At 45.9% G+C, this 69,426-nt stretch overlaps 5 protein-coding genes across 7 annotated transcripts in view; 3 read left to right on the forward strand and 2 right to left on the reverse strand.

Moving 5' to 3' along the window:
• The window catches only part of GSG1 (germ cell associated 1), a 9,807-nt gene extending 5,230 nt beyond the window's left edge, over positions 1-4,577 (forward strand). Inside the window, exons 4-6 of the mRNA XM_010223280.2 lie at positions 2,570-2,722; positions 3,041-3,152; positions 4,249-4,577. Coding sequence (XP_010221582.2) covers positions 2,570-2,722; positions 3,041-3,152; positions 4,249-4,564 — 581 coding nt within the window. The 3' untranslated portion in view covers positions 4,565-4,577. The remainder of the gene's footprint in view (positions 1-2,569; positions 2,723-3,040; positions 3,153-4,248) is intronic.
• A 1,618-nt stretch (positions 4,578-6,195) lies between these two features.
• Positions 6,196-26,780, reverse strand: FAM234B (family with sequence similarity 234 member B). 3 transcript variants are annotated; one of them, XM_088532857.1, is made up of 13 exons: positions 26,725-26,780; positions 21,720-22,112; positions 20,679-20,777; positions 18,097-18,285; positions 16,117-16,247; positions 15,272-15,419; positions 14,753-14,894; positions 14,045-14,191; positions 10,154-10,235; positions 9,788-9,943; positions 9,057-9,174; positions 7,844-8,070; positions 6,196-7,437 (listed from the first exon to the last, which is right to left on the reverse strand). In XM_088532857.1, the coding sequence occupies exons 1-13, from the start codon at positions 26,759-26,761 to the stop codon at positions 7,432-7,434; spliced, it is 1,875 nt and encodes a 624-aa protein (XP_088388983.1). In that variant the 5' UTR covers positions 26,762-26,780; the 3' UTR covers positions 6,196-7,431. The 3 variants fall into 3 exon arrangements, with proteins under 3 accessions (XP_088388983.1, XP_088388982.1, XP_088388980.1); XM_088532856.1 differs by having other exon boundaries at positions 6,196-8,070; positions 14,045-14,188; XM_088532854.1 differs by having other exon boundaries at positions 6,196-8,070.
• Positions 26,781-33,523: 6,743 nt separating this feature from the next.
• On the forward strand, positions 33,524-40,763 carry LOC148592989 (uncharacterized). The gene is made up of 4 exons (XM_088532968.1): positions 33,524-33,587; positions 38,551-38,688; positions 39,042-39,171; positions 40,511-40,763. Exons 2-4 carry the CDS (start codon positions 38,586-38,588, stop codon positions 40,731-40,733), a joined length of 456 nt encoding a protein of 151 aa, XP_088389094.1. The 5' UTR covers positions 33,524-33,587; positions 38,551-38,585; the 3' UTR covers positions 40,734-40,763.
• A 4,048-nt stretch (positions 40,764-44,811) lies between these two features.
• On the forward strand, positions 44,812-49,783 carry HEBP1 (heme binding protein 1). The gene is made up of 4 exons (XM_088532835.1): positions 44,812-44,936; positions 45,103-45,241; positions 46,240-46,420; positions 47,692-49,783. The coding sequence occupies exons 1-4, from the start codon at positions 44,859-44,861 to the stop codon at positions 47,861-47,863; spliced, it is 570 nt and encodes a 189-aa protein (XP_088388961.1). The 5' UTR covers positions 44,812-44,858; the 3' UTR covers positions 47,864-49,783.
• Positions 49,784-67,315: 17,532 nt separating this feature from the next.
• LOC104569725 (retinoic acid-induced protein 3) overlaps positions 67,316-69,426 on the reverse strand; it is a 3,385-nt gene continuing 1,274 nt past the window's right edge. Inside the window, exons 2-3 of the mRNA XM_010216713.2 lie at positions 68,708-68,760; positions 67,316-68,092 (exon numbers count right to left, since the gene is read on the reverse strand). Coding sequence (XP_010215015.2) covers positions 68,000-68,092; positions 68,708-68,760 — 146 coding nt within the window. The 3' untranslated portion in view covers positions 67,316-67,999. The remainder of the gene's footprint in view (positions 68,093-68,707; positions 68,761-69,426) is intronic.

Here is a 69,426-nt window from a genome sequence, read left to right on the forward strand (position 1 = left end):
GTAAGCTTGTCACCTCGCTGTAGTCAGTGGGAAGGGGACAGAAAACACCCAAAGGCAGTTCTTCCCACACATGCTGGGTGTTGACTCAGTGCTTCAGTTTTGGGGTTTAACACATTGCTTCTGGGTACTGAATCATATCTTGCAGTGAGTGATCAGGACATCTGAAAGTTAAACCTTACACACAAAGCTTCCTTTAGGCTGGAGAGTCTCTGAATAGTCATCCAGAAAACATGGTGCTAGAAAACAGCCCTCTCTTTTGAACACAGCTGCACTACCATTTCTGTGAGCTGAGGCTTGGATTGTTTGCCATGGCTAGTCCTCTTCTCTGCTTGGAGGTTTTCCTCTCCCAGTGAGTGCTCTGATCACATCTCTAAGTATTAATATACTTATATGTATGTGTGCACATGTAATGGAGAGTACTTTTAATCTTTTCTTTTGAAATTATTAAAACTGGTGTCAGCTCGCTAGGTGTTTCCTAGCTGGAGACTGAAAGCTTGTCAGCTGAGAAGACATTTATACATGAAAGGAAGGGCTGGGGGACAGAACCTATATCAGTGTTTAAGTCACTAGAGAAAGAGCTTGAATACAAACCTGGGAGTCACTACGGCTAGCAGGGACATGATCCTCTTGAGGAGGTAGTTTTCTTTGCAAATCTTTCTCAGTCTTGTTTCCTTCATTTCAGAAAAAAAAAAAAAATCTGCTTTTCTAAAGCCATTTGCTTTCGCGTGTGAGGGCGCCAATGTAAATAACGTGGAATCACCATGCAGATTGCTTGTGTAACTCTGGATGGAGCAGCAGAGCAGAATAACCTCTCCTGCTGATCCTTTCTGTAATAAATATTTATACAAATCAAATAATGTTACCAGATCATTTTGAAGACATGTAGTAGCGAAGTGAACCACTTTTGCAAGTATCATGAAGGGTTTTGCTCACAAAGGGTAGTAAATCCTTTTCTTGCCATCTTGATCTCCACTCCCTGCCCAGGCCTCTGTCCTTAATGCTTCCATTAACTTCCTTAAAGCCTATTTTCCTAAGAGATTCATGCAACTGGTCTATGTGTCTTTATAAATCTTTCTATTTGCCTCCCTCCCTCCCCATTCCTCCTACTGCAGCATGCCTGTTTTCAACAAAAATTTGACAGAAAGGCCATATTTTGTAAAACATTGAGTTCCTACAAATTAATCAAAAGATCACTTAACACTGATGCTGTGAGCTTAACAGCCCTGCCACCTGCTTTTGCCCCTGTCACCTGTGACATCTTAACGTGGCCTGGGCCTGCACCACCAGCTGCCAGGGTGGAGTTGGCCAGTGCTGGGGAAGGTCGTGTGACAGCTGCCTTTGTGGGCTACGAAGGTGGCCTGGCTGAGCTGGGGTGTGCAGAGCAGCTCTGCATCACAAAGACAGCAAGACCAGCCCACGTGGTGAGCGACAGTAAACCTATCCTACGTGGTGAGCATGGACTCACAGAATAAGCAATGGAGAGGCCTCTGCACATACACCTATGGCAGCCTGGCCTCTAGTGTAATTGTCTCCATGATGTTGCTGCAGCAAGCAAACCAGCTTCTGTAAGGGGGAATGCATCTATCTCCTTAATTCCTGCTAAAGAGTTGGGTAGCTGTATGGCAATAATGGCATCTAGGAGTCAAGTCAGTGCCTTGTTATTGAGAATTTTCTTCATACTCCATTCCCCAGGTGACTGTCTCCTCTAGGATCATGCTGTTGGTACCTGTAGTGTTCACAGTGCTGCTTTATTTATCAGATTAATATTCTTCCTCAGTGAATTTTGTGTTCTTTCACAGCACAGAATTACAGAGGGCCTTTTGTCATTTTCATACGAGCCGTACTACAGAGCTCAGCTGAGAACTGTGATGTCACTTAAGTACCACTTATAATGAAGGTGCCTCCGCTTGGTTCAAGACATAGGGAGAATGATGAATGCTATTGCTATTGTGGATGGGTATCCACACTGAGGAATATAGTTTCAATTTAATTGAGGTTTCAATGAGAAATATATGCCTGCAAGGGGCCTCCTGAACTCCAGAGGCCCAGTTCCACCCTGTAACATGCAGTTCTTTTCTTAACTAGTCTGAGTTCTTTTCTTAACTAGTTCACATTTGAAAGTCATTTGCTTCCACTCTTGTGATTAGAAACCTGGTCTGAATGTCATTACAGGAATGATTAAGAACCTTCTAATGTGTTCATGGACAACTTGTGACCACTTGTTTTTTTTGTTCAAACACAATAGCTTTTTTCCTCTGCCTTTTGTCCCATGGCTTCTTCCTTGCCGTTTATGAATAATTCTGGTCTATTTACAGATAGCTCTTTTAGTCCCTTTCAGCTTTTGTTTTGACAGACCAGCCAGGCCATCTTGTGTGACAGGCTGTCCCCTTCAGCATCCTCTGAGCCTTTGCTCACAGGCTGGGGGATTGCTGCTGGGTGTTGCTTGTTTTCCTTCTTTCCCTTCCTTACGGTGGACATCCTTCCAGGACTGGGCTGGGAAGAGGGGGGTTACTGTCCCTGAGGCAGGGCAGTCTGTGTGCTGACTTGAGGGGTCTCTGGTTGCTGGCAGGAATCCTGTGGCTGTCGCTGGGGTCGGAGATGCTGTACATCAGCCTGCTGCTCATCAGCTTCATCCTCCTGGTGGTAGAAATGCTACAAACTGGCAATCCTGTTTGCGGGATGAAGCTCAATGCCTTTGCTGCTGTCTCCTCAGTGCTGTCAGGTAAGTGCATCGCTGCACATCCCAACGATGTCTCTGTATGGTGCCAAGAATATGGGGCCATACAGACAGGAAGAAACACTGAAAGACTCTCAAATTCACCTGCCTGTTTACTGAGAATCAGGGGAAAATTGGCAGTAAAGAGTATATGGCTAAAAAGAGCATGAGCAGGGGCTGGAAGGAGACACGATGGTTCAGGAAGGATCTTGGAGAGGTGCTGTCCCAGCTGCAGCAATGGGTGAGACTTCTCTTCATGCAAGGCAGAAGTGTGTGACTCTGTCCCCTGCCATGACTCTTCCTTGCTTTCTTGTCTTGTGTCAGGTCTTCTTGGGATGGTGGCACACATGATGTACACTCAAGTTTTCCAAGCAACAGTCAGTCTTGGACCAGAGGACTGGAGACCACACTCATGGGACTACGGCTGGGCTTTCTAGTATGTGTGCTCTGAAATCCTCTTCATCACTCCAGGCTTTTGGGCTTCAAACACACTACACCCTCCCAAAGCCCTCTTTTTCCCTTCTAGACTTTCTTTGCTTCTGAAGACAGATGTACCCTGGTTTTCCTTGTGCTAGATCTTCTGTGTTTGCTTCATTCCCTGCTTTAATGAATAGCTGCTGAGTTAAGTACTTAAATGAGTAGCTGTCAAGGACTGGTAAAATAAAGCATCTAATCAGGTGTTATCTACCCTGCTGACTAACCTGGTTTGCCCCTATGCTGGTTAGCCCTGTTCAGTTTCTGCTCTTCACTCTGTGCAGAAACCAGTGATAAAACTCTCAAACATGCCTTGCTTTTCTGCAGTTAAGCTAAAATTGCATGTTGGTTTGGCATCATCACTGAGCAGAGTCCAAAGGGGCTATTTTTGAAGCATCAAGACCAGACACAGGCTTCAAGATGTGCACACTGTAGCAGGGAGAACAGCTGCAAAAGGCAGACTACTCAGGATTTCCTTCTCTAAAGGCAAGAGAAGCCAACCTGCATCTGCTAATTCATAACTCACTTGAAAAACAGTTGGATGAAGCTTGCATGTGCCCATAGAAGATACAGGCTAAGTTTGCAGTGCTATACTGGTCATGACCATATTGATCCTTACGGCTTAAACACTCCCATGTGATGTCTCACTGTGGATATCAGGCATCAGGGATGGCCATTTGGTTATGCTTAAGTAGACATGCCTCATGTCCAGGAAGATGGCAAGCAGCTCTGCATTACAAAACTGCTTCCAAGCTGTGTTGTCCTACTCTGAGCAGTGCCTGACTTTCCAGCTGCCGTTTTTCTTTTCCCTATTCTCTGCCTTTCCTGTGATGAGGATGACCAGTACTTATCCCATCGCTCTAAGGAGGAGCTGGTGGTGGGACAATGCCTGGGAGCTGTAACTGTGTGAGTCACAGACCTCTGGTCTTTCTAGCTCATGTCCATCCCCAGGTCAGTAGATCCTGCCTGGCACCTCAGGGCATGTTACAGTGCATGTGGTTTGATTCTTAACCCTATCTGGGTGTTCATGTCGTGCTTTTCTTGTGTCTCTCCTGTAGCATGGCCTGGGTCTCCTTCACCTGCTGCATGGCCTCTGCTGTCACTATCCTCAATACCTATACCAAGACAGTGCTGGAGTTCAAGCGGATCCACATCAAGGGCTACAGTGAGAGTTTCAAGGATCAGACCCTGTACCACCAGTGCTACATACAGCAGCAGATAGGCAGCTACTACCAGCAACGAGACAAGCCTCTCCATTCAGTCTCCGAGGGAGTCGAATTCTACTCTGAGCTGCAGCAAAAAGTGCTACAGCAGGAACCAGAGCTGGAGCTGGACGAGGCCTTGGGACAGACAGATGGGGAGGATCAATTTTAGGGAAGTGAGCAGGGGGAGAGCAGTTGGGTTTGGGAGGCACAATGGTAGCAGAGCTCTAAACTGAACACCAGCACTTTCTTGAGGAGCCCTTTTCTCCTCTGGTGTTTCAAGGGGAGAGAAGGTGGGCACTGGTCTCAGGCAGCAGCAGTACCAATAGTACCGGGGGGGTCCATCCTGCTCATGGTTTGAGGGTCTCCTCAGCTGTGAAGGATGAAAGTGGGAGGTAGGGAGCTCAGAATTGGATGGGGCTTTTTGTTGGTACCCACTGTCTCCAAACATTGGCAGACAGGAGCTGAAGGAGATGTCTCAATCCTAACAGTACTGCAATGCAGGAACATGTATATTCAGTGCACTCCGGCTGGCAAGTTGCAGTGCTGGGTCTCTTGGGATGGTGTCCCAACAGTCCCCTCAGATCTGCTCTGAAATTTAGGGTGTGGATGCCCACATCGATTTGCTGTAGTCCTATGAGAGCACCCTGTTTTATTCATTCCCAGACCCATCATTCTGTTCCCCCCACAGCTTAAAAGGACTGCTGGAGTAGGGATGAGAGGTTGCTTTCACACATCTGTCTCCTCCTCTCTCCTATTTAAAATAACTCCCACATGTCCTCTCCCTCCTCTCTACCCTCTCCCCCCATTTTGTAGGAACCTTCCTACCTGTCTTCTTCTACTGTGGTTCCTCACAACCTTTAAGGATCTTTGGCTAGGTTTTTGCTTCTTTTCACCCCACCCATTTCACCCACTGTAAAAAATCTCAGCAAACCGAGAGCCTTTCAAAGGTGAAACAGGGGTTCAAATGACACACCGACACTGTACACAGCATTTATTTGCTCCACGGCAGTTCACAGTTCAAGTAAGTTTCCCCAACAATATACAGACAGACTCTTTATTCACAGTGGGGATGTGGGGGCAGAATTCACATTATGGGTGAGCTAAAGTCACTGCACTTGATTATCAGTTCTCTCTAGGAAAAAGAAATAACACAGGAGAATAACAACTTCAGGTAATGGATATCTCACCTTTCCCAGCAAGGTGGTGGCTAAGACAGGAGTGAAGAGGCACCCCTGCCTAGTCCTCCTATGCTACTGGTCCTCATGCTTTCAGTCTGCATTGTACAGCTATATTAATTGACCATGTATTCTAAACACTACCCCCTGTCTGGAAGAAAATCGTGGGCTGAGAGCTGCTGCTACAGTTGTGCTAATATATACATAGCTATTTACATAAAAATACCATTAAACATATACAAACTGTTAACAGGCTCTGGCTTTAGGAGGGCCCAAGGGCCAGCCTCGGGGCTTGCAGCTAATCGTAAGAGGCATTCTGGAAGCATCATACAGAGAGGCAGGGAGGGGGAAGCGAGTGTGATGCTGCAAGGAAAGGTGCAAAAGCAAAGTCGGGAAGTGCACAGGAGGACAGGAGGGCAGTTTGCTCACCTCGGTCTGGCTCTACCTAATGTCAAAGGTCAGGCCTAGAAAGACATACTATGACAGCACTTTCTAGTGTTACCACCCTGTGGTATGGGGAGCTACTGGGACACCAGAGTGGCTGGTTTATGCGCGGCCATGTCTACTGCAAGAAACTTAATGTAGGTGCACACAGAAGGGAGGGCACACAGGTCAAAGCACTAAACCTATCAAGAGCAAATGTGTCCTGGCCGTAGTCAGTTCCTGCTGGAACTGCACTGTGAGCCAGGCTGGTGGAGGAACGATAAAAGTTTAGCCCCCTGTAGTGCATGTTTCTATTCCACGGCTGGGCTGTGCGGTGTTAGTTCCCACTGTTACAGCAGGGAATCCTTCAGGCCGGTAAAACTGTGGGGTCAAAGTGCACAGGAAAGTTTTCCAGTTCCACCTCTTTGTTTGAGCCGACATACCCTGAAGCAGTGGTGTGAGAAGGAGCCTTTCTGTGCCCATATCTGGTGTGATCATCTTCTCAGTGGCTGGGATCCGCTGGGAAGCTACCATGAAAGGGCTGAAGTGCATTGCAAAGGGGGACTCAGCCCACAGGGCTGCAATGGGAGAGAGGCAGTGTGATGTTACAGTGACACTTGGGGCTCATAAAATACTTAGGAATGGAAGAAGAAGAGGTAGAAATGAGATGTGAATCTTTCGCTTCTATACCACCCACATGAACCTGTCTTGAACTTGGGATGGGGAAGAGAAATACACAAGTGCAAAGTCTGGGAAATGGTGTGGGACCTTCTCGATCCAGATAGATAATTCAGCCAGAAAGACAGTTTGTGAATTGGGGAACAAAATGGAAAAGAGGGATGAGCTCAGAAAATGGCTGTGGACAAGATTAGCCCTACAGGAGCCAGGCAGAGGCTTCCCTCAAATAATATAAATATTAACTGGTATCCTTTAGCCACACCATCTGCCTTGAGCTATCATGGTCGACTTCAGGACTCGAGCTTGTCTGACTGCCAGGGAATACTGTTCAGACATAAAAAGGCTTTCCTAAATCTTGTTCATAAATTAAACGTACAAAAAATATACATATATCATATAAATTGTTACATACACACATAGATATACATATATATACACCCACTGTACTTTATACATGTGTGTATATATATGCATATATGTGTGTGTATAAGTTAATTCTAAATTCACATTTCCATGTCACCTGGAAGGAAGCATGCAAGAAGGGCATAGGCAGGGGGAGACGCTGAGCAAGGTTCTTCTGGTAAAGCTCTGTCTAGAACAAACCTGCCTTCATCACCGTTCCCCAGAGAGCTGAAGAAAGTGGAAGTGCTCTTAGCCCCCATTCCCTCTGTACAGCAGTTTTCGGGGAGACCCACGGAGCAGCTTCCTCTATTCCACCCTTCAGGCCACATGTCTAGCTGAAACCTGAGGAATCATCAGGCTAGAGCTGGAGGAGGAAAGGGAAACACAAAAACAAAGCCAAAACCCACTGTCATACAGCCTGACAGAAAAGTACTTCACAGGTCAGCAACAGCACTTACGAATCACCACAGAGGAGACCCTTGTTTGCCCTGTGGTCAAAACAAGGAATCCATGTCCCACCTCTCCACTCCCTCTATGAGTCTCTCAGTCCCCTGTCATCATCACCTCTGGTTCTTTCTAAGGTCCCCTCCTTGTCCAACTGCCAAATTACAGCCAGGCTGCCATCATCCAGTTTATCCCAAAGGTGTGATAATCTTGCAAATAGTCTGTTTGTATCTCACCCCATAAAAATCACCTAACTGTGTCTATAGGGAAGGGATTTGATCTCTTGAAACATCTGGATTTCATCAGGGACTCCTGTACAATCTCACCTTGTGAGGAAAATCAACAAATTTCAGCCGAGCAAGAAATCGTCTCACTTCCCCACGGCTGATCTTGGGAGTGGTGTTGTCCTTTAACCACATCATTCGGCCTTGAGTCATCATGGCCCACTTCAGGCCTAGCTTGCTAACTGAGAAAAATCCTGGCTGTTTTTCAGAGGTCGCAGTTGTTGTCACAGTGATGTAAAATGCATCCTTCTGGAGATCATTAATTCCAACTGGTCCATCAGAAAAGGGAGAGAGAATATTGGTGAGGAGTGATTTTTTTTCTTTTTTCTAAAATAAATCTCAGTCTATACTCAGTCAAAACACCCACTAGACTGAGGGTGAATTCAGTCTGATTCTCCAGTTGCAGGTACCTTCATTCATCAGGGAAAATGGTTTTAAGGCTTTTATTGATTTATTTATTTTCAATTGAAATAAACTGAAATGTAGCTCTGCTTCTAGATGACATTTTTGATTCTCAGATAGCAGATATATATATAAGGCAAACCATGGACAAATCGGTGTACCTCAACCACAGCAAAATGATCCGTACAGACCTCAAAGCACATTTTCTAATAAATGATCTTCTATTTGCTCTTGACTGAACTGTGTTTTTGATACAATTTTGATTAGATGTGTCACAGTCTGGCAGCATATCCCTGTCTCCTGGCCTGCTGGACTCAGTGCTAGATGAACTGATCTTTTATCTCACATCCTGCCAAATCAAATGTTGGCTCAAATGCTTTAGAGGAAGTGCAGAAGTCCAGCCAGGACTACACAATTTTGTATAGGTGTTAAGGACAGATCTAGCTTTTCCTAAAAATATATGTCTTTAAATATTTTGGACCTTCTTTCAAAAAGGGAGAGGAAGAAGCAACACAGCTTCTGTCCTAGAGAGCAGAAAGGGATGACCAACAAAGGCAGAAGTGTAAGATGAATGAGAAGAGCTTAAAAGTGAGTCTTCATGTGCTGCATTAAATCATAGATACTGCCATGGAAAATAAGGGAAATTCTGTGGTGTCAAACTTGCAGGAGATCAAGCTCACACCTTTCTGTGTTTAAGCACATGCAAGAAATTTGACAAATCTTCCATTTGCCTTGGAATTGGACAATTCAGGAGGAAGAAAAATCTGATTTCCTATTGCTGGCCTACACTTAGTGGACCTCAGGTGCTACACCTTTGCAGGCACAGCTAGACCCCACCTCCATTTATACTCACCTGCTGATGCAATGACTTTGTCTGTTGCATTTGTGAGGTCCAATAGGACAGTAGGAAAGACAGGATGGAGGAAATAGAGGTGGTGCAACCCTGGGCGCTCGGTTCTGGGACCGGGTTGCTGTTGGAATGAACAAGGAACAGGAGTTAGAATTGGCTATTAAACAGATTTCCAGTCTGCCACAGGAATAAAATAGCTTCCTGACATTGTGTCACTCTAACATGGATCAGCCAATCAAAAGATCAACAGTTTTACAGACCTCAAATCACACAAACTTTTCTTTCTGAAACAGAGAGACTGTTCCCAGTCTCTTCCTGACAAGGCTGCGATCTGGCTCTGTGAAAGCCAGCTTGATGGGCCAAGCTAGAGTCTTGGAGTTAGTGTCTCCACAGTGACTTATGTGCCTGCGTTCTGAGAACAACGAACCCTGGGGCTAAGAACAAATTTACAAAAGGAAAATTTCAGCGTTCCATAAAAAAGCAACAAACAAACAAAACCCTCCTGAAATTCCTGTAAAATTTTTGATTTTATGGAATTAAACTCTCTGGCAATAGAGTTTTCTGGGGGAGAACTCAGATACAAACCCAAATGTGCAGACTCAGAGAGGTCAGAGTGTCACAGCAAGAAGCCTGACAGTCTCTCGTAAGGCAGGTTTCAAGTTCAGAATGTTAAAAGACAGAGATAGCATGTGCCTCACAGAGAAACCTCGAAGTGAAGGAGGTAATTTGCTCACCAAAGTTTGTAACACAGATTGTCCTTCATCAGCCCAGAAAAGAAAGACAGATTTCTTGTCCAAAGTCATCACTGTCAGTGCATCGAGATCTTGCTTCTGCCATGGGAATTCTTGATTCCAAACAGGAAAGCCTGATTTGCCATCTACCACCACCACCTCAAAGCACGGAAGAGACATAGCATTAACAGGAGTTTAAGTGTGGATGCACAGAGAGCCCCCTTGCCCTGGCACTGTCTGGCCACTTGTCTTGCCTGTGGACACACGGTGACTGGTATCAGCCACAGAAACAGGAATACAGCAGTGACTGCCCATTCAACCCAACCTCCCTCACTCCTATACCACACAGATCTTCTCTTCTTGCTTTACCTTTTTCTTCCCATCTCCAGTCTGTGCTTGTAGCATGAAGTCCAGGGTTTGGTCAGCACCAAAGTAACCAGGGACAGGCTGGCTGCAAATTTGGACAGAGAAACACTCAGCCCCATGCAGAAAAGCAAGAATTTCAGATTGAGAAATCTTCCTCTCACCTTCCATTCTGCCTCTTACAAAGTCAATAATTGCCATACTAAGTAAGATCTTTTATCCACCAATAACTGTTGTTACTGGCAGGAGCCATTTGCTGGTGGTCAGAGAAGTGACAAACGATCAAGCAGCCCATGGTGCTTGTTAGCCATTCTTGAGAGTTCTCTGTGGGGCAGGCATCCCTTGCTGCATTGGGTAGACATCTCTTTATCATTGTGTAACATGGCTCTGTGCTATTCTTTCCATAGCATAAGAATCTGTGGACAGATTGTCCATTGCTTGGACATTGCTTGTGTCCATTGCTATGGACATAAAAAAAAATACCCAGCACTTCAAAATTCATCAGCAAATTTTACCTCCTGCTGGAATTGTATTTCCAGGGCTGCCTTAGGTGTGTGATGTGGCTCTTAATACACCCAGTACTGTTGTCAGCTTCTGATTCTTTGTTTTCCTATTGTTGGTGGTTGTACGAGCCTTTTTATAACTATAAATAGTTATAACCATAAATCAAGTCCCCTCTTATTCTTCCCCTTCTGGGTCACATACTCTCTTTATAACTGTTTTCTAACCATCTTGCTTGCCTTTGACTTTCTGAATCTCATCTCTGTCTTCCTCAAGTTCACCACAGCTGGACATAAGGTTCTAAATAAGCACAGATGTTTCTTCAAAGTTCACAGAATCAGAAACTTTAGGCCAAGTTGAGATCATCAGACCATGTCTCTTGCTTATGACAGACTGGTGTATTTCACCAATTAATCAAGTGTCAGTAGGCTGAGTGTGACTAGATCTATCATGCAGAAGGAATGAATCTTGCTGTGGAAATACAAAGATGACATGAATTAATCACTTCTCCTGACAATCAGTTCTAGTGACTAACTTCAGCCACAGAAACATGGCTGCCTTTCTTGAACATGGACGGATTTCACTCAAAGGCAGTTGTTCTTGCTATGGCAAGATTAAAATGCCTGGTAGCTTCCATTACGGACACATGCTTATGAGCTCACCTCTCGGGCTTCTCTTTGATCATCTAAACCCAATGACTTAAATCTTCCATGGTTTTTCTTGCAATTTTTCCAACCCAGAATGACTCCAGAACAGCAAAGCTGTAGTACGGTATTGACTATTTATATTTAGTGCATTAAACAATGCTATTTGCGTTATAGATCCTTTCAGCAACCAGTATCAATGCTTTCAAGGCAATATCATGATATGCTCCCATAGCTTGCAAGTGTATCACTAGTAAAAGGAAGTGGATAGCTCTGTATTATGGATAATAATTTAAACACCCTTCTTAAGGTATCCCTTCTCAAGTTCCTGAGTGGTTACAATCAGTGGCAGATCCCACAAGCTGAATGCAGAAAAGCACGTGTACTGCAGCTGACCTCCCCTATGCACTTTCTCAAATGAACCAGAAAGCTAATAACACTTCCTGGCCGACTGTAATCCCCGCAGTAACAACCTGCCATTAATCCTCTCTCCTTCCGAAACATCCATTAACAACACAATTTTCAACTGCTTACCCAATTTCATGGTCTCTGAACTTTGCCCTTGCTTTGTGACTACTGACTCTCCTTTATGATCTTTCAGGGATCTTGTCAAAGCTATCTGGAAATGCAGCACACCTACAACAGTCAGGTTGTTTTTACTGGAGACTGTTCCCAGGCCTCTGCCTGGCTGGATCAACATAGTTTGGCACAGGTTTACCCAGGGAAGAAGGAAGCTCTCAGCTGGCTCTGTAAGTTCTGTCTGATGATGACTTTGGTTTGGGTCTCTTGAATAGGAAGGAGCTGTGCCAGTGCTTGAACTCCCTTGGAAGTGCTGGGGTCTTGGTCTGATTCCACTCTCTGGGGTATGACTGGAAACCAAACATATGTCCTAGTGTAAACAAGTTGAGCACTAAAGTCTGCTGTGTGCATGACAAAACCACCCTGCTTGGAAATCAGGGGGAATCAGCTGCCTTTCCAGAAACTACAGACTAGCTCTTTCCCCCATGCATGTGTGCAGACATGATTCACAAGTGGCCTGAATAGGGCCAGGCCTGTGAAGAAAAGGCCTCAAATCCATCTCCAATGCCAGCTCACACTCCACATTCTGCAGCCTAGCTCACTTCCCTTTCACATCCGAAATGCCACATTGGTGACTTGAAAATGCCTCTGGCATGTTTGTCCCTCCGGAGAAATTGCAGAGACCAATTCTGTAAGACACTCTCAAGTCTCCATGTTGTTGTCTGACTCTCTGGTGACAATTCTGAGCTGAATTTGTCCCCCAGTGTGTGTTACTAAGCAGAACTTCTAAAATCCTAAAAGAAGTCTACCAGGCTTTGTCCCTCTTAACTCAGGAAAAAATATACAGTAGAGGACTTCAGCGCAGTGGCCTTGAACAGGATTTTTTCAATTACTTTTCAACCCCTGTCTGGCACCTCCTGTATATTGTGGTATTCTGTCCCTTGGGAGGTCATGGAATCAGAGAAAACGTGGCTGGCACGCAGGAACCTGGAATACAGGTTGCCCAGAGAGGCTGTAGAGTCTATCCTTGGAGACAATAAAAATCTAGGACTATATATGGTCCTGGGAAAACCGTCCTAGTTGACCCTGCCTTGAACATGAGGATGGTACATGATGATCTCCAGAAGTACCTTCCAATACCTGTGATTCCTTGAATGTAACAGGAAAAAGGGTTTTCAACCCTTCTTGATTTGAAACCCTAGAAATTTTCCAGTTAATTAGTGGCCCCCTTTAAAAAGTTCATGCATAAAACTCTTTTTACAGAATGTATGTACGGGCTTTGATCAGTCAGCACACACTTACACTCTAAAGTATAAAGAGTGACCTCAGACACTCCAGAGGCCTGTAGATTCTGGGCCAAAAACATTTTTAGTCCATCTCCTTGACTTCATACTAAAATCAGCTAGCTACTACTCATTCCTAAGAGCACTATTCATGTCCCTCACCCCCTTAAGCGGGGACTCTAATAGGGCAGACATCTATTTAAGTATCAGATGTAACCTGACAATGTTTTCTTTTGTCTAATAACAATCCCGTATCTTCTTCCTCTTGATGTTTTTGCCAGTTAGGTAACACTGAGCTAAGAACTGTTTTCTCTATTGTAGACAGCACATTATTTCCCTCTATTGTTCCCAAATACTGGGCAAGGTATATCAGCCCATAAGACCTAGCAAATTACTTAATTTCCATGTGCAAAATCAGAAACTAACGGCAGGACCAGGCAATAAATATGCAGTAAAGGCCTGCATCTAGCATATAGACTATGTGCTGACTGCCATCAGAGTGCTGACTTTCAGCTTTCCAGGAACATTAAGATTTGTGGCCCAGACTTGGACACCTGCTCTAAACACTTAACGTTGTTAATGCAACTGCTTCTCTCCTGGCAATTGGCAGCCATGGACAGCAGATGGACTGAATCATTTACCAACAGTCTCTTGAAATCAGAGCTTCAGTAGACATGACATTAACATTGGGTGTCTGAACAGAGTCCCCTATTTTTGGTAACACACAAGCCCACTATTTAGAAGGTTTCCAGCTATTTGTTCCTTACTCGCTCTCCCCCTTGCCCTCATTGCTAACACAGCAACACACCTGCACACCTCCAGTTCTTAGATTTCTCTGCAGTCTTGGAAGAATTCTGGATTGCTTTCTAACGAGCACATGTTTAACAGTGAAAGACAGAAAACAGAGACATGGAAAGAAATAGGAAAGAAAGAAGTCCCCAATGTGTAACCTGCTAATGTTCTGCATTTCCAGGAGCCAGTGGGGCTTCAAGTCCTGTCCCCGCAGCAGGATCAGGGCACTTTTGGTGGTGATAAGCAGATTACTGCAATTTGTGTCAGGTGCCTTCATCGTCTGCAGGAAGTCAACACCTCCACTGCTGGAAAAGGAAAAGAAAGAGGAGACACCTGTACTTATATTTGCATATGTCATCACTAGCTGCCTTTCCACAGGGCAATTCATCCTCCCTAAGATTCGAGTCATTCTTGGAGACATCTTTCCCCAGTGAGAGAGCTGAGCTTCCTAAAGTGTGTTACTCAGTTAAGTCGGTTAAATCCAGGCCTGTTTTTTTTCTGAAAATGTGAGTTACTGTAAAAAGCATGGAATTTGGGAGTTCATGTTTGCTTTTTTCACTCTTACCCAAGCTGACATTCATAACTTGGCAGTAAAGGAGAAGGGCCTGGGAAATCCAGGCCCACAATGCTGTATACAGGCTAAACTTCCAAAACGGACTCCATTAGCTGGGAACACCGTGGTTTTTTTTTTTTTTTCTCCTTTCTCTTCCAAGTATGCATATGGGATATAAGAAAAGAACAAGGAGCTGGAGAGGCAACGAGAATGGCAATATTAAAGTAGGAGGGGCCATCTCTAGGAGTACTAGGAGGTGCCCACTCTCCCTTTCCTCCCTTGGCAGAAGCAGGATGATGAGTTCCTCTCCTACCTGTAAATGTCAATGAGCTCTGACAGGTTGACAGATCTGCGCTTTTCCCATTCTGGCTCCTCCTGCTGCAGCATTGCAGGGAAGCTGTCCCGGTTTCTGGCTTGGGTAAAGATATCCCTCAGAGCAACTGCTTGAACGTTACCTGTCAGGAAGAGTAAAGATGAAGTCTTGCTCTCAGGGGTGAATGCTCCAATAGCACAAACAGTCCTTGGGACCACTGAGGTTACAGCCAAGGACAAAGTAAAATCCAGAGGTGGAACTTCCCTGGCATGATGTGCCATGGGCAGAGCTGTCTTTGGGAAACTCCAAAGTATTTCAGGCTAGCTCACACTGGTACTGCTGTATCCTCCCACAGCACAGCAGTGAGACTCTTTCCCAGACTGTCTACTTCCAGCTTTTAGCTTTTACAGTGGAAGGCATGGTAGAGACATCCCAGGGATGTTCGGGGATGTTTAGATAGAATTCCTTTTTTTCTTTCCTCAGTAAAGAGAAGCACTGGAGAGCCATGGTGCATCTTACCAAAACCAAATAGGATGTAGATGGCTCCCCGGCTAGTGATGTGAACTTGGGGACCGATCACTTTCCCTTCTCCATTGATGCTGTACTTCACAGGCCCACCCAAAGCAGTCCCAGTCTTTCCCGACACCAAGATAAAAAACACATCAGGCTGCAAAGAGAGAGAGAAAGAGGAGGAGATTCCTGGCAGTGCTTTCATGCATTTGAACTCTTAGATATTTCTCTGGCCCCACAGCATGAGGCAGCACTGCTCTCTCCCTCCACAGCAAGGTCTGGCAAGTGGTGTTTGCCTTTTTGCTCAGTCTGGCTTCCTGGGACTACTACATTTATGCTTTTCTCTTGGCTGCAGAAGCATCATAGATAGAAGAGACAGCAAAAATTAAACTCTTCTAACAACACTAATGACAGAATTGCGGGGAGGGGATGAGCACAGAGAAAATTTACATCAGTATTAATCACACAAAGTGCTTCTTTTCTACAGATAATTTGAGTGCTCCTTTCTTCAAGGATCTCTACATGGTTTCCTACACTACTGCTAAACATTCACTTCAAGTTGAGTATTTGGTGAAGGAAAATAAATAATTCTCAAATCTCAGTCAGGCATAAATAATGACTCTTTTCTCCATTTCCAGCTGAGTGGAAATGTAGATAGACAGAATCACTACTGCTCGATCCCACTGCTCTGACCCACAGGAAGAAGAAAGGTGCTTTTCAGGTAAATCTAAGGGAAAAAAAAATTACCTGCCTAGGGGCTCTTGCATCCCTATTACAGGGATGCACATCAGGCTCCCTGTTCTTCCTCTAGATAGTCATGGTCCTTTCAGGCCCTGCCCAGGGAGATGCTGTACCTGTGTCTCCTTGAGCGCCAGAACAACAATATCCCCAACCCCATCTCCATCTACATCCGGAAGAGTGGCAGCTGGTGCAGCCAGGATCCCATTTGAGAGATGGATGGAATTCAGTGTCCAGATGGTCTTGCCTGCAGGAGGAAAAGGAAGAAAGAGATCTGCAGCATTTTGGGAACTGGTGGACATCACCAGTGGGTTCTACAAAACTTTCCTGAAGGACGGAAAAAGAGAGTTTGTTCCCCAAGAACAGGAAAGATAAACCTACACAGCATGGCAAACTGCACTCATTCATGCTAGGAAACAAAGTTTTTCCATGGTCTTTTTTCAGACTGGCTTTGAGTTTTGCCTCAGCACCGCTATGGTTCCCTTCTAGTATCATTCAAGCCAGACTTAAGCCTACAACACTTCCTGAAGTTGCAGAGAGCATTCGAGGATCACTCTTGGGAGGAAAACCTATATGAGTGCTGTTCTGCAGGACAGCAGTTGTTTTCCTCAGCCAGCAGGAAAGCCTGTTGGTGGATATGAGGGAAGGAAACAGATGGGCAGCTCTGATACTCAAAGTGCAAATCTGTGTCTCAGCTAAATTCCCAGAAGCAAACAGGCACTCCAGCATGGCATGCTCACTCCATCTCAGGGGAAATGCATGTTAGCAGACATGATGTCAAACAGTTCAGCTGTCCAGCAGGGACCCTGATGTAAAGTCAGTAAAAACTGATTTATAATTTGTTAAATTAACTTAAACACCCAAAGAAAGCAAAGTGAAAATTGATTCTTTTAGTTCTTGGACTTCCTTTTCCAAGACATCTGTTTTTTCAAACAGGATTTAAAAATCTTCGCCTTTTTTTTTCTGTTACATGGTTTCCTTTCATGACAAAGGAAACCAAACCCCAGACCTGTAAATGCCTATGCACACTATTAACATTGCTACTACTGCTAAAGGAGACAGCCTGTTTTCCTGACCATACAAACAGCCATGTGAGTAATCTAGTACCTAAAAAGATTTGAAAATTAAGTGGTAGTGCTCAAATGACCGGACGTGTCACTTCAACCCAATATTTCTTATGCCTTTCCATTTTCTGTTCTGATTCTGAAAACATTCTTCTGTACTCACCCATTATTATTTCTGCCAGTTAAATAATCACAGAATGCTTAGGATTGGAAGGGACCTCTAGAGATCATCTAGTCCAATCCCCCTGCTCCAGCAGGGACACCCAGAGCACGTGGTACAGGGTGGCATCCAGGTGGGTTTGGAAGATCTCCAGAGAAGGAGACTCCACAACCTCTCTGGGCAGCCTGTTCCAGGGCTCTGCCACCCTCACAGTGAAGAAGTTCTTCCTCACATGGAGATGGAACTTCCTGTGTTTCAACTTGTACTCATTGCCCCTCATCCTGTCACTGGCCACCACGGAGAAGAGCCTGGCCCCATCCTCCCTAAAATGACCCCTCAGGTACTTGACCATGTTAATCAAATCTCCTCTCAGCCTTCTTTTCTCCAGACTAAACAGGCCCAGTAATGTGGTAGGCTAAAGAGCAATCAGAGAATGGATATGCACAGAATCAGCATGATTAAAAATGTGATATTGATTCATATCTAACCAATCCTTCTATGGGACTAATTTCTCTGGAAGGTTTAGTTGGCTGAAGCACATGTCCTTAGAGAATTTCTTCAAGAATGGCATTCAGCTTTTAGTGTTGTTAGATAGGGGCTGCGGATGTAGTTACAGCTCAGTATTGATGAAAACAGCTGTTACAGAACCTTTAGGTCATGAAGATGCTACAGGATGATATTAAAATGGTCTCAGACCAGCAATGGCTTGGATTCTCTCTTATCCTGTGTAACTAAAAACGCATCAGTGTTTAGACCCTTTCCTGTGTGTTACTACAGGACACCACGAAGTGCCAGCACTGAATTATTCTTGCCTATTAGTCCTTTAAAAGAAAGGAGCAGCATCTTTCTAAGATGCTGGTATCTGACCTTACCTGTGGAGGCATTGAGAAGGCTGAGCAGTTTAGATGTTCCTGTCACAAGGCAGACAGGCTCTGCAGGAACTCCCAGCGACAGCCCTTTGCACTGCACACTCAGAGTCTCCTCAGGAAGGTGGATGGACCACAGGGTGCTGCCATTCATGCCAGAAAGAGCCACCACAGTCACTGAAGGTCTAGAGACACCTGGAAGGGACAGGAGAGAGAGCGAAACCCCTTGGCATCAAAGGTAAGGTCCATATTGCCTTAGGTCCTTGTGCTTGAGTTCCAGGACCAGCTTATGGAACTAAGCAGCTCAAACACTGCTTTAAAGCAAACATCAAATCCCAGACTCGGCAAGGCTGAGTCTCTGCCTCTGCAGCCTAGCAGCGACCTCCTGACAAGAGCCAGGGTGTGAGGCAACAGGACAGGTAATCCTGGAGGCTGGACCTGAGCTCAACCACGAGATGTGGTCAGGTGGGTACACAGGAACCAAGATGCTCCTGGGGCCAGTCCACTCAGTTATACTGATTTCCTGGTATCAAACAAATTGCTGTCAAATCACACTAGTCTCCTGATCCTTCTGATCCTTCCTGCCTCAAACCAACAGCTAGCACTGATGGGAAGCCTTATGTGATTCACAGGGCCACAGCCTTCTCTTGCAAAGGGCCTAGGTATTCAATATTTCTGCGGCAGAAAGTGATTTGACAATTTGAGCACTTTTTCTTTTGCTTTCCAAATTATTATCAGTGTTTTGAAAAGCAGATTGACTGCTGGAAATTGGAGCAACTTGGAATCTTTTCCTAATTACCACAGTGGAAATCATCTGGCTCATGCTGAGGAGATGGTTCTTATCACTGGATAGGTAGCAAATGAAAACACCTAACTCCTCAATGCAGCTCCTAGGTCTTGTGCACGTGGGCAGCTTAAGATGCTAATGATGCCACAGCTTAGTCCATCAGGTACCTGCTCAAAGCTTATCTCTACCAGGCACTGTATGAATGCTCTCAGCACACACTAAAGGAGAGCTGATGTCCAGTATTGTCAGTGTAGGACTACAACATGCTTACACCTGCTTCAATGCCTGCTTTTTGTCTCCCAGCATAGCTATAGCTCAGGATGCAGCTTGGCACGGCTAGTTCCAACTCCTGGAGCATTTTGAGAACCGTATGTTTGTCTGTGATGGAAGATAAACAAAATACAACAGCAAAATACAGAGAAGGACAACCTTTACAAACTGAATGCAGCCTTTATGTCAGCAGTTATCTCCATCAAAAGAAAAAATAAAAACAAAAAAACTTACTCTACACAGTTTTCTCTTTGCCCATGGGTTTCTTTCTGTTGGATTTGCTGTGAAATACTCATGGCCTTGCTTGGGCCATGGAGGAGCAACATTTTCCCTTTCCTCTAAGTTTTTACTATTCTGCTTCTTGCAGGCCAAGGCACTGAATTTATTGCCATTGTTTTTTCCTCACAAGAGTTCTCTTCAGGCTGTGCAATGTGTTTTTGCTTCCTCAACATGTCTCCGGGACTGAATCCGAGGTGAAACCAGGCTGGGGAGCTAGCAAGCTCCAGGGCTTCAGAAGCCCTGAGCAACAGCACGCCTCCAGGGGCTGCAGCCCCTACATGACCGTGCTGGTATCAGCAGGCTGCTGCTGCATTCATTATCTGTGGAGGCAGCAGAGAGTGAAAGTGGCTGGGATAATGGAGCAGCCTGCTACAAAGCCAGGCACCCTGGTATTCCCACCAACAGGCAATCGCTTGTGAATTAACAGCTTCTGTCTGGAGCCTGGCAGGGTATGGAGTGCCCTGGAGACAGAAGACAGGAGGGGGAGGATGTCTCCTGCAGCACCAACCTACAGCTGCTCTAGAAAGAAAACAACACGACTGCCACGTTAAGAGAAATTTGTCCAGCCTTCTTAGGCCCCAGGGAAGACAGACAATCAGAGCAGCTACGGGAGAGGATATCTGGCTGGCAAGCAACTGAGTAGCTCAGCGGAACCAGAGTGCTCCAACTGTCGGCTCTGCCATCACTGCTTCTATCCCCAGCTACCTTAGGAACAGCCAGGACACTAGACTATGGATCAGAAAAGAGACACACGAGTCCACACTCTGCCTCTGGATCTCATCCATGACCTCTGTCAATCTGCTACCCTTCTCTACATCTCCACTTCCTTGCCTGCAAAATGGACATAGAGAGACTGAGCTTCTTTGTGAGGAGTTTTGAGAGCTACCAAAGGAAATAAACCTTATTCCTAGTTGCTATTTTTAGTGGGATGTTTTTCTCCTGGATATATCCCCACCACCAGATCAAGAGCTGCTCAAACAGAAGACAAAAATATGGACTTTCCCTGGATAGATATGGGAGAATGGATGGCTCTGACCAGAGAGAAATGGGAACACAGCTTGAAATAGAAATTATGATCAGGGCAACACACTGATACAGGACAGCAGCCATTTTAAGGAAATCTGACAAACGGACAATGTGGTGGCTTTCCAAGTTGCAGAAATTCTTCCTATGCATAACAGGAATATACAAAGGTCTGTACTGAAAAGTACAAGAAGCAGAAAGAGGAATGGAAAGGAGCTGTGGTGCTTACCCATGACACTGGCATTCATCAAGGCTGTGAAGACGATGATGATGTCAGGGAGCCCATCGCCGTTGACATCGCACAGCTCCAGTGGCGATAACACCCCACCTGCAACAGGCAGAGAGGATCGCCACCCTCAGAATGGCCACCGAGCCCAACAACCATACCAAGCGTTGAGGGCTGGCCCAAAGGGAGAGACTCATGGACAGATGAGCCTCATGGAGTCTGCTAGGTAACTACCAATGCCTGGCAGCTCCCACCATGGCTAGATCTTTCATTGCGTGGAAAAGCAGAGACCCAGTGTCTGGGTCAGAGAAAGAAAAAGGGAAAAATGTAGGAACTGATAAAGATGTCTGCTTCCCGCCTCACTCTTTGAGGTGATGTGGGAGACACACATCTTTAAAAAGACTCAGATTTAGAAGCTGGGGGCAGAAAGAGGGGAGGGAGAGACATATCTAGACTTGATAGAAATTATCTCACAAAACACTGTTACTTTGCTGCAGAGGTCAGAATGGGAGGCACTTTAGAAATGTTACCAACAGTCTATAGAATGACAAGAGATCATAAATGTTGATTTATGGATTTGAGCAAGGCAAGAAGACAAAAGAAATAAGGTTAGTTGAGCCAGTCAGGAGACACAAAGACTTCTATCCCTCTACTCCCAAGCACACCCACACACTTCAGTGTGGAGGTGCTGATGGAACAGGAACTAGAGAGGGAGGCAAAATGTTTTAAAGTGGTCTGGGCCATCTCTGTCTGGAACAGAGAGTACCATCCAGACAAAAAGGCAGCATGGGAGAAAAGTCAGAATGCTTTTTGGTGTTGATATAAACAAGATTTGGTGGCACTATTATCTACCGGGCCCAGATTTCACAGGCCTCCGCTTCAAGAGCAAACAAGACACAGGCGCCTGGGTGTTACCTCAGAGCATCTGCGGTGGTGAGGAAAGGTCTCTGCTCTGAGCTGGCTCTCCCAGATAGGTCTCTCCCGCCGATGCCCTGGGAGCTGCCACCTCCCCCACGCCAGATGTTGCTCCTGGAGGTTTCTCACCTGCTCCCTGACCTAGGTTGCGGTTCCAGGTGTTATGCAAGTCTCTAGGGGGACAGGGAATTAGAAACGCACACACCAACACCAGAATCATTGAGATCACCACAGTGAGCAAAAAGACCGCTGTGCGCAGGTAAGGCATGAGGGAGGGAGCAGCCTTCTGCTCCAAACTCCCGGCTGCCTCTGCAGGATAACCCTCAGGCGCGCTCTCTGACGTGTGCTGCTTTGTCATCCCAACCTCCACATCAGAGTCGGGCTCCTGCACCTCCTCAGGGGGGCTCTTCCCATTCTTGACCCCCCCGTTCTTCTGTATGTTGAGCACAAGGTCATCTTCACTTTCATCACTATCAGCTTGAGTGAGGGGATCATATTCCCCAAGGTCCGGGCTCTTTTTTCCTGAGGAAAGAGATTGAGAAAGATAATAATGCATTAGCTCCTTGCTTTTTCAGGATCTCAGAGAAGAAAAGGCTTTAGTGGACAGCAGTGCAAAAAGGAAGAGTTAACAGTCTGAATTTTGAACTCCTTTAGCATTTGCCAAACTGAGCAATCACAGAGCCCCTCTTCACTTTGGGTCTATATCCTCCAATGGGGGCTTCCCTCTGTCACTCACTTTTCCCGTTTCTCCCACCTTGTCAAAGCAGCACTGCTGCATTTTCTGTCCTGCTTCAAAGGGAGGGAAAGGAAATGGTAGGGCTTGAGCACTGTGTACCATTTCTCAACTGCATTGATAAAAAGGGGTATCAACTCCCTGAAGATGAGGGCAAAGTAAATGATTTTGCCCTGGAGGGTGTGTAACGTTCTAGTTTCCAAAGGGAGCAAGGCTGCTTCCCTAAAACACCACCCTCTGCATGGCTCGGCACCATGAGAGGGAGCGCTCCAGCCCCAGCAGTAGGAAAGGTCAGTGCCCCCATGCTGCTCCTGCTCCCCCCAGCACTGGCAACACGTGCCCAGCCTTGCTGAAGTGCCACAGCACCAGCACCTTCAGGTGGTGGTACGGGAAAGCAGCTGAGCTCTAAGGGGCTTTCACCTCCGGCCAGGCCACCAGCGCTGCGTGATACAGGGACAGCTGCTCCCCCAGGCCCTGACGGCGGCACAGACAGGGCTGAGGGCAGCTGCAGGGCCTGGCTGTACACGCTGGCACAAGGTCAGTGCCTTCTGCTTACGGGGGGGCAGGCGAGATCAGGCGGTCTCACTGCCCTGAGCTACGAGCGGAGGATCACGTCTGAGGGAGCGGCCCTGAGCCACCAACCTGGGCATGGAGCCACGGCTGCTGCTCTGGGGCCTGCAGGGCTCAATCCTTTCCTCTCTCTCTCCAGCCCCAGGGTGGGCCTTTGCCATCCCAGACATCTGTCTCATTTTCCTTTGCATAAAGCTGACCTGAGCCAGGAGCTATCCTGTGCCTTAACATGCTCACGGTAACGCATGCAAGGCCTAAATAACAAGCAAAAACACACAGGTTGTAATCAGGCTCAGACATTAAGACGATGGGAAAGCTCTACCAAGCGGAAATTAAAGGGCTCTCCTCATTCCTTTTACTATACTATCACAGTTATAAAGACACCATAATATCCAGGCAGTGCAACACGCTAGAATCTATTTTGCCGCATTTGGATAGCTCTGTTTTACCTCAAAACATTCACACAGCCTTAAAGGCAGTCTTAAACAAAAGACCAGCAAACCACCCAACATATCTGACCTTCGCCCACGGTGTCATGAAGGAGGATGCGGGGGGCTTCCTGTCTCAGTGTTCGGTGTCAGCTTCAGAAGGTAAAACTCAATCCCAGTAAAGCCAAACACCTATAACTTGGATCAATGGGGCAACACACCCATACTTACTAGAGGAAAATACAGACAGACAGTCAGATCATCAGTATCTAAGTTAGGCCTTTCTGTTCCTAACTGTGTGCTCACAGAAAAGACTTGCATCAAAACAACACACTGCACACATTCACTCCAAAATGCTGTGTCTGGTGGCAATAGAGAGACCAATTAAGATACTAATCCCTATGGGACATCTGTATCTCTGCCCAGCGCTGCATGGTGTCACACAGATGTGCCCTGAAAAGCCTTGCATGCGAAGCGCGTGTATTTTGGGAAGAGTTGGAGACTGAAACCTGTTCTTCATCTCTGGGGCAACTAAAAGCATTGATAGGAATGAACAGCTTCATTTTGCATCTCTAAGAGATAGAGCAGACCTTGAAACTGAGGCTCAACCAGTCCTTGAACTAGCTGAGATTAAGATAGTGGGACAGCTACAGTAGTGTCAGCTATCGCAAATATCCTGCAGCGGGGACACCTTTGCTACTGAGAACCTGTTAAGAATCCCAATTTGTTTGTCAGAATCTGAAAAGGATGACATAAACCACACAGTAATAACTTAAGGCTTTTAGTGAGGAAAAGCATCACTGATTTACAGGAGAACTAAAAGGCACTAAGCTGTTCTTATTTAGCTGTCTTATTTAACACCTGACCAGGAACCAGCAATCGGGTTTCCCAAAAGGTTCACTGGTATCCTTAGAAGGACATACTCAGTAAAGTCAGGCATGAAATGCAGTGCTGCTTTTACAGCCAAAAATAGGTTAGGTCCTACCCTTTAATAACAGCTGATGGAGCACTCACCTAGGATGTGAGACTCAATTGCATATCTAATCTCAGTGGATGTAAGCCTTCATCTCTCACTGCTCGGAAAGCGCCCTAGCAATCTGTAGCTATTCTGGGAATGCACTGGAAGGGCCAGGAAGGGTCTGTTCAATTCAGCCTCTTCGGGTGTAAGGAATAAATAACTCAAGATTCGCCTGGCTGGACAGGGAGAGCAGAAGGAATACAACTCTGCTGCAGCTCCAGGTCACTTGGTGGGGGAAGGAGGGGTACAATACCCGCCTTCCACTAATCACTCCCAAATGATTTTTAAACAGAAAAGCATAAGCAGAGAAACATAAATAGCTGCATGGGGTGTGTGGTAACAAGGGCAGTCTCACATCACACAGAAAATTATGATTTACTAAGAAACACTCCAGATGTCATATTGATCCTTTCAGGTCAACTCCTGGACTCAGGCTGGAGGAAAGACCGTTGTTCATCAAGAGAGAGCTGAAACTGCTTTTGTTGTAAGAGAACAATCGTCAGAAAAATCTGTGAAATTCTCGGCTTTTCAGTGGTAGAACAGTGGCTCCCAGTCAATGGCCTGCGGGTTACAAGCAATCTGAGGAATTCCTGCTTGTGGTTTGTGGCCAAATTACTGGTTATGTGGCCCTGGACTCTTGTTGACAGCAACTGAAAGAAAAAGTAAGTATTAAAGAAGGAGATTTTCAAAGGCAGAAAGGAAAGAAAATGCCCCAAACTTGTTAAATTTCAAGAGCTGTCGAATCCAATTTTTTTATACCATATCCCTATTTATTTGCCTAATCATACTTTTTGCACAGGCAGCTCTTTGATTATTGCAGCCGTACAATGTGATCTTTCATAGAAGAAAAGATGAAGTATGTGATCATGAACTGGAAAGGAGGTATCCGTGAGATGATCAGTGTTGGAATCAGGTCCAGCTCATAATGAAATACTCCTCTCTAGCGCTGACAACTTCAAAGATATTAAACTGTCATCAGTTGTTTTATTTACTGGAAAGACTTTTCTTTGCACTTGCTTCAGAGTGAAGAGGACTGATCTTGGACTTCAGACAAGTGCAACTTTTGTGCATTATCCCGATCCTGACCTACTGTTATCTAGTTCTAGTAGGCTGGCTTCAGACTTCTGTTGTTGTTGTTTTTCTTTTTCCTTCTTCAGCTGGGAGTTGGCAGGCAGTAATTACTGGGTACAGCAGACATGTTTCTAAGCCCATGGGGGAGACAAATTGCCACATACTGATGTAATTAATTCTATGAGATGCAGCAGGAAAAACAACTATAGAAATAGACCTCCTGCCTTCTCACTGCTGTTGAAAGCTGTATTTTTAGACATAATCACAAAAGTAAGATATCAGACACATTGTTTATCCTAAGGATTGACAGCACTGTTTTCTTAACTGCAGCTGCAAGGACGGTGCTTGTTCCCAAGTCAGTGCCTCCCAGACACCAATACCACATGGATCATCCCAGCTCTGGAGACCCAGATTTATACTTTTTGCACAGTTCCTCATGGCTCACCCATAGACACATGCACTTTTACTCACCAGGCTGCACTTTTCTTAATAAACCTCTTGCAAGACACATTTCTTTTCAAACAGACAAACCAGAAAGAAACTGAATAGCAAGCAAAACTTCTTCGAGCATAAAACACTGCATAAATTAAAGAATAATAATGACAGTAGAGGGCCACTTATACAGATTGACAAACGCTGTTGGCAAGGGCCCTGCAGACATGACTACGACCTTCATGGACAGATGGCGGTAGGTGGCACGCTGGCCCACTGCCTTCTGACACAACATACGGGTATCTTTTCAGCAGAGCCTCTTTTGGTGGTAACTTGTCACTCCACCTCAAAGGCCATGGGCCATGCCCTTGAGCAGCAGCAGGAACACAGTGTGCAGAGGCAACTATCTTTGTGCAGAAATTCCAGAACATGCACACCAGCCGAGCTCTCAAAGTGCAGCTATTGCTTCTTTATTCCTTTATGTCAGGACTTATCTTGGAGACACATCTAATTTGCCCAAACAATAGTCCCTCCAGCAAGAATACCCCTTCATCTCGCTGCCTGGAAATTATCCTCATCTGTTAGGCAGGTTTTAACATTAACCCGGCTCATACACTGGGCTCCCGGCCTGCTGCGGCAGGGCAGAACGGCGACAGCAGCGCGCAGGGGGCCCGGACACAGAGCAATGTGCTGGGAGCCCTCGCGCCCGCTGCCCCCCCGGCCCAGCCCAGTCCGGTGAGGTCCGATCCGGTCCGGTCCGCCCGTCAACTGCCGCATCGCCATGGCAACGCCCCCGCGCCCCCCGCCCCCCGCGCTGGCGGGGAGGGGGCGCAGAGGAAGACCCGGATGTGGCCTCGCCGGGCGGGAACGGAGCCCCCTTACCTGGCAGCTTCAGCGCCCGGGACAGCACCGTGGCCATGCTGGAGCGGGGCACTGCGCACGCGCGCCGCTCCCGCCCCTTCCCGCCCTCGCGCGGGCTGCTGGGGCGGGCAGGCGGGCGGCGGCGGGGCCGCCCCTCGCGCCCGGGCGCCGGTAACGGCCTGGGGCGGCCCCGGGGCTCCTCCCGAGCGGGGCAGTGTGGGCTTCCCACCCCAAACCGGGGTGTCCTTGGCGGGCTCTGCCAGAGCCCCCGCGGGGTGTTTGGTGGTCCCCGGGCAACGGTTTCTCAGAAGTTTTGGGGTTGGTAGAAAAAGTTTTTGTTGATTTTATTTATTTATTTATCTATTTATTTGTCATGGTTACAGTTCTGCCAGGGCTTCTTCCAAAGCTCTCCCTGGGCCTCACCACAGCCCTCTGAGGTAGCAAGTTCCGCTCTCTCCCAAGGGGGAAGTTGAGCAAGAAGGATTCTGTGTCCGCGCTAAGCCAGCATCAATATGGTGATCCCCGGGGAGCTCGGGGTCAGCACGTTGCCTAAGGAGGGGTGATTCTGTGGCTCCCCCGGAGCTGCACGGACCCAGCTGCCCGACTCCTAGGTTTGTGCACAGGCTGTGTGAGAACACCACTCCCCTGAGCTTGCTGTGTGTGAGAGCTCTTCAAGGCCGGCTCCTTTCTAACCAAAAAAGCTGCTTTTGTTGGCTAAATAGCACAAAAGAAAGTCCGACCGGGTAAAGAACTCTTCGTGTTTTCCCATCTGCTACTACTTTCCCCAAGTGCAGGCACTCTTCTTGCAAATAATGTGTTTAGCTTTTGCTGCCTGGGTCTCAAACTTTAAATAAACACGGTAAGGAAGGAGCAGAAAGCAGAGAGACACCAAGTGGTCTAGATGATAAAAAGACTTTTTTATTTTTATTTTTCAGCTATGAACTGAAAGAAATGGAGAATTCACTCTTGATCCAAAGCTTATTGGTACCAATGGGAGTTTTTCCTTTTTTTTTTTTTTTTTTTTTCTGGTTGTTTCATCAGGGTTCAGATTAGGACCTTCAAGAGAACAAGGGGGCATTTCCCAGATGGTAAAATCGGATAAGCCAAGAGAGTTGTTTTCCTTTCCTCTCCGGGTCTTTCAGAATAGGCAGTCCTGTTCCATGTGCCATTCCCTTCCTCCATTTTTTGATTTAAGAGCAGTGATGATCTTGTATCTATGTCAATATTTACAGGAGTGATCCTGGCTGTTTTTCAACTCTCAGTAAGCAGATCATGTGATAGACTGTGACAAGAGCTGTCCAGCAGAGAAGCTCTTTCTAAGAAAGTGCTTCTGGCACCAATTAGAGCTGGGAGCAAGCATATTGGAAAAAAAACAGCCAGAAGCAGGAACTGGAAAATCTGGTGTCCTCATTTTGATCTCTCAACATCTGGCACACAGACGTTGCAAGATCCCTTGTTTACAATGTTCATATGTTTGTGGGACAGCATAGCCATGCTTGAGTTCATGCGTCTCCACAAACGGGACTCTTTCCCCATCCCTGACATCTCTGCGAGGCTAGTGGATAGCAAGGACAAGAGATCTGTAGTAAAAATTGATGCTTTTGAGGGACAGATGACTGAGCAAAGTGTTTAGTGAGGGTTTAATGATAAAATAGCATGAGAAATGAAGTTTTCTTACTTTATATTGTGAATGTAAGCTGATTTGCATATAAATTGGATCTGTCAAGTGTACTAATACCGATCAAAGCTGTGAAAATAAAACTGATGTTGCAAAGAAATCATTAATTTACGTGAGTGTAGTGAAGTGTTGGTGTTCATTTTATTAATTTTTTCAGAGCAGTTTGGAAGAGCCAGATAGTGAAAAATTAGGTGCTTGGAGCTAAGCTTGAAAATTTGAGAGCTTTCACTTGGCAATGTGTTTGGTTAGAAAAACTTTACATGCCAAAAAGCACAGCCGCAGGCCCATCAGTAGTGTTAAGTTTGTGCAAGCTTCTCTCCCCACGTTGGCACCTTCTGTCCAGGGTGAAGACCCTGCTTGAGATAGATTGGCTCTGCCCTGCGCAGTGCCTGGTTCCTGACCTGGCCCATGCCTTTCGGAACGCCTGTGTGGCAGAGTCATAGAATCCATCTGTGCTAGTCACTTGACCTACCCAATCTGTAGCAGTATCTAGGGTCCACCTAAGGAGCCGATCCAGGTGATAATTTCCCTTGGCTCGGGAATGGCATGACACAGCATAAGGGTATCTTTCCAGCATAACCTGTTTTGGTAACTTGCCACTATCCCTCAAAGGAGAGGTGCTGCGGCAGGTCCTTCCGGAGGGTCATGTACGTGATCAGACTGTATTCTCAGTGATTCTGTTAGCACAGCCCTGGGTTTGGCAGCTGCCTTTGGGACAGTTAACATTCCTCTCTGTCAACCTGTTTGTGCTGCAAGATGCCAGCTGTGGTGACTCCCTGCTGATCCTGCCTTCTGCTTCCAAGGTTAAGTGTCTTTAACAGGGATACTCACTGGTGACAGTTTTTCTTCCTCCTTGGCAGCTCATCACGGACTTTTCTGATCATACTCATCAAGATACGGTAAAACTGTATGCAATCTTCACAGTGTCCTTGCAGCAACAGTGACTTTTCTGCCTGCTTTGCTGTGCTTGTTGCCTTCCCATAAGGTAGGTAAAGAGGGAACTGCGTCTAGCAGCAGTGAGTTGTGCAGCACCTGAAGGAGGATCATGAGTGAGTGTCAAACTTCAGAGCAGTGAAGGTGACATTCAAGAAGGTCTCTGTTTACCTCACTCTTGTTCTGATCCCCCTATAGAATAAGCTTACAGATCCCCAGCTGTGGAAAAGTTTGGTTGTGGACAATCCCAGGCACTTAGCAAATCAGCTGGATAGTAGATTCAGTCATTGCCTACGGGATGGCAGCAGGTCCAGTGCTGTCTCATGGACATACAGGAGGACCTGGTTTTGCATCTATGCGCTCTGTCTGTATGGACAGGACAGGACACGTGTCGCACCCCCCTCTAGTCCCCTGCTAGCCGGGCAGTGCTCTTCATCATGGGAAGAGCTTCTGCCTCGCTGTGCTGTGAGCTCCACGCGTCACTTTTTGGCCCTGTGTGTCACCTTCTCTGAGAGGTTCAAGGTGCCCAGCTGTCCTGTAGCTCCGGCCTGCTGGTGCGTGCCGTGCGTGTCTGGTGCCCATGGACGTGTTGTGCTCTCACTCGTGACCCTGCCAGGCCCTCCCTGCCCTGGGGCACGGAGCCTCTCACTGCCAGTGTGGCCTGTCACTAGGTCTCTGCTCCGCGGCAGCCCATGCAGGGCAAACAAATGTGTGTTTAGCAGCCTGAAGGGGTAAGAGCCATTAGGGCCAGACCGAAGGCTTGCTTATGCCTCATGGCAGTATCCTCCTTGCCTCTGGATTTTTTTTTTTTGGAACCTATGAGAGAATGGAAAGAAAATGGTGACAGAAGGAGTCTTAACAGAGTTATGGACACTTAACTCTGCTTCAGAGTTAAGAGGCTTCAGAGACACCCATGAAGGAAGCATGGCTGACCCTTGTATGGGGAATTTTCACACAGCAGCTAGAGAAGCTGTTTCAGCTGTTCAGGGAGGAGCAATAACCCTTGTCTTTGTGCTAATAACACCTGTTTTCTCTAAGCTAATGCTTTTGCCTGCTCTTCTCCTTGTCCTGCCCTTCCACTTTGCAGGGGCAGTGCTATCTATGACTGTGCATGCTTGGCCAAGAGCTCGGTGCAGCTGAAACAACCTCTTTGCTCCAGTGTCTGGCTGAGTTGCTCCACAACAGAGGACTCACATGAGAGCAGATACCACAGTAAACAGGAAATGCTTTTTCAAACAATGAAATCAAATGTAATCAAGCAGTGAAAGATAATGGAAAAAAAAACAATAAAAGCATGGAGAAACAGGAAAAGCAAATCTACCTCCTCCAGTGGGTGCCAAACGGTCAAAGCCTTCTGGCATTTGCAGCAAGTGGACATCAGAAAAGTTCAAGTAGTGCAGATGACCCTCCAGTTTCTAATGAGCACCAGCAGTAAATACAGTGTTAGCCCTAAGTCTGCCCCAGCACTAAGGCCAAAAGCTGCTCAGAGCTCTGCAGATCTTCCAGCTGTGCAGTCTCAGGGCCGTGTGGTGTGTCCTTGTGCAGTCAGTCACACGGGCAGGAACGGCGTGTGCCAGAGGAGTGAGCTACTGTGGAGACTGTCCCAGCCAACCCGATGGGTCCCTCTCTAGAGACTCTTCCAGCCCCACTGCCACTCTTTCAGTGCTGGGAATTGTGTGGCCGTGAATCGGGGTGGGGAGGAACACTCATTAATATCTGAACTGGGGATGCAGTAAATGAAGAGGATGAGAGAGTAGATACTAAGGAGATATGTTAGGTACAAGGCAAGGCAATGTCTGCTACAAAACCCTGCAAGCTGCCCACTGTGCTTAGCAGCACCAAAGGCGCCTCCTGAAACAGCAGGGAGCTATGGCAGTGTATGAGGGAGTGGGGGAAATGAGGACAAAGATTTCTGCAGATGTTGTTCTTGCCAGGGGGATTTTACTGCCTCCGGGCTCTTCTGAATCCCAAGCAACCCACAGACAGACACAAGCAATAGCCCATTTCTTCACCACAAACCAGCTCCATACTGAGGCTGCTAAGGTTTAGAAAGCCAATTGAAGGTGGCAGCCTTTACACAGAGGAGCAAAAAAAGTTTCTGATCCTGATCTCTGTTTAGCGTTATACTGTACAGCACATTAATGCTGGATGTCTGCATCTGAGTGCAACCACAGCTGTGATGATGGGCTGTGCAGTGCCCCTCTTTTACGTTCCTGGAAAGGTGACTGGTAGCTGACAGTGCTAACAGAGGGGCCCCTTAGTGGCCTGCCTCCCACCCTGTGACTCCTGAGGACACACAGGGTATGGGGAATTTCTGCAATCTGTATTCCTGCTTACTGAGAGCTGCATGGAGATAACAGGCTGCCAGCACACGACCAGGACGTCTGGTCCTGTGCCTCTTTGCCAGCGCAGGCTGGGTTTAGAGAGTTGAGAGAGGACATGCCTGTACCTGTGTGAGCTTTTCCATCAGGTTCATTCAGTGCTCAGCTGGATCCCTGTTTCCCCATACAATACCTTAGTAGTCTTGTGAAAAACATTATTCTATCCCATGCTCCCATCCCAAGCAGTAATTTATTCTATTTATTAATTACTGCAAGCAGTAATTTATTTCCTCCTCTCTGAGGGTTACAATGACAACTTAACTGTACTGTGTTTGCTCCATGGTGAATGGGAAACAGCTGGAGACAGATGATTGTCTGGGTTATTTGCCTGTTGCCTAGACATTTTGTTTGCTTGTTTGAGCCTTGACAAAATGTGTTTCCAGGTCCTTCAGAGGCACTGCTGCTCTGCATTAAGCCTGCGTATTGTGGACTGCTTTAGAAAACTGATGTTTCGTAACTTTGCAAATGAGTGTCCCACTGTTTCAGTGGCAATGCTTTATAAGCAAGCCGGTCTCTTCAGAAATATCCCTGCCACAGAGCCAGCAGCACTGAGGGGCTGGGAGCAGCCAGAACCATATTTTTCTGGTGTCAGGGAAGCAGATATCCATAATAGTTATCCTGAACCTCTCCCTCTTGGGTTGGTTTAAGTGGCTGATTAAAGGTTAATGCAGACTGGTGTTTATGGGCTCTACTTAGAGGGAGGTCTCTCAACTTTCCTCCCACTCATCTCCCCATCAGGGTGAACTGGCATCACTCCAGTGGGGCAGAGGTACTGAGTGTGCTCAAGCTGGGGTCTAGCTCTGTGTGCTGCACTTGCACACACCATCTCACTCACTCTCTTCTACATGCTGGGTTTTATTCGGAGCGGTCCTTCATGTGTGAAAAGAATCTTTCTTCTCACTGCTGAGTGCAGACGTTTTGGCTATGGAAAAATGGAATTAAATAAGGCTAGACTGATCAGGAAGCAGAGAGGATGTTGTTGCCAGCTGATACTGCTGAGGTAATGTCATGAAGAACGCAGATTTGGCCAAGGCACTAGCAAACAGTGCCATGGATCTATCTAGTCAGGAGGCTGGGTGTCCAGCAAGCCTGCAGCTCAGGGCAGGGTTGTGGCTGCTGCCCATCCTCAGATCAAAATGTAAGTTTGACAAGAACACAGGGCAGGAGGCAAGGGCCCCACCTCCTGTCTCACAAAAGGCATCGCTTTAACACCTCACATCTCTTTGGAAACCTCTTTATCAAATACTGACCAAACCTGAGCCTGTTTTGCTTGGCTGACACTGACCTGAAAGGGGGGTGGGGGGAGAGGATTAGAGAAAAAATAATAACACTGCCGCATTCATCTCTCCTTGTTTATTCCACCAGAAATAGATCTGGCAGGGCGCATCAGCAAAGAATTAATCAGCAGGGAATTAATTGGCATGCTTGTTAAAAGGCAGGAACAAGTCCACCGAATCCATGGCTGGATGGCTCTATGGTTCGAGCGGCCAGGGAGGAGGGCTGCATAGTGGAAACTGTGACTGTTACGAGGAGTTGTACAGCTGTGCAGGAGAGCCAGCGCTTGCGTGCTGCCCAAACGGAGCAAGTGGCAAAGACGGGTGTCCTTGCAGGCAAAGCTGCTTTCAAAAGGGTGTCCCTCGCTGATGCTTTCCTTCCCATACGGCTCCCATGTGTGTGGGGACATGTTTAGCTTGCATGAGTGGGAGGGAGGGGTAAGAGAGGTACAGCCGGAGGAGGCTCCGAGGAAAGGCTGTGGAAACTCGGAGAGCCGGGGAATGAAGAGGGACACGTCACTCATCGCCAGCTGAAATCCAGAGCGGGTGGTGAGAAGAGCAACAGGGAGGACGAGGTTTGGAAGCCTTATCACGGAAGGACTGTCCTCAAGACTGCAGGTAATCATATTTGTGTGCAATTCTCTGCCTTCTTCCTAAGGGCTGTTTTGTTTCTTCTTCTGAAAGAGACACATCCATGTGTCTAAGGAAAAAGTTGTTAGGCTGAAGGACTCTGAAGGCACCAGTGGGAAGAGCCAGAAGAGGAGGCAATATGTGCCTCACATGCAGCCTGGCATAGAGCTGGAGCTAGAGGGAAGGTGCATGTCTCGAGAGGAGAGATGTGGGGAGTGAGGGAAGGAGGCAAAAAAGAAGAGCAAGCAAATCCTTCTAGACAGACAGGCAGGCAGGCAGAGATGACGAGTGCAACGTCTGAAAGAGTCTGTGTGCACCTATCCAAGCAGAAAGTGGTGCGTCTTAAGAGGGAGCTCTGAGCTCCAAGTGATAGAGAGACAGACAGAGATAAAACATGCCCTGATAGAGCACGTACACCTGGAGAAGAGGCAGAGGGTATATATACCTCCTTCAGACCAGCAGTGCTGATGATTTAGCAGTGTTACAATTTATAGTAGAGCTGTGTATTGTGCCTGGGTAGCTTTTGACAACTTTTATTGTATTTAGTCTTTTTTTTTTTTTTCGTCAGCATGCTGCTTGCTGACAGCAGCATCATCCTGGCTGTCAGTCATCAGGGCTGCCAATCAGATCCATTTGTTTAACAGGCTGCTCAAACTATTTGAGGGATCCAGTCACTCCTTGCTTTCACACGGAATCCACGTGCAATGTGAACTCTTAATTATGTGCAAACACATTAATGCGATTCCAGTCTTAAATCAGATATGTTGTCAACTTGAAAATGTCAGGACAGAACCCAAAGGTGTGTGCACATGTCTATCAACACAGTATGTTATTTATACACACACATAAAACATAAAACAAGGATAATACATTACATTTTTAACAAGGACTTTCAAAATAGGTGATATTCCAGGTGTACAAGCACGACTGGGCTAATATGGAAGGTTCTGTCTTCTTAAGCTGCTTTTGGCATTTTCTTGATTTTTGCACCATTACAAAATACCGCAACCATATGTTTATGTTTATTTCCCTGATATTTCCCTGTTTTTTTTTTCTTCCATTGGAGAGCTAACAAATGCCGTCCAATTTTCAAGTAAAGCTTGCAAAATTCCTTAATTGGTCTGGACTCTCAATCTTGGCAGCTTTCTCTCCTACAAAGCTTAGAGCCTTTTCAGGAGCCCAGTCTGGAGAGTTCTGACAGAACTGGCATTAATTGGGAAATTCTGTACAATACTATACATTCTTTAATGTGAAGCTGTTTGTTGTGTAGTATCTAAACCTCTTTTTGACTTTATCATAAAACACAACAGTTTAGTTGGGAAGGTATAAGTAACATACATAACCTTAAAATATCCTTAAAATATTTCACATGAAAATAAAGACAGCAAAATACCAGCAGTCTGCAAAAATATCTTTATTATTTATTGAAATCCTTTACAAAATTGAGAATCTTAAGCTTACTTTTATGTTTAAATGTCCTTTACCACTGGAGTGAGAGCTACATTTTAGGTATTTATGATCTACCTGAGATCAAATTTCCTGATTCATTTAAGAATATATTTTATTTCTCTGCAAATAACCCCAGGCCCACTATACTATTCACTTTTAGATTGAAAGTAGAGCCCATTTGAGCTCAAAAGAAACCTGAGAAAATTATGAAAGGAGAATGAGTTTAAATGAAAACCACAAAGCTAATTCACTTGCAATCCAATACTGCAGCAGCAAAGTCAGGTCCTTCATTTTAGACCTCTCTATGGCATTTGCTACCTCTAATAAGCAAAATCTTAACTCAGGGCAAACCTGGGCATGCTGGGCATATTCAGACATGGTCTCGGAAGAATATGTGCGCTTATAAGTGCAGGCAAAGGTTTTGAGCCCTCTTGATACACAAGGAGCAGGTAAAATCTGAATCTCAATGTGGGGCATCTTATTCATTCGTGATGGGAAGAGCACGCACTCCTCAGCAGCGAGCTGTCTGGAATGAAGCACGGGGATGGGAGAGCCTAAAGCAATTCCCCGAGGCATCAACAGACAGCACAAGTTATGGGCAACAGCAAACTCAGTCATTACCCCTTTTCTTTCTACATGTCAGGCCCTGGGGAAGGTACCAGAGAAATCCCTGTGCTGTGTGGATGTTCCCTGATCTACCCAGGGAGGGCTAAACACTGCAAATGGAGTATACTGGTGCAAGAAGGAACAGGAAGGGTGAACTGGAGAGGGATGTGGCGGTGGGAATTAGAATTCTGGCAGCATGCATTTGCTTTGGGGCAGGGATTCAGGCTTGGATCGCAGAACTGTCAATCCTGGCAGGACTGTGTGCTTGGGATATTGAGCTCACAGAGCTCTTTCATCATGTTGGACCAAGAAATTGGGAGGCCAAAAGATGAAAAAGAAATTGTATAATAATGACATGAAAATGTCTGGTCCTGTTGCTTTCAGATGAAGGGACTGGCCAATGAATCACTGAGCCTACTCTGCTCCAAGGGCACGATAGGATGTAATTTTCTGAGAGAGAATATGGCATAAGATTGTAACGAATAACAGCAATAATAAAGGAACTATATTATTATCACTATTTGTATTTTGTAAAGTACTTTCCTCCAAGGATCTGGGAGCATTTCCCCTGTTTATGAGTGTGCCTTATTACTGTAGCGGTATTTTCCAGTACACACTGCAACAGATCCAAAGACATGTTTGCAATGGGCTTGGGATGTAGTTCTTATTATGGGTGAGCCTGCAGACTCTTCCTGCTATAAACCTTGCTAGTGAATGGTCCAGTTGCCTTCTATGATTTCATCTAAGAAGGGGGAGATTGCATAATTTTTTGCAGGTGTTTGATTACAGGCACCTATTTTCAAGATAATTAAAACATGATATGTACCAAGGTAAGAAATAATGATGGATGCTCAGGAATTCAAGGAGCAAAGCTACAAAGAACCTGTTCCATCAGGAACCCTATAAATAGAGCGTTTTGGACTTGTGATTGATGTGGATGCTTGCACTTTAAAAAACATTTGAAATCAAGAAAAGGTGGATTTTCAGTACCAGATGTAGGTGGAATTTATCACCATTCTTCTTTTCATGAATACAGAAAGATCAAACTATCCCAGCCCTGGGGTACTGAAGCAGGTGGGATGTGGAAAGGGTAAAGAATGGACAGTCTCTTCAGGATAATTTAAAATGAGCTGGAAAGCCACACTGCCTCCTGGATGTTGGCAGCATTTTAAAACCATTTGCAATTAGAGATACTGGTGTCTGATAAATCCTTCCTCATCATGGAAGATTAAAAAAGCATGTGCAGTGCATAGTCATCAAAAAAAAAAAAAAAAGAGCTCTAAGGCTCTAAAGGCTGGAGTATTTTATCTGGAAATGCAGAGAGACAGAGGAGCTGTGCTGTCAATGCATATAGTTTCAAGAAGGTCCATGGAGACATTTTCGTTATGTGCCTCAGTGATATCATCAGACTTTCTTAGAGATGTGCATTTTGGCAGCTTTCAGACTGTTGGAGGAAGAAGTATGTGTATGTGTGAGATAGGAGGAAGGTAATTTATTTTTTTCCTTTAAATAAATACTGTAATTAGAAGTAGAATATTGAGTACAAAATACATCCTGACAGGTGGAAAGCAATATTTTTAAAGTAGCATGACATTTTCCATCAGTATGGTTGTATTTATACTGCTATTTTTAAAAAGGTAAAAAAAAAAAAAAGAAAGAAAAAAAAAAGATACAGTTTCAATTAAAAACTCGCTAGTACTTAAATATAAAGAACGCAAAATAACTAAATGTATTTATGTTCTCCCTTATCTGATACAGCTGCTAATAGGTTCTGAAGTGGCTGAAGTCTTCCAGATGTTTAGGAGGCGAGGATTATATGATATTGAAAAAGCAATTTAATGTCCTCATATTTTTCAGTGAAGTCATAGATCTCTGATTTATGGCCTGAACAGAGCAATAATTCGGCTTTTCTGAATGTGCCTGCTTCTCACATGAGCCCCTCCATCACTGTGATTAAGAATTAGACTGCAGATGACTGAAACCATTGCTAAAAACAAGGAACTATGCAATGCATATTGTTCTGTATGTGCAATATGTGCATAATTGATATTTCCAGCCAATTCTTACCAGAACAGCTGTTCATGACATGGGAAAAAAACACCAGATTCAATGCTGAGAGACTGCTTAATTAAGACAGAACAACAAATTAGTAAGAGTAAGCCACAGAGACTGATCTATTCCTGCGTGTTTAGACTACACTTGTCCAGGAAGGCCTATGTTAGAGTTGACTTTTATTGGCTTGAGACCAAGTGGCAAGCTTGAAAGAAGATGAGGAGCTTAGATCAATGCTGGTTTATCTACCTGTTTCCCAATATCCATGCACCTATTCTGCAGATTTGCTCAGGAGAAACTGGCCTTGCAGTATCAGGGCAAAGTGAACAATATTTTTTTTTATTTGAGGTTCCATCATTGAGCAACATTGCGCCTATATCAGTGGGTATTGGATCAGATTAAAGAGATCAGATTTCTTTTCTTGATAATACTAAATCCTGAAAAAAATACTTCACTGATTTATACTTTGATTTACCTGATTTATTGTTGGAGTGCAGTTATTTCTGTTCTTCCTAGTACGTTGTCACTGATTCATTTATTGCTAAAAGGTGCTATGCTAACATGGCAACATACAAAGCCAAGCTACTTTCCTAGTTGCTGCCAGTTGATGAAAGATCTCAGCACTCGATGGTTTGAAAAGAAAAAAAAAAAAGAAGGAAGGATCATACTCATGAAAAAGAAAAGTCCCTATGCTTTTGTAAAAGCTAGGCTGAGTCCCTTGAGCCACATTTTAATGAAATACATAATCAGAGAGATATCTGGCATTCAGCAGACAGGTGGCAAAGAGATAAAAACGAGAAAGAGAGAAATAAAGCAATTAACAAATGTTTCTGTTTCTTTGCAGAGCAGGGGAAGGGCAAGGCCTTACTTTCCCCCACCATGATGACTCTTCCTCTTTTCCTCTTCTTTGTCCTCTTACCCTGCAGTAAATGCCAAAAGGACTTTGAGGATCAGCATCAGAAATGGAACTACAGGGAAGGCGGTAAGAGGTGTTGGTGGGTCAGTCAGAGGGAGGATTTGCTCACGCAGGGCTGGACATGTGTTATTTTGTCTTTGATGTAAGACCCACTGAGCCCATCTATGAGCATTTTAAGAAATAACCAGCTGGGATACTTAGTGACACAAGAGAAGTTTGGCAACAGGAGATAGAGTATTTAGCTGTAAGGGAATATTCTTTGCTTTTTATTTTAAATCCTCTTTATGTTTGATACTTGGTATCTCATCACAACTCTGTTGAGGTAAAGGGGAGTGATATCAAATTCAGACCCCTGGTTCATATTTTCTTGTTCTGTCAAATCTCCTTTCCTCTTTTCCATGGAAATTCTGCTAAAATAGCTGACAAGGTCAACATCAAGGGTGTGGACAGCATTACTCGAACACTTGAGAAATGGGGAAACAGCATCTTCTGGGAAATGAAAAGCACCTTGATGAACAACCCAAATGCACTATTGCCCGAGTTCTCCAGGTAATTCCCCTCATCTGAAGAAAGGGTGGAGTCCTCACCTGGGTGTCCTTCCTTGAGCAGGATTCCTAGTATTTAGCTTTCAGATTGCCCAAGTTCAGGAAGCAGAAGCTCATCATCCAGGTAGGCCACACTCATTGTGCTGGCCCCACACTGTTTCTGTTGACTCTCAACATGCACTCTGAGCACCTTAGTAAATTGAATATTCTGCTCATTATACATTGGCAAATGTCTCCAGATTGCCATTACTAAACTATAAGAATTATCCTAAAGGAAATTTAGGCTATCTCCATCACCTCAATTCTGTGAAAGCTGGCTGCAAAATTTATGTGTTACAGATCCACACATGAAAATGTCCTCATGGCAGGGGAAAGAAGCTGAACTAGCCTGTGATAGTTTTTGCCTCTTTGTGACCTCCCAAGACAAAGCTATTCTATAGATCATCCCCTCATATTTCCCACTTTACATTACAGGAAATATAAACTATTTAACACACTCACAGAATTTATTTTAACCTGATGTTTCCAGAAACAGAGCAGAGGAGGCAATGAAAGAGAGACAGAAGAGGGAATAGAAGAAAGTACTAGAAACATAATATTGCTTACATTGAAATTGCCCCCAAATCCAGTGGTTCTCATTGATTTCATTTTAGGAAAAAAAAAAAAAAAATGTCCATGAGTGCTAGGCATTGAATCAACTGAAGAGAAAAGATTAGAAGGACAATTAGAAGGACAAGGCAGAAGATTACACGATATTTTACAAATTTGGCTTTAAAGAAGATGTAGTTGACAGATTATATGCCAACTTTTAGCACTGAGTTGATTTTCCCTTAACTGGATATTGTTATTAGTGCAGATTTTATCATTACTTTCATATTGTCAATGCTGAGATTAGCTTGTGCCTAAGGTTTTCAGGGCAGATGTTAAGTCTTATAAAAGACTAACAGGAGATTCCGCATGTTGCCTCTCTCCTCCACTTCTGCCGCTTTCAGCTGAACTAGATGCTTCTTCTCTCCCCTCTTAAGAGTGGAATGCTGTGAGGGGCTTGTGAGAGCTCACAAACCTGCTGTTGTTTTTTTACGGAGCCAACTGTGCTTCAGTGGCGATGGAATAGTGTGTCGCACCCACTGTCCCCATGGATCCCTCAGTCTGGGACCTCGGAGGAGTTCCCACAACCTCAGGGGCAGGGTTGCTTTGGAGGCATCGTTTAGTGTCTTGCTTGTGATTCTCTCAGCACGAAGGTCGTCCCATCCCCAACAAAACACAGGGCCATAGCGATTTATTTTGTTTTCTAAGGAACAGTTCACAGCCTGAGGTATTTTCCTGTATTACTCTCTCTGTAGTCTGCATCCCATCTCTGCAGCTGTGGACAATCTCCTGAAGGAAGTCCAATCAATAAGGAAAAGGCTAGAAGAACTGAACGAGCGGCTCGATATCATCAGCAAGACCGTCCTTCCCACCCGACTTAACTCCCTGGAGAGCCAGAGGCGTGGAAACACTCAGATGCGGAGACTTCCGCTTCATAGGAGAAGACTGTACGTTCGCAGGAGACCTCAGAGGAGTTAATTCTCTGCCAGAAAAAAAGGAAAATCTGCACTTTTTTTTTTCACCTGCTTAAGCCTTTCTTAATGGGTCACCATTAGACTGAATAAAGCATTTATGATAGCCACACTTACTGAGGAGACCAGAATGGCTGCATGTTGTTGCTGTTTTTCAAGTCCTGGAGAGTGGGTCAAATCCTGCTGTGTTCTGCAAAGACAGCTGTTTTGTGTCCCGTGCAAAATGAGTTGACAAGCTCAGTATAGCTGTGTGAGCACCATTATACTGTACCATCGTTCTTTCTCCTTATGAGGCAAAGCTCTTTCTATAAAGATCAGATTAATTTCTGCCTTATTTTCATAGCACTCCACCTGAAACCGATGGAGAATTTGATTTTCAAAAGTGTTAAACGGCTGGTGAATGCAGAAAGATAGATTAATGCTTGTCTCCTCTGGATGTGGAGGGGGAAAGGAAGGTCTGTTTTTAAATACAGCCTTAACCTATTCACCATTAGTAAAAAAAAATGCACTGTCCACATGTTCAAAGGGTGGACAGGGTTGACCAGCTTTGGTCAGTGCATAATGTCTCAAGAGTGAGGATGTGTCAGAGTCCCGGAAACAGATTTAAACTCTTACCTTCTGCAGAGAGCTTTTTGTGCCCAACCTTGCCTTGGGCACTCCAAAGCCTGCATTATCTAATAGATATATCCAGGCCTTAACAACAAGCTGAAAAACATCACGCTGACTTCTGTCAAGATCCTTGGAAATCAGGGTGTGTTTTTTTATCAAAGCTATTTAGGTGCCTATTGGCATAGGTAGGATGACCAGAGGGTTTTTCCAAAATATGACACTGTCAATGTAAAATATCCAAAATATCACAAGTAACCAACTACTCAATCAGTGGCTAACTTATAGAGTATCTTAAGCTCATGCAAACACAGACCTCCAGAGATGTTCTTGTATCCTTTAGCATGCTTATGATCCATAGAAAAAGAACATGCAGGCACCCCAGGGATATTTATGTTTCAAGGAGTATTCATTAAATCTTGCCTTAAGCTTCTCTGTGCTTGTGGATTTCTGGTGGGGGAAAAAAAATGATAAAAGTGGTAATAAAAGCAGCGCAGAAAATGAACTATGCACTTCAGGCTGCATTGTGAGGGTTTGCCTTTCACATAGGTGACTCCAGTGCAGAGATGCTCATTCAGTATTGCAGTCAACTGCATCCCTGGAAACTGCTAAAATGAAGGTAGGACAGTCAGAGAAGAGAATAAATTTATCTGTTAAAGGTCTGGATAGAGCAATTTATGAGATTTTATGAGAACAAAAATAAAGAATGGATTACGTCTAAATGGTTGCGGAGGAGTTTGGCATGACAGTTGTTTTGCAAACACTCTCCAGGCATAAATAGTGAAGAAGCACACTAGATATTCCAGGATTCCCAAGACCTCAGTATTTGGAAGGAAGTTCAATGACACTAAAATAACCTCAAGAGGAAGGGGGGACTACTGGTTTCATATGAAACCCCTGAAAATAAACTGGATGTAGCACAGTGAACATTTTGGCTGGAACCTGGGACTTGGGTGGTGGAGGAATGAGGAATATGGGACAAACTGAAATATATGCTGGGTGTAAATTCTTTTGAGTATAGGTTTTCAGAAAATAACAAAACCCTAACTTGGCGGGTCTCTCTTTAGCTTTTGCCTGGGAATTCAAAGCATTCCTTAACTAAATCAGAGAAAAATCAGGTCTGTGAAAAGGGTGATAAAAAGATATGGTTGTGCCTTTGGCAAATTTGCCATAATAATTTCTCAGGAAATGTAGAATATTTTGATGCTAAACTATATTTATCAAAAGGACAAGAAATAAGAGGAAAGAAAGTCTCAATCAGCCTCTTCCTTGTTATTCTGTATTCGGAGCTACTAGGCTGCGCTGCAGCATCAGCTGTCTGCTTGCATAGTCTACTGATCCCTCTGGGGGTGCTTTTTGCACTTTATTGGGGCTGTAGGGGCTGCTGGTCACTTTAGCCTGTCTTGATGAAGAGTACAACATAAATGTCAGCTTTCATTACTTGTTCGTGCTTTAGATGTGAGATCTTTTTATTAGGCAACTTGAAGTTGTATAAAATCCATCAACACAAAGCTAAGACTTCTGGCTCAGGGAAGACCCTTAGTCACAGACCTCTGAAGTCACAAACCAGATCCCTGTGTGTTTTTACCTCTTGCTTAGATACCCACTAGCAACCTCTGCCGCAGACAGAGGATTGGGCAAGATGGACCTGTGGTCTGACCCAGTCTAGCTATTTGTACAGTGATATGCACAAATTGCTGTTTTTGGCAAATCTCCTTAGCTCAACAGAGAAACTCAGTTTGTTTTAAAAGAGAAAACAAGTTGCAACACACAATGTATCTTACAGTTTTGCATTTTCTTACATAATGACGAAGAAACCTAATTATATAATTGTATATATGGTTAATAAATGACTAAATCTGTTGCCTTGTCATTGCTGACAGCAGTCCTTCTCATTAACTCTTTGAAATGCCGTGTCAGACTCCAGCCTCGATCTAAATACAGCCTGTTAAAAACCTACACTCCACTTCAAGCAGCAGACTAGCAGATTTGATTATTTGATTTTGTCTAGCTGCTTTATTTGTCTTCACAATAGTATATCTCTCTCTGTTTAGAGGAAAAGGTTTTAATGCTACATATCCTCGCCATTTTCTTCTTTTGCTATGGAAGTCATTCACCAACCTGTTTCCCTGCCACCTGCATTTCTGGTAAGGGAACGGGCTGCAGTGTTAAATGGAGCTCGCCAGTCAGGCTGTGAACACACAAAGTCCGAGGAGAGACAGTAACTGCCAGCAGCAGCTTTGAAGACCTACCCCTTACCTAAAGCTTAGGAAAATCAGGAAAAGACATGGAATGCTATTTAATTTCAGTGTCTTCAAAGAAAGCAATTATGACCCTCAGACCCTCCCTCGCCACCGGCCTTTGCTTCTTTTATTAGGAGAAAAAAAGAAAAAAGAAAAATGTAACCTTTATAATTTTATGTCCTTTAAGAGACCTGTGCCTTTCTAGACGATGTATTACACATTTTGTCAGTATTTCCCCTCTCCTTTTTATTTTATTTTATTTCCTTCACATCTCTTCTCCGAGCCAAGTACCATCTGGTCCCACGCTCTGCCATACATCAGGCTTTGCAACTTCCTCCATGACTTCATCAGTGGCAAGGTCGGCATTTCCACTCCCACTGCCTGCGCTGGTTCCACATCCCCCTGCCAAAAAGGCCCAACATAACGGCCCCTGCTTGCCTCCCAGGATTCAAGGGACCTTGTCCCTTGCTTGGATCCCGGTGCTATGAGGATGCTGTGAGGACACTGTGTGACAGAGGGCTCCAGGGACACTGGACAGGAGCCATGAGGGAGGCTGGGGCAGGAGGAGCGCCCTGGGTGCTGTTGCCATGGCCCCCATGCACCTCTCAGCACCAGTGCGGCTGCCTAGGCAGGTGTCGAGGCCAGTACCAGGGTGCACACATGTGCACGAGCACACACGTGCACGCACACAGGGGCATGTGTGCAGACACAGAGGTACACACACAGACATGCACATAAACTCATGCATGCACATGCACACAGACAGACATGCACATGCACACACACATGCACACCTACATGCACACACAGTCACAACTGCACACACACCCCCTCCACACACACACGCAGATACCCTTGCTCGGGCAACCTGCACGCACAAACCGCCTCACTCTCATGGCACACGCAAACACACACATAATGTGCACACACACATGCACGCCCACACGAGTGCGCACACGTGTGCACGCGCATGTACGCACAGCCCTCCCCTACCTCCTGTCTCCCATGCATGCACGTGCACACATGCTGCACATGGACACGTGCATATGCATATGCACACACACTCGCACTCTCTCACGCTCACACTCACACTCAAACACATACTCACACTCACACCCACTCCCCGCCGGAGCCACCCGCGGCCGCGCGCCCTTGGGCGCCCCCTGGGGCCGGTGCGCGGCGCTGCAGGCGGCGGGGCGGCCGCGGGCCCTCCCACCGCCGCAGACCGGGCCGGGCCGAGGCGGGCTCAGGCGGGCCGAGCCGGGCCGTTGCGCGCCGCCACCATGCTGGGCATGATCAAGAACTCCCTGCTGAGCAGCGTGGAGCCCTGGCCCTGCCGCGTGCTCAGCCGCGGGGCCGCGGTATGTCCGCGCCGCCGGGGGCGGCCCGGGCCCCTCGGGGCCGCGAGCGCCGGGGCATTTCCCGCTTGCGGCCGCGTTCCCGGGGCGCGGAGCGACGCGGGGCCGCTGCGGGTGCGGGTGTCGGGCGCGGACGGGGCGGGCGCTCACGGCGGCCCCGCTGCTGCAGGGGGACGTCGCCTACGAGGAGCGCGCGTGCGAGGGAGGCACGTTCGCCGCCGTGGAGGTCACCGGGAAGCCCTTCGATGAGGCCTCCAAGGAAGCGGCCGTCAAGCTCCTCAAATACGTCGGAGGCAGCAATGACAAGGGTGAGGGAAGCCCACCTATATATAGGTGTATGTGTATATATATATATGCTGCATAGGTGAGTGGCAGCTAATGAGTCCAGGCTAACTGGGATGCTGTGATCTCAGTGTAAGAGCTGCCTGTTTAGGCAGTGAAATTGCTTTTATGACCTTCACTTTTTATCATATGCTCAGGTTATTTTTATTCATGAAAAAAGGTAATGAAGAATGAGCTTGTTTATAATGGTGCTTTGAAATGATTGCTTCTGGTTCTCCACTTGCTAAAGTATGTGCATCAGTAATTACCTGTAATGGGAAGAGAAGGACCACAGAGTAGTTTTGAGGCATATGTATTTGTTCTCGCACCTTCCTCAGATATCTGGTAGAGAGTTATATGGTTTGTATGGGAATAAGAGCTGGAACAGAGGGAAATACAGCGGTGTATTTTGGAAAAATATTGGTCACTATTGCTGTAGGAGAAGGGTGCCTTTTATGACATGTAGCACAGAGGCAGGTGTGGCACCAAAATGTACAACTAAGTGATAAAGATGCCTGGATCTCAGCCAGTTCTGTGGCTTCTTGATACCAAGTGTTGGAGGTTCCCTTGAAAGAGAGAATGGAAAGGCAAAAGTACCTTTCACAAGTAATGAGCAGAAAAGCAACATGCCCTTTGTGTCCTGTTCTGTTAGAGGTGATTTGTCAGAGCAACCGAGTGTCTCAGTGGCATGAGTTGTAACAGGAGAGGCACAGAAACAGGGCCACACATGAAGAGCCCTTCAGAGGTCACCCAAGGGCTTCATCTCCCAGGGCCCTATGTAGTCAGCAGCGAGAGAAAGAGGTTTGGTGAAAGCAGACACCTAACGGGTGTTTTGCGTGCCCCAAAGGCATGTTCTTATCTTCACCAAGTATGCAAGGAGATTGAAGTGAGGAAGAGCCTTCCTAGGCTAAAATTAGCTTCAGTGAACCGCTTGTTAATGCCACAAGTTCCCAAGAACGTCGTAATTTCTGTGTTTCTCTTCCAGGAGTTGGTATGGGCATGACTGCCCCTGTTTCCATCACTGCTTTTCCTGCTGAAGATGACTCCTTACAGCAGAAAGTGAAGGTATCTCTGAGGATCCCCAGTCAGTTTCAAGACAACCCTCCCCATCCTAGTGATGACAGCATTAAGATTGAAGAGAGACAGGAGATGACCATTTATTCCACGTAAGAAATATGTTCAGGGATTTCTAGTCCCCAGTGCTGAGACCTTTAGGGTGTGCTGAAGAGTAATGTTGGTTTTACCAGGTGTCTTGCTGAAAAAGGGGTACACCTGGTAGAAAGAGATGGAGAGATCATTAAAGACTGAAGACAAGTGTTTTATGTCTTTTTATTGTGGTTTGTGCTGCATGGCTCTGTAAAATGGTTTTTATCACTGGCAAAACAGGTGCCGAGGTTAGTCCTGCAGGGCTTTCTGTCTCATCTGGAGAGGAATGGGCCAGGGGATGGTGAAAATGAAAGGACTGAGTCATTCCTGATATCTGGAAACCATTGCAGTCTTCAATTTGGGCGGATCAAGCTATTTTTTTAGTCATCCAGGATGTCCTTTGGGTGGCTGACATCAAACTATAGGGGTCAACTGAAGCCTAAATGCCAGTATCCATCAGGGTAATGAGCAGCATTGCTTCAAACAGCCTTTGAGTGTCTTTGTCTGTCGATTGATGTTATGCTGGACTCAGACAAGCATTGTAATGTTGCAAAAAGAAACCCTATGTATCTTGTGTTTAGCCCTTTGGGTGCTGCTTTTCCTCATTTCTTGAATTATTTTGGCTGGCTCTGGATGGACCCAGGCTGCAGGCTCCTCCCGCGTGGGCTGTGCTGCAAGGACAGGCTGTTTTGTTTCAAAAATTTCTCCCAGAGACAGGGCAGTGAGGTGCAGGCTGATGTGGAAGCACTTCCTATTGGTGGGAGGTCAACATAAACCGGACTAATTTCAGCCCTTTTGAAAAGCGTCGGGGGCTGTAATTGCTCACATCTCCTACTCCCCCTAAACCCTTTCCTTGGCCTAGGTAGGTTCTGGCTCCCCCTCATAGTCTGGCCTCTGTTGGATGGTTGTTCACAGCACAGCAAACGTGGTTGTTGACAGCATTGGTGGAAGGACTGAGGGCTGAGCAGACCTGGAGATAATGTTGTGCCCCGGGAAACTTTTCCTCTGATATGGCACTCATTCAAAGGGTTGGGCCATGCTGCTGGCTGATACGTGTGGGGCTACTTGGGATCACTTCGTGGCTGCCTGCACATAGGCTGGGTGATCTTTGAGACTGTTAATCTCTCACAGACAAAATGCGTTGGTTCCTGTAGGAGGGTGCCAAGGGCATGCTGCGGGGACCCGCATCAAGATGTGTGGCTGCTATAGGTGATGACTGTCTTGTTTGCTCTCTCTTTCCTCCCTCTTGCAGGACTGTCTGCTCACCTCTCTGTGTTGGGTTTCCTTGCAGGCAGTTTGGTGGCTATGCCAAAGAGGCGGATTATGTGAATTATGCTGCCAAGCTGAAGACGGCTCTGGGGACCGAAGCCGTGTACCGCAAGGATTTCTACTTCTGCAACGGCTACGACCCCCCGATGAAGCCTTACGGGCGACGCAATGAGGTCTGGTTTGTGAAGGAGTGAGCATCTGGCTCCTGGTGCTGCTGGTCTCTGGTACTGAGAGCCTCCCCCCCTAGATCCCTGTCTTCTTCAAAAGAAAATAGCAACTTGGTAGAGGCAGAAAGCCATCATCCCCTCCCTTCACACCCTGTAATGGACCAAGCATTTTATAAGAACAGCACACAGCCCTGATGATGCCTCCTTCCCAGGCCTGGCTGCTCCTTCCCTCCAGACCGAGTCCTCAGCCACACGGACTCTCATGATCTCAGTAGCTTTCTCTTATCTTTCCTTATCCTCCCAGCAGGAGCTGAGGCAGCTAAAGTGCTTAATTAGCAAGGCTGGTGCCTGACAGGAATCATGTTCTAATGCTGGCAGACTTCTAGGCTTGCCTGAGGCAGGCAGGAGGATGTGACCAAAGTGCATACAAGGACTTTTTATTTAATGTTCTTGAACTTGCTGCAGGTTTAAATGCTGTTTTTATCTGTGCCATTATAAAAAGGAATCTAAAGGGACATGGATATTTCCTACAAACGCAGTTCAATGAAAATGAGCATCATATTAATTTTCTTATAATGTGAAGTACAGCAACACTTTTGCCATCTGATTGAGAAATATAATTTAGAGGAAAATCCCAGTTTATGTTTACGAAATCTCTTCCGCTTGAGAGGTGGAATACATTATGTCCTGACACTAGCTAGGTGCTGGACAGTGTGATGTGAAGACTTCCAGAGCATTTCCTAGCATTCCTATTACTTGTGTGCAATATTTCTTCTCTAAAAGCTACCTTACACTAGCTTACACAGGAGCCACAGTTGAAATGTGCATGTTATTCTGATTGGATTAGAAGATTACCAGCTGTGAAAGAAGCAGGTAGTTGCTGTGAATATCAAGAATATTGAAAATATTCTTGGCAATATGGGAGCAACTGTGGTTGCAGCTCCTTTGAAAAGCTCCCTTCTTTAAAGGAGTCAGTTCCAGAGGGTCTGCTCAGAGCAGTTGTCTATAAAGGACCGAAGTGTGCTTGTTCCTGAACGCAGGGATTTACTTATCAAACAGTGAGTAGCCACTCCCAAAATCACAAGTAGAGTGGAAAGGAAGAGTCTTGTTTTAGGAACTGTGTGTTTAACTGTTGTGCATTAAACCAGCATTTTAGCTATGAACTGTCCACCAGGCAAGCAGCAGAATGGTGGTGGTGGGAACATGCACCATGCTACAGTGGGTGCCTATGTAACTTGTTAACCTCAACTAGAAGAGGCGTATTCCTGTCCTGCTAAAGTGCCTCAAAGTCCAGATGCCTTCCAAAAGCCATTTTATGTTTAGAGTAGAAAGAGATTTTTTTTTCCAGATAGAGGCCAAGTTCTGACTAGCCAGGAGCTTTTTGACACGTTCCCTTTTTTTTTTTCTGAAAGCAAATCTTACTGGTAAAAAAAGGAGAAAAATCTTTGCAGTAAAAGGAGAAAGAGCTTTGTTGTGAGCCTCACAAAAGAGTTTCAGTTCTCTGTGTGTAAGAGCATCTTGTCAGGCTGAGAAAAAAGAGCAGATGATTAATTAAAAAATAAAAAGGGAAAAGTGTTAGCTGCAGTTAGTTATTGCTGCGCAGAGGAGGAGGAATTAAAAGAAAATCAGAGTAGACAAAGAGAATTCAGGAGTCACAGCCATGAAGCAGTTTTCTGAGAAGTAAAGACTCTTCTAAACCTGGGTTAGTTTTTATTTTTACTTTCATGAGTGAGAATTGGAGGAGTACAGTGCTGCCTACTTTGTATGTTCATGGGTTAATTTGGGGTTCTTGAATAGACTTTCTGTAGGTACAGTCCTTTCTGACTTTGAGTGATGAATGTTTTACAGTAATTGAAATGTCAAAATCCCCAAATTTCTCAAAGTTTCTCAAAATTTCTCCTGTGAAATCTTCAAATCTTGGGAAGACCGATAGTGAATCTAATGTGATCAGACCCTCAAAATTTTCACAACATGAATATGCTCTGCCTGAACGGGGAGCAAGAGCCCCTGACCCAATAGTGAAGGTATTCAAGCCTGCAGCCTATTACTGGCTAAGTGGCCTGTCCTTTTGCATGAAGTAAGTAAGGCATTAATTTCACAGACATGTTATTGGCATCAAAAGTTACGCAAGCTGAATTGCCTTTTCTTCACAAATGAAGATGCCTATATTCTATCTGCACCTCATAGAATTAAAAGAATTAAAAAGCACATTAATATTGTGGAGTACAGTTTTTGGGCTGATCACTGACACAGTGAGTTTGGAGGAAACTGTTGATTTGAAAAACCTTAGGTTGGCAGTTTATCCAAATCCGTCTTATTCTTTCTGTTTGGGGTACTAATCATGACAAAACATAAACACTCAGTATCTGTAAATAATCATTTTTTCTCCCAATAAATTGCTATTTTATGTATCTTGGTTTGGCCTTATGTTATGTGACTGTATGTAAGATATGAACTAATGCAATAATCTGTTCCTCCAGTGGTTGCAGCTGCTGAAAGGCTTTGACTCATGTTTTTGTACTGATGTGGGAACTGGGGGGTCTACCCATCTGAGTAAAATCATGTGTTCACTTGCATGTTTCTAGGGCTGGGAGAAAGAGATTTGGGGGTTTACAAGCAGTGTTTAGGCATATATTAATAGATTGTAATTTTCATCGTGGTCTGCTGCTCCAAAAAGGAAGCCTTACTGTCACATTCGAGATCCACCTAGCTCAGTGTCCTGCTGCTAGTGATGGACATTAGTGAGCACCTCATATTACAGCATCAGGGCAACTGTGTATTGATACCTCCTGCAGGTATTTCCCTGGTGTCTAGTGCATTTTGGCTCAGGGATTTTCGTTACTGTGTCCGATGTGTTATCCCAGTGTGCTCTGGGTTTTGACCCAAAGCCAGCTTTGTCCCATGAAATGCACTCTAATAAGTGTAAAAAAAAAAAAAAGACTCCAGAGGTTCTCTGCCCCCTCTGCATTTGTTCTCCAAGGGACAGGAGCACTTTGCTTGCAGATCTCCTTTCTTCTCCTTTCTTCTTGGGCAGGGTCACAAGCAAACACTGAAATGGAGACATTCTAATGCTTTGCTGATGTTCAGCAGGGAGTCACAGTGCTAGCTATTGTGCCTGGATTTAAGAAGATAATGGAAGGAAATGGGAAGGAGACTGTTTCTCTTGGCTTCGCCCTGTCTGCAACTGCCATGTGGGGCACTGGGGTGCCTGAGCCAAGGCCTGTGGCCTCCTCCATGCATCTGGGAAGAGCTATGTGCTCCCCAGCTGCCTCTGCTGCATACAGGGCTGCACAGGGGTAGCCAAGGTGGGAATAGCTCTGTGCTTACAGGAGAGCCTTGCTGCTAATTAATTGATAGCTGCTCTAATGCTTCTCCTCTTCAGCGCTCAGCCCCATGCTGCAGAAGTGCTGTCCTTCCTTCCCACTCAAATTAGTGGTGACAAGTGAATCCCATGGAGTTTCAGTGAGGTGTGTGGCAGGGACTGCCACGACGGCTGAGCCCATCACCGCTCGGTGCGGAGCAGCAGCGTGAGAGCAGCATGGCCAGACATAGAAAGGGCTGCATTTAAACGAAGGCAATTTCAATGCCTAATGTTAATGGGAATTATATATACATTATGTATATTTAGCCGGCAGTTTTCTAACCTGGTCTCCTCATTTGTAACGTATTTGGTGAGGGTTTTCCCGCTGTCTCCACAAGGGGCACAGGCTACATCAGTGTGACCACTGCAGTTTGGAGCAGGAGTGATTTTGAAGTGGCTGGCCCTGGTCAGCAAATCTGAGCAGATTCAGTGCAGATTCAGTGCTCACAAACTAGGCAACAGGAGTTGTGCTCTGCATAGGTTTCACATGGGCTGGTGAATCGGAATCAGCAACAGGGACTGAGCAGCTTTGAGCTGATGCTTGTGATGGGGCTGGCTGGTCCAGCAGAGTGGGCTTGCTGTAGCCTGAACTTGCAAACCATGTATAAAAACAAGTAAATATAGGTATATATATGTAGTGTAGGTGTAAAGGCCTCAACACCCACTGCTTTGATCTGCTAGTTGCCTCCTATTATCACAAAATAAATTGCTAATGAAAACATAGCCACACTGAGAACATTTGCAGAGTGAGGTTTTAAGTGTGCAAGTAGAGTCAGAGCTTTGTTAGCTTCTAAAAGAAAGACTTTCTGTTGCAGATATATGCCTAAGCATATCTAGCATTGCTAGAACAAGACAGCCTTTATAAAAGAGCTGATTGGTTAAGTTGTCCATATAAATCTGGCTTGCTTACAGTACTCCAGTCACTTTGGGGGGATGGATGATCTATGGTGAATGGGGAAGTAGCATCATTATTTTCCCATTCTGATCAGTCGCCATGGCAAAAAGGCATGTGCTGCTCTTATGCTTGTAGTAGAAAATTTACAGCTTTGCAAGGATGCCTAAAGGCAATGGGACAGGGGAGGAAGATGGTTGCTCCTAGCTCATATTGTCCTTCTTGCTATAATTACAGTAATGCCTCTTTTTACAATATCACTCTAAACAGTGACTCTTCTTCTTCTGTGACAGCATTTCAGCCACATTGAGCTAAAAAAGAAATGCATCTCTCTTAACAGGACATAAGTAGCCTTGGATGTATAATGCCTCTAATAAAACTGTGTGGCAACTTGATTTATCAGAACAGGATCAGTGGTAAAGTGATGTCTCTGACAGTAATGGATGAAAGACTCCTAGCTTAGCTACTTTGTCTCTGCTGTCCGCCAATGCCAAGAGCAAGCTGGTTTTGTCAGCTCATTCATCATTTTTCTACTTCCCTCTCAACAGTGGCTATTGCACAAGGAGGGTTTCGGTTATGGCAGATGCTTGTTTCCTAGTCCCCTGCTGGAGCTGCTGCAGGAGATGGGACAGTGCAGATACTGGCTTCATGTCCAACGGGTGTCTGTCTAAGTGGACATCCTGACTCTATCCTGACTCTCCAGGGAACTGAGGACACGCCATCCCTCCCCGCCTCCATCCATCCTCCATTTTCTGTGGGAAGGAACCTGAGTGTAAGGGCTGGAAGGAGCCAGGCTATTCTTATGCTGGGTTTGGGGTCTGATTGATCAGAAGACCACAGCCCCAGGGCAGCCTAGGCCACAACCGCTGTGCCATCCGGATGAGAGGACTGCCTTCAGGAGCCTGAATTTTAGGTAGAGATTTTTTCAAAAGAATAAATGGAAGTGAAACATCCCAAGGTACACTGTAATTTATGTGTTTCAGTATCTTTGAGGATCTTCATGCCTAGAGATCAACTCAGTGCCATGCGCCCAGCATAGAACTCAGCCCAGTGCCTGCTGTCTCTCATCTTTCTGTAGCCTGGCCTGTAGTGTGGATGTACAAGACCCCCTCCAAGATCCCATGAGATGACACAGATGGGCAGCTTAAGCTATAATCCCCTGACCAGTCCCAATTGCTTTGAGGTCTCAAGAAGCAACAGAGATGCCCTAGAGTTGTGAGGCCATCAAGGGGCAACTGGGCTGCAAAAGCAGGTTCTCAGCCTTATGGTTTGTGGCCTTGAGCTGTCCCATGGCTCACTGGCAGCTTGGTGTGCAGTGCGGTGCTGGCAGTGTGACCTGGCCCTGCGGTTCCTGTGCTGGAACAGCAGAGCCTGGTCCATGTCTCGGGCAGGCAGCTGCACCACCCTGTGCATGCCTGAGGTTGGAGTCTGTGTAGTTTTGGGTCTGGTGAGTTCTTGGAGGGAGAGTGCCTAGAGCACTGGGTGGTGCAGGCTGGTGCTTGGGGTCACCTATGGTGGGCAGTTTGGGAAAAAATGTTGTCTTCCTCATATCCTTCTCTTCTCTCAAGAGAAAACAGAAAAGCATTGCCATGAGAAATATTCTCTCTTGAGTATTTTTCCAGAGCTTTCCATTTCAGCCCAAAACTTAGAGTATTCCTAGTGTTTAATTGTTTTTTCCTAATTGGAATCTGAAGAAGCCATTGAAGTGTCTTTTGCCATTAGACAAAAAGTTCATTCACCTCCCCACATTACTGAGAAAGTGCAAAATCAGCAGAATTAATTGTTGCTGTTAGCAAGAAACAAGAGGATCTGAAATTTGAAATGCATCATACTCACAATTATAAAGCCAGGAAACAAACATGAACTTTTGCCTAAGGCAAAATATTGAAACAAAAGATAGTGTACAGTGTGACAAGTTTGGACAGACTTCTCTACTGGCATCTTTCTCCAGCTCTTTAATCACGGGTTGCAGAATTTCTCAATCCTCTCTATGACTCAGCTTTGTAAGGAAACAATTTTTCAAAATCAAAATGAGCTTACTAGTAGAAATCCTTTCTACAAACTATAGTATTATTTAAACAAGGTATCTCAGAGGGGATGGTAGTGGGGACTAGTTAGTGCAATACTTTTACTTGGCATAATTAAGTGCATGTAAAAACTTTGCTCCCATTTTCCAAAGCCTTGTTTCCATCTGCACACCAGTACCCTGCCACGTTAAATCCACTCTGGAACGGGAAGGAAAAGTGTGTGCAGATACAGGCAGGACAGAGTGGAAGCCCCAGGGCAAGGACCATGCTGAGGGTTGGCTGGTTGGATGCAATGCTTTGCACGCCTCATACATTGCCTGCTGTCCCCTTGCCCTTGCAGCCATAGTTGGGGATGGGGAGAGAGCCGAATCCCCTCTGTTAAGGGATGACTGCAGCACAGTTAGACATATAGGAAGAACCAGAGCTGCCTCCCAGCTTCCCCAGCTCTGCTTTCCATCCCGTTAGCGGACCAGCAGGCCAGAATCGCTCCTTGCTTTCCCGCTTCCCTCTCTTGGCCTGTGCATGTCTCCAAGACAGCAGTTTAGCCCCAGGTCAGGCTGGCCCTTGGCTGTGTTGCAAAGATCGCCTGCAGGAGCCAGACCTCATGTCCTCCCTGCACTTGGGACAGGGAAGCAAAGACCTCAGAGACTCCCTGGAAATCCCCAGAAGTATTCCCTTTGCTCCTGCCATCTGCTTTGCTCAAGCTTTTGCTATACGCCTTTGTGGGGAGTGATACTCATCCTCCAAGAACATCCTCTGCACTGGTCCCGGGAGGGGATAGATCCCGAGCTGCGGAGAGCAGCCCTGAGCACCCGCCCTGCCTGGAGGGGAGGAGAATGGAAATGGTGATTTTATGAGATATTGTGTCTTGGGAATCTGGCCTCAAACCCCCTCCCATTGGGAACCCGCCCAACTCATTTCAAAGCAATCCTGCACATCTTGGGGTGCTCTCTTTATCCAAATGGGCAGGCAGGGTTTGCAGTGGGACATCAGCCCTTCTGCAAGGCCAAGAAACACATCTGGGAAAAGCAACTAGAGTGCCAGGGGTGCTTCTCCTCAGTGTATCTTTTGCCTGTGAGTGTATGGCACCTCTCACTCTCAGCTTGGTATCTCCTGTCGCTCTGGGCATCGTGGTGGCCCTGATCACCAGCACTGCGGCCACGAACCATCAGCTCTTCTGGTGTGTGCCCGAGGCACGGACAGTATCAGCTTCCTAAAAGTTACCCAGGAGACCTGTCTGGCCCCGGGAATGCCCCTCAGATCCTGAATTGCAGTAGTCATTTGGCTGGAAACAGCTCTCCACAGAGCTGGTTTATTAATGGGAAGCAGGAGCTGACAAGGTTCTTTTTGGAAAAAAAAATACAAGAGAGAAAAACTCTCTTTTTTTCTAGTGTGTGTGATTTAGTTTTTGGCTGTTGAAAAATCATTTATTTTTAATAGGAGCCTAAACTTTACAGAATGTAACAAAAAATGCGTAGTCATCAACAGAGATTTTTACTGCACTTTTCAAGTTACTCCCATTTCTGGTACTAAGGCAATAGCGTTTGGATAGCATCTGGAAGTTTCCTTTTCCTTTTCCTTGGGAAAAAAAAAGTGAAAAAATAGAGAAAAGCAAATTCTGAAGAAGTGTTGGAGGCAACTACTTTCAGATAATTTTATTGACAACAAGAAGATATAACCCAGGAGCTGAAGAGATTGCCCTGGGAACTGCCAGAGAGTTTACTTGTGCCTATGGCTCCCTGTCCTAGGAGATGCAGGAAGGGGAATAAATCCAGATAGTTCTGATGCAAAGATAAATGCAATTGTTTTCCACAGTGTTTTGTCCTATAATCCGCAAATCCATGTATCATAAATAGCAGTTCCACAGCCCACTGTTATGACAAACTCTTCTGGAACAAATCCAGCACCAGATTATGACAGACTAAAAATGATGTCTATTCCCATGGCTATAGACAGGGAACTGCTACTCAGGAACAAATTAACACCAAGTGCCATAAAAATAGCCCCTCTGGAATTATTCAGTGTTTTGGAGATATCATTTCACAGAGGTAAAAATGGATCAACTTGCTCACAAAATATGCATATGTATTCACTTTTATGAATAGAACTTATAAAACTAGAATTATAAAAATAGAATTTATAAAACTATTTATTTAAACTTTTATTTATAAAAGAATTTTAAAAGCTATTTATAAATAGAATTTATAAAACTGTGTTTATAATTTTATCTTAAACTGATGTGGAGCAAACAGACAAAACAATCACCAAGAATTTTTCATACAAGTTTTGTTCTAAGGAGCAATTCTCATTGCTTCTAACACCTTAGACAACCATAGCAATTTTTGGTAACAATCAGAAATGTAGATATAAAAGATACATACCCCATGTGCACATAGCTTTGTCATTGCTGTGTCTTCCACTTGTCACGACCAGCTGGAGCAGCGTGCTGGGAAAAAGCACAAGGACTGTGAGTACAGATGTGCAGATACCACAAGGAGCATTGCTTTGGTAGCGTCAGCACAACCTTTAATAAAAGATTTTTTTTTTCTCAGATGATGTCAAAAAGGTCAGTAAATAATTTCTAGGAATATGTGCATCCTTCTTACCACCTTATTGAAATTAAGTTGTCCAGGACAACTTTCCAGTAGCTCTAATGTTCACATTTCTACTTCCTGAGGGGTGAGGGAGGTATTGGCTAGAGATTTTAATCAAGGGTTGAAAAAGAAAAATGTCAGGACTGTGATTTCATGTTTTATCACCTCTTGCAGGAAATATCACCTCTTAATGTGGGAAAAAGGGAGTGAGGCTAGCAGGGGATTTATGCCCTCCTGGAGACATGATGTTCTAGCTTTTCTCCAAGTTCTCTCATGCTATTTCCATGGCAACTCTACATAATGATAACTCCCACTGATTTTCTTCTTTTATCTGTTATTTTGGTCCCAGATAGTGATAGAGCTGAGGAATGTATTTCTTTCATGCCACTCGATACCCATTGTTAGCCAAAAGTAAATAGTGCCCTAATTCTACAGACTTTTGGGAAGCACAGCAAATTTAGGAGCACAGTGTATTTGGGAGCTTATCTGCAGGGATGGTTAGGGCTGAGCCAGGAGAGTCAGTGCTACGAAGGCTCAGAGGATGCTCCACGGGATGAACACTTCCTACCAGGGCAAGGTGGCAGATGTACATCCCACCTCGCTTTCTCCTCCCTGTGATCGGGTGCCAGCTGGAGGCTGAACAAGAGGTGCATGGTGCTGTGGGAGGGGTTCATGGGGAGCTGCGTCTCAGCCATCCTGCCTTGTCAAAACTCTCCTGTGTCAGTCTGGAGATGGTTGTGCTGCCTTCCTGGGAGATACTCCCATTCCCTGATCTCTGTTCAGGGCTGCAGAGTGGAGCCAGCCCACAGGACAAGTGGCATTTCCCAGGCAGAGCTGAAGTCAGAGACAGCCTTGAGCAAGGGCTTCCAATCCACAGCTTCCTCCCTCTTATGAAATCTCTGCTGCAAGCAGCTTCTGGCTGGTTTTACACAGCAGAAGTGGTACGCATGCAACTTTTTCTGGCAGACTTGTGCTTGCTTCATCTAGCTAGTAGGAGAGGATGGAGTCAGTCGTGAGTACTGGGGCAGAGAGTTCATAGAGAGCTTGGAGTCTAGCTGCTAGCGTGGGCTGAAGCCTGTTTTCCGAGTTTAGGCTGCAAATCAGTCATTGCCAGGGAGAATAGGCCTGTCCAATTGTGGAGGTCTAACACAAATATCCCCTTGATTCACTCTGGGAAAGCCCCTGGCCCTCTTTTCTTTGTACAGCTAGCCCAGCAAGTAAGCAGCGCCAACTGAAAGGACATCTCCTGCAGGAAGGGGGGCCTAATCAGCTGATGTCCCCTTGATGGTAGAACCCCTTCTGCATAAGGATGCTGCCCACCAGCAGCGCTGCCCCATGCCTGGTTAGTCCTCTCTCTGTCTATTAACCAGCCACCAGCTTTTGTGGCACGCAGGTTGTGTTGATAAAGCCACTTCTGCAAGAAGGCATTCAGTTTTCTGCATGTAAGAGGGTTCATAAGCATAAGAGTGTGACAAGGACTGATGCTTTTCTGTTGTGGTAGTGTTTGGAGTCACGGCACAGAGTGGTAAAGAAGCAGGCACTACACCCCAAGGGACCACAGAAGGTGGCTGAAATCACTTGGGATCTGTGTCACCTGTGACTTTGGCGGGGTGACACAAGCAGGGACACATACTTGCTCTGCCTGACTCCCTGCAGCAAAGCAGGGCTCCATCTCTGCTTTACCCACACAAGATGTTTTGGGACTTTTGTTGTTTAATGAGAACAGCACACTCTAGGGAAAACTGAAAAAGAAACCAGGAACTCAGTGCTATCATTAGTCCCTGTCCCAGGTTAGGCGGTTTATTTGTGGTTTGGGATGGGTTGCCGTTGTTGCCAGAGCATTAGCGAGCCGTGGGCTCAGTCAAGGCCCAGGCCATGCAAGTGTTGGAAGGATAAGCACATAACAGATACCATGGCAGAGTACTAGCAAAACAACAGCCACATCAAACATAATATTGAAGTGCTACTAAGTGTCACATATGAAGTTGTCAATACGATTTAAATCCAGCACCTTGTCTGCATGTATTATGATGATCCCTTTGATATATGCCACTGTAAATAATCCCCCATCCCCTGAACAGAACACGGTTTGAGGCAGTGAGGGGAAAGACAGCTGCTAAGGAGGGGGCCAAGAGAATGTTTCCAAGTTCCACATATGAAATATAATCAAAGTTAATGTTTTTATTTCTTAGAATGTTGCTAAGACACATATACCCATAAAAAAGTTTCTTTCCAGCCTTCAATACACAGATGTATTTAAGGCAAAAACCAAAGCCAAAGAAGCTTCTGTAATTGATTTCACCAGCAAGAACTTGACTTTTCCACATCCCCCCACCAGATTCTCTATTCAAATGTATCATTAAAGTTCCATTGACTTCACTGTGAGCATGGTATGCACGGTCACAGGCAGAACCTGTCCCCAAAACAGTTATGTTTGAAAAGTGCACTGTGAATGAAAAATCAGGAGAGATGGTGTCAATGGGTTCATCTCTTTGGGATCCTTTAAAGGAGCACACAGCATTTTCCCATTCATTCAGTGCAGACATTCTTCAGGTTTTGGAGATTACAAGCAGGCAACAATGGCAAATGATATTAAAAACAGGCAGATGCCCAATGAAACTTGCAGAGGAAAGACTTTCTCCCTCCTCCCACCCCACTTTCCAAGATTTGGAAGGAATTGCTTATAGCTCCAGCCAGGGTTGACTGCATGGTAAATTTGGCTTTAGGACTTCTGCAAGATTGCAAGTGCAAGGGCCACAAGATACAAAGCACTGATCTCGTGTGAACTCACTCCAATGTTTTATATAGGTTAACATGTTTCATAAGCTACTGTTACGTATTCTAGGTAACTCGGCAGAAGTGGGAGCACTTGTTCACACCACATCTAGTTTTAACTGATGGTGCGAGTATCCTGCAGTGCCCCCATCTGGTACTCAAGACTATGAACCAGCGGCCTGACGTGAGGAGAAAACTGAGGGTGTTCCAGCTTTCAGACCCTCACAGAGGACAGAGTTTCTCTTGTCTTTCAGCGAATATATTGAAGTACTGTTGGGCCACGGAGCCAATTTTCTCCTAAGAGAAGTAGCAGGGGCAGCAGGGAAGGGAAGCCCTCGCAGAGAGGCACCATGAGAGCTGTGCAATCGTGTGCCAGGGCAGCCAGATCCCAGCTCATTTAAAAAGTCTTATGAGAGTCTCTGCCATCCGCCCCTAGTAGGAGCCTAGCAACAGTCCAAGCCTTGAAGAATTTGCAGCCTAAGCTGTAAAGGACAGAGGAAACGTTCTTCCCCCTCCACCAAAACCTATCAGAAGCAGAGACTAGGAGAGGTTAAAAAGCTTGTTCAGCTGCTGCAGGGCAGTGCTGAACAAGTGCTGAGCTCTCTTTAAGGGCCTTTGAGGGACTGAAAAGTGCTTTTCTTTGTCTCAAGGAGTTAACACCGAGTTTGCAGTCGTGGCCTAGCAATTGAAATGTCCTGCCCCTTTCTGGCTGTCTTCTCCTCCAATAGACTGCATCTTTCCTGGCTGAAATCTGGTCTTTCAGAACCACCTCTTGAGTCCAGCTCTATGTGGCCCAGATTGAACGCGCACTTTTGGCTGTTTAAAAGTAGCACAGATGACTGCATACATCAAAATCATGTGCTTGCTGCACAGCTGTTACAAATAGACTCCTGGCCAGGTGCTGCCAGGGTAAGTCCAGATGTGGAGCCAGCTTTTTCCCCCACTTACCACTGCATGGAAGAGATGGATAAGGAGTAGGGAAAATATCTCAGCATGGAAGTTTTCCAGCTTGTGGCTGGATTGGGACTGCTTTCCAGCTGAGACTAGTCATCTCCCTGGATAGTGACAATAGGAAATCTGACTGTGTTGCATGCTGAGAGCCTGCTCTGGAGAAGATGTGACCACATGTGCCCGAGCATACCCTAGCCTAACACACTCTCATTTCACAACTTGATACCTTACCACGTTGCTAAACACCCCCTTTCCCCCGCCCAGACAGGTCTGCCATGCTGGAAAAATGCTGTCTCTTCACCTTCTCTCTAGACCACTAAATTGGAGCTGAGTAGGTGAATGCATACCATTTTATGTCCTCTTCAAACCAGCACCCACACCCTTGCTGAAGTCATCAACCTCTCTTTGTGAGGGTTCCTGTGCTCAAAAACTGGGTGCTCAATTTTGGCCCTGCTAAGGTCTCACTTCTCACAAAAGGCTTGCCACCTGGCACCCAAAGGTCTGGTTGTAAACAGGAGGATCACATCATAGCCTTGTCCTGTAGTGGTAGCAGTGGTCATGGAGAGGCGGGCGTGAGCAGTTCATTGCAGTCGTTGATAGCTGTTAGCTACATCTTGGTGTTATCTGTATGCCATTTCTTTGTGTAACAACATTGTTCTGCCCACGCCACTGTCAACCATCACTGCTCGGTTACTGGGGACCCCTTTCCTGCTGACTGGACACAGCCCCACCTAGGCAGGCCTGAGAGCTTGGCAGCCTCTAGTCTGGAGGCTGTGTGGGATGAGAAGTGGAGGCAGCTGCTCAGACCGCAGGGCTGCTGGCAGAGGACCCTCTCGTATCACTTGCTGCCCTAAACTCAGCAGCTTCCTGTATCCTGCGGCCTTGCAAAACACCGAGAGACTGTGGTCCAGAGTTTTGGGAGTAAGTGACCCTCTCTTCTCACCTCATCACATCTGTGCAAAAGGCTCTCTGGGCACTCATTTCATTCTAGCAGCTGTCAGTTAGGAAGAGGCTTCTTGAAATCCAACCAAACGGTGCCTAAAATAAAATAGGTTCACAGGCTCTGTGTTGCTTTATAAATAAGCTGAATGTCATAGTGAAAGAACTTCTTTTTTTAGGTTGAAAGTTAAAAGATTTTTTTGTTTGCTTTTTAATTAGAAAACGCTGAGTCAAATGAATTAAATCATTTCACGGGAACGAAATTGCAAAATTCACCAAAGTTCAATGAAAGGCCATGAAATCACTTTTTTTCCCCCTATGGCTTTAGTATTAACATTTTAATGCGATGCTTTTACTATCTCATGAGAGGATCTTTTCTTTTCCCCCTTCCCCCTAATCAAAACGAGCCGTAGAGCATGTTGGTTCTGAGGCGGCACAGAGGGAAGTTAAAAGCCGTGACTTCTCTCGGAGGGGGGACGTTTCGCCTCGCTGTGGGGCCCGCTTTTGCCCCGACAGGCGGGAGACCCCGGGCGGCCTCTGCGCAGGAGCGGCGAGAGCGGCGCCCGGACGGCCGCGGTGGGGGCGCGAGGGGGCGCAGCGCAGGCGGCGCCGCGCGGAGCAACGGCGCCACCCGGCGGGCGCTTGTGGCGCAGCAGGGCGCCCCGTCGCTGCCGTTCCCGCTCAGGGAGGTTGGTCGCACCGGGAAAGTGTGTTTGCTCCAGCACTGCGATCGGGGGTAGCATCCGGGGCTCTTGCTGCCCTAGACTACCAGCCCTTCCTCACGCTCCTGCCGCCAGCATTTTCGGCTCACTGCGGACCACGTGGGGTTTGTCAGCAGGCACTCCCATATGAACAGTGCATTTTCCACTCCCAAATAATTCACGGGAGGATCAGGTGCCCATTTTGCAAGGCACAACTTTTGCTTTCTCCTAAAATGCACATGTTAGTGGCCAGATCAGATAAACTCAGCCAGGTGGGCAGCGGGCTGGCTCCAGAGGTGCACTTACACCACTGGACAAGATCTACCTCAGCCTGCGTGACAGCAGCTCCTGCCCTGCGTCTCTGCCACAGGTGTGCAGTTCCCCTAAAGCCTCGCAAAGAAAATGGGACTGCGATGGAGAGAGCACTCCCTGCGCCATATCAGTGTGCTTCACTCATCACCATGGCAAAGGCAAAGCAAACCACACTTTCCTTAGAAACCTCCTGCATGTATGATGGCTATTGACTTTAAGGGAGGAGATGGCCACACCTAAGGGACCTCGGCTCTGGGCTAGGCCACATGTCCCTCTGAAGTGGCCTTACCTACTGTTTCTGGTCCTGTGCACCTGCTTCGAAGACAGACCTATAGGACTGTACATTCCCTCCTCCCCTTTATAAACACACAAGATTGTCCAGGGTAAAAGGAGAAACTGGTCTTGAGGGAAATGAAACTGAAGAGTGGTGCACCCTCGTGGCAATGAAGGCCAACCACATACCAGGCCACATGAGTAAGAGCACAGCCAGCGAGGTGAGCAAAGTGATTATTCCCCTTTATTTAGCACTCGTGAGGACATATCTGGAGTAGTGTGTCCGGTTTCAGCTTCCCACTACAACAAAAATATTGATAAAGTGGAACGAGTCCAGCATGGGTGGAAACTAAGATGGTGCTAGAACTCGTCACCAGGGGGAGAGACTGAAGGACATGCCCAGCCTTGGAGAGGCTATGAAAAGAAAGACTAAAGGGGATCTCATTGCCCTTGTCAATTAAGCAATGTGGATTTTTGAGAAGATGAGGCTAGATTTTGTCAGAGGTGAACAGCATAAGGACAAGCAATAACAGATACAAGTTGCCATAAGGGAAATTCTAATTAGATATAAGGAAAAAAAAAAAAAAAAACAAAAACACAATGAGAGTGGTTGAACACTCTCACAGGGGCCCAGAGAGGCTGTGGGATCTCTATTCTGGGAGACAGTTTTCACATGCCTGAACAAGGCCCTGTGCAGCCTGATCTGGCCTTGAAATGAGTCTTGCTTGGACTGGAGGCTGGACTAGAGACACACAGGGGCTGAAACTTCCTGCGATTCAGTGAATCTATTACATTCACTAAAATTCAAGAAAGACAAAATGATGAGCTCTGTGACTTCTCAGAACTATCACCTCTCTGGGGTAGCTGAAGGAGACGACCCCGGCTGTCCCCATTGCCTGCATCAGCGCCAGGAATATGCAAGGCAGTTCTGCTCTACAGCTACCTCTGTTAGTGATCCAGTGTGATAAGACAGACTGAAAACTATGGTCTAGGGTCTGTATGGGAGGTGGTGACCTTTGGCAGAGGAGCACAATGCACGCTTGAGTCAACAGTTGCCATGTTTAAAACCTGTCCCTATGATTTCATTCCCTGGGGAGCAGATCTGATTAAAGTGGTCTCTCCTTGCCCCAGGCTGTCCCTTCCCTCCCCTTGCCCCCTTTCCTTCCCAGCCTTCCACTTTGCTCCATCGTGACTGTGCCAGGTCAAACACTTCAGTGGCTGCTCTTTAAATCAGATTAGTGGAAGGACCTGGCTGAAAAAAAGAACTAAAGCTGTAATCACAAGATGCAATATCCTTTCATGCAGAGCTGCCCTGAGCAGGCAGAGCTGTGGGGGACGCTCTGCAATAAACAAATGATCAGAACAGGAGCTGTCCCCTGAGCCTTCATCAAGTGGTGCACACGGCTCCTCTCCTCCCGCCCTGGTTATTCACACACAGCTGGAGTCATGTTTTGACACTGCTGCATGCTGAACAGTGAAACAGGGAGGGAGATGGATGGCAGTGGGGGGAATGTTTGAGGGAGGGAGCCTGAAGATGTTTTCCCAGCAACCCATCTCTTGTACTTGGGCAAGCACAGTTTCACAAACTTCACACAGTTCAAAATTCACAGTTCACAAACTTCTGCACAGTTTCTGAAAGGGAAAATTATGCCTGTTCAAGATGACAGTTTTTTCTCAAGTAGGGCTCCAGCTCTTCAACCTCAGCACTCAGTGAGGATGATGAGGAAGGACTTTGGTGTCCTTATTTGCTTATATCTCCTACTTCCATGGATGGCTTTGTTCCCAGGTCTTTTTTTTTTTTCTCTCTCATTTCCAGCAGGGCTTTCTCCTTTCCTGTCTCCTTCTCTGCATACATTCATTTATTTTCAAAGAGTGGAGGGGGTCCCGGTTATGGTTTGAGGGTGAGGGACGCCCCGCACTTCTCTGCTCACCCTGGACTGTGAGTCCTGCTGCTCCTTCCCTGGAGAAGTGATATGGTGGAGCCCCAGACCTGCTTTGTCTTGAGTGTAAAAAGTACCATGGGCTCCATGGCCCATACAGCTGCCTGCCTTCACCCCGGGAGACCAGCTCATGCTTTCATGGTCCAAGACCAGGTTGTCAGGCTTAGTAGCTCAGTGTGCTCCCAAACATCTCAGCAAACCCAGGTAGGTCCTCCTCCACACCAGGTCCCAGCCCTGCAACTGTTCAGATCTCTGGGACTTTCACTGTGACCCAGGGACTTTCTGCATCATCTGCTTGAGCACCTCCTGACTGAACTGCCCCATGGCACTTGCAGGCCCACAGTGCTCATGCCTGCAAACTTGAAGATCCTGCTGGTGCTCCCATCTGACCAATGATTCTGCCCCTCTGTGCTGCACTTCTGTGGCATCCCTGGCCTGCAGTTAGGCTCTTAATGAACGTGGATGGTTTAATCAACTGTCTCTGCTTTGTGCAGTCCCTTCTCCTGTGCATGTGTATTTATGACCTCCTGTGAAACTCTGAGTGACTTGCACAAGGAGAAGAGGGATGAGGAGCCAGGGTGTCCTGCACACAGCAGACTAGTAGCCAGCCATACCACTAAAAGAGCTGTTTTGGGAGTGAGCAAGGGCACAGGCCTTACTGGGTGTAATGGTCTTCCACTGAGGGCATGATATGAACAAAAAAACAGCAGGAGAAATAAGGAAACCTCCCTGCTCCCTCCACTCATTTGTTTCTTTCAGGTGTGGCTGGAGGAGTTTAGGATTTCCTCTGACATGTGCGTGATTAAGTAGTGCTGTGTGCTGGGTTAAGCACACTGTTATAAGGGAACAGGAAACTGCTGCTTTTCCAAAAGTATTTCTGGAGAAGTAAGAAACCCGCAGGCTAACCACACTTCTTGAAAGAACAGCACCTCCCCTTGCCAGCCAAACAGTCCTGAGTCCCATGTAAGTTTCTATTTAATTTGGCAACTGAATCAACCCTCACCCAAAGCTAGCTTAAAATTAAAGTGCAAAATAACATCTCCATATAGATTAGTATTTGTTTCATAACAGCAGTTTAGAAAATCAATATAAATGGCCATGTAAATCTGTGGTATGGGGAAGGAGAATTTCACTCCTGGCCAAGCAGCATGCACATTAACAATCACTTACTCCTGTAAATCCTGGTGCATGTCATACCCTTCATTCCTCCCAGCTCTGCTGCCTTGGGGGCCAAGGTGCATTTCAGAAGCACCTTCTTGCTGTGCCAGGTGGTTAAGGAGATGGTTCTGAGATACACATAGGTGGAAAACATACCCTGTAGTTTTGTTTCTCTTACTGAGGCGGCAGCAGCTTCTACCAAACTCACAGTGCTGACAGCATAACATTTTTGAAGGCAGTGGAATCTGACAGAGGGGAAGGCCTGGGTTTGGCATATTATAGACCAACCACTATGTTTGAATAGGGGCTTTGCTTGCTCGGAGCATATGGATATATGGGAGCATGATATGCCATGCAAAAACTCGTGGGCATGAAAGTCTCGGTAAAAATTTTGTTTTGATATTGTATCTATCTTAAAATGAATTATTACATATGTTCAAAGCATCAGAAGGCTATGTTTTTAAAAGCCAAATTCAATATATATGAGTTTCTTTTCTGTTTCAGAGTATGCAAGTGTCCAGCAAGACACAAACAAATAAACAGAGGAATATAGACCCCCATAGACATAGACACATACAGTATTGAAAAGATCACATCCTTCCTTGTATCTGTTTGGTGTGGCCTGAGTTTAGATTGCTTCACTTCTTTTTTTCTTTTTTTTTTTTTCTTTTTTTTTTTTTTTTTTTTTTTAAGCCTCCGTAACACTGAATCAGCTTTCCCTATTCAGGAAAAGTAGCATGGAGAAGTTAATAATCTTCTTCTGTAGCCATGTTCTGCAGTCATGTATGCACCACCTTCCAGGAGCTGATCACTGCTGAAGAATCCAGTATCTCTTTCCAATTTTCCCCCCACCTGCAACCCCCCAGATCACTCACTCTGATCCATGGGGGCTTGTGGCTGATAAATCCCCTCACCCCACCAACCATTAGAAGATTCATGTCCCCAAGGAAGAACACGAGTCTCTATTAGTCAGGCTGTTCCTTTTTTAATTTTAATTAAATATGCCGTATACAAAGAACTAAATAAATATGAAGGCGTGACAGATACCAATGTACCGTATGCACCCTTGTGGATAGCTCCGTGTATTTATATAGAAAGTGTCATGGAAAGCTATTTACCAAATGCAGAGTAGACTATAGAATGATGCAACTCTGCAGATTCATTGCTCATTGCCAGGGTGCAATCCACACAGTGTGCGCGCGCACACACACACACACACACACACACGATCACTCAGTTCTGGGAAGGAGGGTGTCCGCCTTCCATAGCCTAAATACTTGAGAAATGTTTGAGTTAATGCCACCAAAATGCTTGGGAGGAGCTAGAGGTCAAAGGTATGCAGGATTATATCCCACCTGAGCATTGCAAGCAGCTGCACAAGAGACTTTTTTGTTTCAAGAATGCACAGACGGAGGTGAGAGTAGGCAGGGAAGAGTGTTTGTGGGGCACAGCAGGAGCCTTGTGGTGCTTGAGGTGGCAGTTAGCACCTAGGAATCACTTAGGACAGAGACTGATGTTAGAAAGCAAATCAGAAAATGGAAAAGAATGAGGGGAAGTAGCTGCAGAGGTTTTTGTGTCTTTAAATTTTCTTCCCATTTTGTTCTCTATCTGCTGGCCTAAGTGAGGAAGATGTTGTAAATGAAAAAGAAGAAGGAAAAAAGGAATGTTCTTTTGCTCTCTTCCCTACTGAGCTCTGGAGGAGAGCAAGTTAGGGCTGGGGGCGGGAGGCAAGAGAAGTGGCATGCCTTCATTTGGCAGGATCCTAGGCGTCCTTGCTGGTACCTGAGATGTGCTCACAGGTGGGCAGGGTGGAGACATGCAGGGCTGATGCTCCTGCTCCTTCCCGCTCTCCAGTCAGCTGCATCCTGGATAGGGCAGTGCAAGTCACTGCTCTTCCTGCTGCTCTAGTCCTGCAGCATTCCTGCTGAAAATAGGCCAGGCCAGGTTCTTCCTAGGACATTCCCTTATCGGAAGAGACCAGATCCATCCCTCTGGGTGAGCAGGGACAGAATTGCCATAGTGTCTGGAAGTCCTCTTCTAGGAGTAAGGGAGATACCAGGGTGCCTATGGAGAGACTGGTTGTGGGGAGTGGGGAAAGAGGACGCCTCCTCTTCTCATCAGCATCAACAGTGTGGGGGGCTGAGTCTGCCTCTTCTGCAGGGTTGAGACACTTGTCACCATGTGGTGTGGTCCCCAAGCCACTGCGGACAGGCACTTAGTCTCTTTGCTCCCTGAAGCAGCTACATGGGACCTTTCCCACCAGTGTAATCATGGTAAGGGCTGGTCTGGGCCTTAGGCCGAGGGATGGTATAATCATTCTGGGGTTCGATGGCCTGAAAGAGAAGCAAAAATATCGTCACCTTTCAAAACTGGAGAAAAATAATAGAATAAGGTTAAGGAGAAACATGGGGAGAGAAATAAACTGTACATTTCCTGAGAATGGAAGATGGTCATGGCAGAACAAACCAGTGATCAATATGATGTCTTTGGAGGACATATGTGGATGTGGCGTGAGCTACTACACCCAACCAGGCTGTGATTTGAAGCAGGACTGGTGAATGTACACCATTCGCTCTAGACCTGCGCTACAATTTGTAGTAAATAAGGCATGGCCTGGGGAAAGGAGCACAGTCCACTGTACTAGAAGAACTGCACTAGAATAGAGGACTTGGTATGTTATGTTATGTCCAGAAGTATTGAAAACGGTCTCAGATTTTGCCATGGGCCACTTTGCCTCCCCATGCCGCTAGACATGCCATGACTCCCTCCCTCTAGCCACATACATACATCACATCATTGTCTGACTCTGGGAAAGGCATACAACCCCCTCCACAGAGCCTTTTCTAGGCCCATCTAGTTTTGTCTTTATTCCTTCCTTTCCAGTAAAATGCTGAAGGACAGCCTATATCTTGTAAAACATAACAAGGACTGTAGGACTGTGCATTTACCTTCATCTGAAATTGAGGAGAGTATGGGGAGTTGCTGGGATATCCTTTTCCTCCTGAGATACAAAACAAGACAGGGGGGAAGGTTAGTGAGTTAGTTGTTATATGGTAGCATGGAAACACCATGTCACAGGGGACAAGAGCCTGCAGCTGCTTGAGACTAAACTATATTAGCAGCTGCTTTTAAATTTGCCCCAAACTACAAACTCTGCAGGCAGTTATGGATTGAAATCCACAGGCAACTCCCTTAATAAATATTTCTGGCAGGAATGAAAATAGGAATAAATTGTATTGTAAAAAGTAAGACAGGTGGCGTTGGATTATAGACCATTCCTATTGTCTCCCAATTATTTTCCTATTCACGGCCAAATCCCTCCCATTTCCATTGCAAGACTCCCTCTGCAGCCTTTGCACTTCTTCTCTCCACTTTTCTTTTAGAAACCTGAAGGTCTGGCTCCAGAGGCCTAATGTGCAGACTCACAGGGAGTTCAGCCACATATTCTAACGATAGCCTTGGGAAGCCTAAAAGATAAAACATTTTGCTTTCTCAAAGTAGGAATGAGACTCATACGGAAAAGTAAGTCCTCCTGACTCCCTTTTGAAGGAGTGGAAACCAGTTCAGAACTGGAAGAAATAATCCCCAAGGTATAATCTGGAGAGGTCTCATGTGTTGAAAAGTTGGTAAAAGACAAACAGAAAGCTCTCCTGAATCTTTATCCAGA

Source organism: Tinamus guttatus, unplaced genomic scaffold, assembly GCF_059628265.1.
Source record: "Tinamus guttatus ecotype Peru unplaced genomic scaffold, ASM5962826v1 Tinamus_guttatus_pri_ptg000472l, whole genome shotgun sequence".
Taxonomy (NCBI): domain Eukaryota; kingdom Metazoa; phylum Chordata; class Aves; order Tinamiformes; family Tinamidae; genus Tinamus; species Tinamus guttatus.

Coding starts and splice junctions, on each gene's coding strand:
- HEBP1 (XM_088532835.1), top strand. CDS start 44,859: ATGCTGGGCATGATCAAGAACTCCCTGCTGAGCAGCGTGGAGCCCTGG. Junction 44,937..45,102: donor TGCTCAGCCGCGGGGCCGCG/GTATGTCCGCGC, acceptor CCGCTGCTGCAG/GGGGACGTCGCCTACGAGGA. Junction 45,242..46,239: donor CGGAGGCAGCAATGACAAGG/GTGAGGGAAGCC, acceptor TTTCTCTTCCAG/GAGTTGGTATGGGCATGACT.
- FAM234B (XM_088532854.1), bottom strand. CDS start 26,761: ATGGCCACGGTGCTGTCCCGGGCGCTGAAGCTGCCAG. Junction 22,113..26,724: donor CCGGGCGCTGAAGCTGCCAG/GTAAGGGGGCTC, acceptor CTCTTTCCTCAG/GAAAAAAGAGCCCGGACCTT. Junction 16,248..18,096: donor CCTTCTCAATGCCTCCACAG/GTAAGGTCAGAT, acceptor TTCCTCCTGCAG/GCAAGACCATCTGGACACTG.
- LOC148592989 (XM_088532968.1), top strand. CDS start 38,586: ATGATGACTCTTCCTCTTTTCCTCTTCTTTGTCCTCTTACCCTGCAGT. Junction 38,689..39,041: donor ATGGAACTACAGGGAAGGCG/GTAAGAGGTGTT, acceptor CTGCTAAAATAG/CTGACAAGGTCAACATCAAG. Junction 39,172..40,510: donor CTATTGCCCGAGTTCTCCAG/GTAATTCCCCTC, acceptor CTCTCTCTGTAG/TCTGCATCCCATCTCTGCAG.